The sequence below is a fragment of the Heterocephalus glaber genome, unplaced genomic scaffold (genome assembly GCF_053883595.1).
Source record: "Heterocephalus glaber isolate CG9 unplaced genomic scaffold, H.glaber_assembly_v1.0 deba00001577, whole genome shotgun sequence".
NCBI classification, from domain to species: Eukaryota; Metazoa; Chordata; class Mammalia; order Rodentia; family Bathyergidae; genus Heterocephalus; species Heterocephalus glaber.
Genome location: NW_028258358.1, coordinates 4,697,897 through 4,769,985, shown reverse-complemented (window position 1 = coordinate 4,769,985; position 72,089 = coordinate 4,697,897).

Sequence of the window (72,089 nt, the reverse complement as noted above, 5' to 3'; positions counted from 1 at the left end):
TTAGTCTTTTTTTTTTTTGTACCAGGGATCGAACTTGGGTCCTTGCGCTTGTGCAGCAGGCGGCAAAACCATTGAGCTAAACCCCCAGCTCTACTTAGTCCTTTTTAGTAGATGCAAATGATATATTTAGAGAACTGAATTATATTTGAACTGTTTAATTTTGCTATATAGTGGAGAAAACATAAGTGATACCTCAGCCTAGTGATCAAAGACTACATCATTGCTTACAAACCACTTGAGGCACGTATACTCCTAACTTGAAGAAAGTGGCAATTTATGTCTGTGATTTTCTTTTCTCAAATTTATAATGTTTATATACTTCTTGGACAGAGGGCAATGGATATATACACAGAGATATTTATAAATATACTACCACTTCTTAAATTATGTTTATCAAAACCTTCCAAAACATCAAAAGCAAAAAGTGTCTAAGAAAATGTCACATCTAACAGAAGCCTAAGGAACAATTACAACTAATAATACTTTAAACAAAATATCATAATAGAAAAAGATCATTATTTAAAAAATTAAACCGGTGAATGTAAACCATGGAATTTAGTTAGTTATGATGTATCAAAGCCAGTCTATTATTTATAACAAATGAATCATTATAATTTGATATGTTAGCAACAGGAAACTTGATACATGGTATGTAGAAATCTCTGCTACTTTTTAAAAAATTTTAATTTCTTTAAAGATAAATTTATTATTTGCCTCAAATGGGTCTTAGGAATTTGGTCAAATTTCCAGTTATCAAATAATTACATGCAAATGTACTAAGATATGAGTAAATTATTTTAAATGAGCATTTTACTAAAGAAATAAATTTAGCAAATATTTTAGTCTTACACAAATTGACTACAAGAAAATATCAGCTCACTCTACTAGTAGCCTCATCCTGAGATACATATATGTATTCACATACATTCTTCTACCTGGGACCACAAAACTAAAAGTATTACTAAACTGAAAAAGAATGGCCAAAAACAAAAAAATGTACATGACTCTTGGAGATGTCAACAAAAATCTCACCCAGTATTTTAGTAAATATTAGATGCTTTTGTAATTATATTGATAGGATATATATGACATGATTAATTTTTGTTTTTTTTGTACCAGGGATCGAACTTGGGACCTTGTGCTTGCGAGGCAGGCACCGGAACGATGGAGCTAAATCCCCAGCCAGGATATATAAATGAGTATACTTTCAAAAGGATTATACATATATTGGCTTTAGGATTAAACTTCACACATTCATATATCAAATTTTCTTCTTTGACACATATTTCCTGCCCAGAGCCACAAATGACAGTTCCTTCTTAAAAACTTCTATTATTTCTTTAACAAAAAAAATAACTTGTCCAACATTTTGGAAGCTGTCTTCTTGATTCATTGTCAGAACTTCAGATGGAAGATGAAAAGAAAACATTATGTGCATTATTATTATTATTTAGAAATTGATAGTACTTTTTATTTATGGAACAACAAATGTTACAATCACCTTTGTCTTCAGTAATGTATATAAACTCTCTCTGAAATTGAATGTGATTTTTTTCTTGAATAAAATCAACATTTTTCAATATTGTGTGTTAAAAGCAAAAACAAACCACAAATATGTGTTGGATAAGTTCAGACACCCTATGTTTTCATTTATACTTGGTCTTTGGCAAAACCCAAGTTGATTAGTGTTAGAACAGGCCACAGCAGTCAAAAAGTTTTTGTTATTGTTACAGAAAAATAATAGTGTGTCAGTTTTGTCAAAATTTTTCTTTATTTTTAAAATAAAACCTACTTTACTTTATTCTGTACGTTCGATACTTGATTCTACAAACACCAGACTGCTGAGTATGTTAGATATAAAAAAGATAACAAGCACAAGTTTGCATACTTTGACTTTTCCCCTACATCTGAAGTAAATTCTACTTTAAAACTTTTTCTGCAGTTCATTTATATGTATTCTATCCCCTCTAATCCAGTAATTCACCTAATAATTTATTTTCCCCTTTTTGTGGTCTTTTATATTCTTTATTTCTCTAATCACTATTTTAAAATTAAATTTATTGGTACATTTTAGGGATACATTATGATCACATTCATCACTGGGAATTTGTACCTTTACATGATATATCTTAGTTCTTGTTTTTGCCCATTCCCTTTCCCTCCCTTCTACCCTTCCACCCCTCCCTATTTACAAAATCTTTGTTTACATTTTTTTCTTCTTTTCTCATATTTTTCTTTCCCTTCTTTTCCTTTTCCCCAACCCCTTACTTTCCCTTCCTTTGAGCTTTTGTTTCCTATTCACATTAACTAATCATTATTTTTAATGAGCAATAGATGGTATAACTTCCAATACCAAGAATCAAGAGCGAGCAATTTTCTAATTATCAAGGTAAATGAGAAAATTCATGGAATGCTCTGCTTTCCCTTAATATAGTAAATTTCCTGAAATATCAATTAAATCAGAGAAAAGATTTGTTTTCAGTCACAGTTCGGAAGGTTCCCACCCATAATCTATCCATTAGCACAATTATTTTGAGGTTGTGCTCCTACAGCACACAAAGTTAGAAGAAAGTTTGGAGCAAACTGCTAAGATCACCAGAGAGAGAGAGAGAGGGAGAGAATATGACTGTGGTACCACAGCACATGTGGAGGCATACCCCCAATGATATAAGGACCTCCCACAGGGCCTCACATTTCTAATGTTCCTCTTTCTCCTAATAGTACCACCCTGAGAACCAAACATCCTTTAACACATTGTTCTTTGGAGGAGATTCAAGATCTCAAATATACAACCATAGCAAAAAGGAACTTAACTTACTATATCCTTATCTCTCTCTCTCTCTCTCTCTCTCTCGTCTCTCTCCATATATATATATATACACACATATATATACATTTATCTCATTATGTATCATATATATCTTATTATTACACTAAACCTAACATTTTATGAGCTAGATTTAGAAGGGATATATATGCCATTTTAAAACCTTATCTTAGGTTACATGATTTTTAAAATCAAATGGAAGGAGGAAGCAATTAAAATTAGATCACAGTATGCAAAGAGTGAAAGATATATCTTCTTAGTCTGCCTAAGAATTTCTACAGTGATGCATGATGCTTTGACCCAATAATTGAAATAGTCCCCTTTATCTCTCAGAAATGTCTTATTTTAAGTATTTTATAACCTCTCCCAATAGAAGAGATTTGAGGAATGAGAAATTTCAATGTCTCCTCTTCATTTCTTCAAAGATGAACTATCTGTCCTTTAAAGTAAGACTACATATAAAAATGCCTTTGAATTAACAGTGTGAGTGCAACTCAAATGGGAGATTGGGCCAGGATTTAACATGGCTGAAGACAGGAGGAGATATATTGGAAATACTCAGAAAAAAATCAACTAAAAATTCAGGTAATTGGAAGAAACCGAGGGACATAAATCGCAATGCCATAATCGATCTGAAATAAGAGACTTGTAGATCAAACAAAACAGAGACTTCATAAAAACAAGACTTCATAAAACAGTATACCACTCCACAGGGATGTCAGTAACACTGCTAGCTGTACACTGAGCAACAACCACTATACTGAGATCTCGCCAAGAAACTGAAGGATTGCAAAAGTGTGGATGATTCAAGTCACACAGGATAGATTTTGGATATAAGGCCCCTTGCTTCTCTTGCCCTCCTCCACAAAGAGGATGCTACAACCTGGCAACAAATTTCACTGGCATATACGAGGGTGAGAGACCAGGAAACTTTTCTCTCCCCAACGGAACTTTTTAAATTTTTTCCTCTGTCATGTACCCTAGTGGCTAACTAGAAACTCTAGCAGCAGCAAAGTTAGGGACCACAGTGCAGCAGAAGCTGTGAAAGAAGTGAGTGGTGACCAGTGGCTTTAGAGAAAGACACAAATGGATGGGATTTAAACAGCATTGGGAAGTTGGCACTTGACCCTTTGGAGAGACTGAAAGGGAACCAAGCAGGCTTGGGCTGTCTCCATAGAAGTGAAAGCATCTCCACCCCGACCTTACAACAAGCAGTGTAACAGGATAGAGACATGTCAGTAGGTGTGGAACAGAGGAGGCTGTGCAAAGACTTGGGGGGAGTCAACTGTACATGGGACTGGGAGGATCCTCAGGCTGTCCTTGCCTGAAAGTACCACAGCAACTGGGAGAGCAGCATAGAGACAATCACAGTAAGGAAACATGGAAGGGCCTCCAAACATCATACATTAGCTGAACACCAGCCCCAGCCCTACAGCCAGAGGCCAAGATCTGCCCTATACCCAGTTCTAATTCTACTGCAGACTTGGAGGGGTTACATAGCAGAGTTCTGGGGTATTACATGCCCTGAACACTACCACAGAACTATAAACAGCAGAGGAATTTCATATTTTTTCATTTGTTTTGTTTTCCTTTTTCTGTCTGGTTGTTTTTTTAAATGCAGTTTAGGTTTTTAACCTTTATTTTTACTTTGTTCTACTCATTTTCTTTATCTCTTTCCTCAACAGTCTCTTTTGATTTTATGATATTTTCATGTGAGTGAAAATTATCTCTTGTATTTCTGGTTCACTTTGATATTCTCCTTCATTCTTTCTCTCCTGACCTCTGCTCCAGATTCCCAAAGTTGGGTTATCATCCATTAAGTTGGGTGATCATCCATTGTCTTCTAACCATGCTTCTACTATACTTCTTTTATTTCTCTATTTTGTCTTCTATCCATATATATTGTATATTTTAAAATATATATATCTATCTATCTATCTATCTATCTATCTATCTATCTATATTTTGGTACCAGGGATCAAACTAAGGACCCTGTGGTTGCAAGGTAGGCATGGTGGCACTGAGCTACACCCCCAGTCCCCCCATCCCTCTTAAATGTCCACCAGCATAGGGTAAAATCACTCCAGTAAAGGGAAACTCATTGCATATATGTTCCTGGTTTATGTTGGATTTTGTTATATAACTGTAGATTTGCTATTATGGTTAAAGGCACCAAATTAATAGTTACACAGTTTGTCAGTTTCTAGGCTGTGCTTAATGATATAGTTATTGTTAATTATACTACTTTAGCCAGGATGTCATAGGTGTTGTAATCAGTTGTTCTCCTTTGTATGACAACACTTCAATTGTCTGGGGTCATAACCATTACCACAGTCCAGAACCAAAGAATTGGATGCCTAGCCAAATAGATAGCAACAGCTCATCCTTAATAAATACACAAATGGCATCTGTGAGGAATAGACATTTCCTAGGGAAGCATCACTACTAATGATAAAGCTATCTGCCCTAAGAAATGTACAAGCATCAACACAGAAAACAAAATAAAATTTTAAAACATAGAAAATGACAAGAAACAGAAGCAAAATGTAATTGCAGACCTCCAGCCCACCAGGACAAGTCCAGGGAACAACAAAATAGAGGAAATCAGAAGCCACCCAACTGAATTTTCTGAAATGATAGCAGTAGAAGAAAAACACACATGAAAAAAATATGAAAAAATGCATGAAGCTATAAAGAAATCTCTCAGATTAAAAAAAGTGATGATCAAAATGGACATGCTCAATGAATCTAGAATACAGAAAAATACAGAAAAATAGAGAAGGTTAGGAAAATGATGGAAACTATGAATGCCCAACAGAGGGAAGAAATGGAATCCATGAAACAGATGCAAACATATATCAAGGAGATTAAAAATTTCATTGAAAATGAATATATGCAACTGATTGAATGAAACTGAGGACAGATTATCAGATCTAGAAGAGATGATTTTGCAAGTTAGTGACCACAAAAAGAAAAATACCTTAAAATAGCAAGAGATCATGAAAAATCAACCCCCAAAACTACAAGATGATGCAAAGAACAGCATAAGATTGATTGGAGTCAATGAGAAAGCCAAAGACTGTGCAAATGCCATAAAAAAAACTATTCACGGAAGTAATGGCAGAAAACTTCCAAATATGGAAAAAGAATTTGACACAAAAATAAATGAGGTATGGAGAACTCAACTTAGCCATGTCCAAAATAAATCTACATGAAGGGATACAATTATCAAGATTCCAGAAATTTATCCAAGAACAGAATGTTAAAAGCTATTAGAGAAAAGAAACAAATCACCTATGAATTAAAGCCCACCAGGATCACAACACACTTCTCAATATAAACCCTTAAGTCAAGGAGAGCTTGGAGAAAAGTATTTTAGGCTCTGAAAGAAAACAATCTGTACGGGCAGGGGATTTGGTTCAGTGGTTCCACTACCTGCCTTGCAAGTACAAGGTTCCAAGTTTGATCCCCACTACCAAAAAAAAAAGAGAAAGAAATAAAGAAAACAATCTGTAATGACAATTGAAGTACCCTGTAAAACTATCTTTCAAAATCAATGAAGAAATAAGATACTTCCATAACAAAGAACAACTGAAAAAACTCATGATGACCAAACCAGGTCTACAAAATGCCCTGGAAGATGTTGTAGAAAAAGATAATTAAGACCACAATTTCAAGTACATTAATAGAATGAAGGCACAAGGCAGGACAAGCAGTTAAATAGAGGGAAAAGAAAGAGAACCAACAGCAGGAAAATAATATGATAAGGATAAGTCAATATATATCAGTTATAACTACCAATGTAAATGGTCTTAATTCACTAATCAGAAGAAATAGACTGGCAGAATGGATCACAAAACAAGATCCAAAAAAATGCTCTTTACAAAAAACACATTTAACTATAAAGAAAAAAATTCATGGACTGAAAACCAAAGGATGGAAAAACATACTTCATGCAACAGGAATCCAGAAAAAACAGGGAGCGCTATTCTATTTTCAGACAGTGCAAACCTCAAGCCAAGAGTGATAAAGAGACACAGATGCTCACTCCATACTTGTCAAGGGAAAACTCCAAGAAGAGACAATAATCATACATATATAGGCACCAAATACCGGTCCACCCAACTATGCAAAACAAATATTAACAGACATGAAAAATCTAATAAGAACTAATACCATTTCAATGGGGGACCTTAATATCCTACTGTCACAAACAGACATATTATCAGAAAAAGATCAACAAGGAATATCAGAACTGAACCAAATCTGTTAACTTAGAGGAATTCTGCATAGTATTCCACCTTACAACATCAGAGTACACATTCTAATCAGCTGAACCTGGGATTTCCCCAAAATGGACCACATACTAGCCTATAGAACATGCTTAAGTAAATGCAAATAAATTGAAATTATCCCATGCATATTATCAGAACATAATAAAATGAAACAGGAAATCAATGGTAAAAGAAATCACCAAGGCTTCATAAACATGGAAATTAAATCACACCTTCCCAAACAACCGATGGGTCATAGATTAAAGTAAAAAAGAAATTAGACAATTTTCACAATTAAATGAAAATGCTGATATAATGTAGCAGAAATTATGGGATGCAATAAAAATGGTCCTAAGAGCAAAATTGTTAGTAGTGAACACTCACATAAGGAAAAGAGTGAGCTCAAATAAACAACATAATGTTGAACTTCAAACATTTAAAAAAGAACAAGTCAAGCCCAACACTTATTTAGGGAGGAAATTCTAAAGATTATAGCAGAAATTAGTGCAATCACAACAAAGAAAATAATACAAAGAATCAATGGATCAAAGAATTGCTTCTTTGAAACATTAAATAATAAATTCTTAGCCAACCATATCAAAACAAGGAAAGAAAAATCCCAAATCCATGCACTTAGGAATAAAATGGGTGAAATCTCAAAAGACCCTGTAGAAATCCAGAACATAATCAGAAACTATTTTGAGAACTTTTATTCTAATAAAATGGAAAACACAGAAGAAATGGACAGATTCCTAGATTCATATGAATTACCAAAGCAGAATCATGACAATATTAAAATTATAAATAAACCAATATCAGTCAATGAAATTAAAGAGGTAATTAAAAACCTATCAACAAAGAAAAGCCAGGGTTCTGATGGATTCCCTCCTGAATTCTACAAGAAATTTATAGAACTAATGCCACTGCTCCTCAAACTCTCTAATGAAATTGAAATTGAAGCAGTACTCTCATAGTCATACATAGAAAAAAAAATCCCTGATAACAGAACCACAGAAGCATACAACCAAAAGAGATAACTACATGTGAATCTCCCTAATGAACACAGACACAAAAATCCTCAATAAAATATGCAAACAGAATGCAGCAGATCATTAAAGAAGATTACACACCATGACCAACTAGGATTCATCCCACGCATGCAGGGATAGTTCAACATACACAAATTAATAAATGTAGTAAATTATATTAACAGAGACAAGGACAAAAATGACATGATCATCTCAATATATGCAGAAAAAACATTTGACAAAGTCTAACACTCATTCATGTTAAAAACCCTATAGAAAATTGGAATGGATGATCATAATCTCAATCTGGTAAAAGTCATCTATGACAACCAATCAGAAACATCATACTAAATGGTCAAAACCTGAAAGTTTTCACTCTAAAATCAGGAACAAGACAAGGATGTCCACTATGACCACTCCTATTCAATATAGTTCTGGAAACATTAGCCACAGCAATTAGACAAGAGAAACAAAGAAAAAGAATAAAGTCAGGAGAGAAAGAAGTTAAACTATCATTATTTGCAGATCACATGATATTCTACATAGAAAACCCCCAAAACTTCACCACCAAAAGACTTCTAGATTTAATAACCTATTCAGTAGTGTAGCTGGATACAAACTACACACTCACCAATCAATAACATTCCTGTACACAAATAACAAACTCACTGAGAGAGAAATTAGGGAAACCATGCCTTTCAAAATAGCATGGAAAAAAATTAAATATTTAAGAATCAATATAACAATAGAAATAAAAGATCTTCATATTGAAAACTACAGTAATCTGAAGAAAGAGATCAAAGAGGACATCAGAAAAGAAAGATGTTTCTGTTCTCCATTGTTGGTGGGAGTGCATACTGGTGCAACCACTGTGGAAATCAATATGGAGATACCTCAAAAAACTAGGGTTAGAGGTCCGATTTAGTCTAGCTATTCCCCTGCTGGGTATCTTTCCAAAAGAATTAAAAGAATTATACCACAATGATATATGCTCACTCATGTTCATAGTGGTACAGTTTGTAATAGCTAGCACTTGGAAACTGCCCAGTTGCCCATCAACTGGAAACTGGATCAAGAAAATTTTTTTTAATAAAATGGAATGCTACTCAGCTATAAAGAATGAGAAACTAGAGTCATTCATAGCTAAATGGATGTACATTGGGTTGATACTTTTAAGTGAAATATATAGGACACACATGTAAATATAAAATAGTTTCTCTGGTATGAGAAACTGAAAATGTAAATAATGATCAAAATGTATAATAGATGATGTGAAACAGGAAGAAAAGGTCTAAAGGGGAAGGGGAAGTGGGAGGGAGAGGGGAAAGGAAAGGGACAATATGAGAAAAGGAAAAAAAATGGAGACAAAGTCTTCACAAATAGGGAGGGATGGAGAGGTTGAAGGGAGGAATGGAGACAAGGGAATGGAGAAAAATAAGAACCAAGATATGTCTGTAAAGGTACAAGTTCCCAATAATGAATGTAACTGTATTGTATACCTAAAATGTACCAGTTAACTTAATGAGAAAAAGGAAAGAAAGAAAGAAAGAAAGAAAGAAAGAAAGAAAGAAAGAAAGAAAGAAAGAAAGAAAGAAAATGGGAAGATATATTTTGTTCACATGTAGGAAGAATCAACATAATAAAATGGCCACACTTTCAAAATATTATACAGATTAAATGCAATCCCAGTCAAAATAACAATAGCATACCTCACAGAACTAGAGAAAATATTCCTAAAATTCATTTAGAATCAAAAGACACCCAGGATAGCCAAAACAATTCTGGGCAACAAAGGCAAGGCAGAGAGAATCACAATCTCTTCCCTGCAATTATACTACAGAGGTATTATGATAAAAACAGTGTGGTTCTGGCAAAAGAAACAGACTCAAGAATCAGTGGAACAGATTAGAAGATTTAGAAACAACTCCAAACACACTTAGTCAGCTTAATTTTGACAAAAATGTCAAACATCTTCACTGAAAGAAAGATGGCCTCTTTAATAAATAGCGCTGGAAAAAATGGATTTCCACTTGATGAAGCTAGACACATGTCTTTCACCATGCACTAAACTAAAATAAAAATGAATCAAATATCTAAATATTAAAACAGAAACACTAAATCTGCTGGAAGAGAAAATAGGTGGAACTTCTTGAAGACATAGATGGAGGCAAAGACTTTGTACAGAAAACCCTGATTGCATGGGCAATACTATGAAGAATCAACAACTGGGATCATATTTTATTAAAAAGCTTGTGCATAACAAAATAAATCACCAACAAAGCAAAGAGACAACCAACGGAGTGGGAAAAAATTTTTTCCTGCTGTTCCTCAGACAAAAGATTGATATCTAGAATATATAAGGAACTTAAAAAATTCAACCCCCCCAACTTAAAGATCTAATACAAAAATGGACATCTGAGATGAATACACACTTCTCAGATAAAGAAATACAAGTGGGAAATAAATACATGAGAAAATGTTTAACATCATTGATCATTCAAGAGGTACAAATCAAAACAATACCAAATAGTTTCTCTGGTGTGAGAAACTAAAAGTGTAAATAAGGACTAAAAATATAATAGATAATGTGAAATAGGAAGAAAAAGGGAAAAGGGGAAGGGGAAGTTGGGGGGGTAGGGGAAAGGAAAGAAGGGAATGGAATTAATATGAGAAAATGAAAAAATGGAAACAAAGCCTTTGTAAATAGGGAAGGGTGGAGGGGTTGAGGGAGGGCAGTGGAATGGGGGAAAAAATAACAACCAAGAGAAATTACATAAAGGTCCAAATTTCCAATGATGAATCCCATTATACTGTATACCTAAAATGTACCAATGAAATTAATTAAAAAAAATACTGAAATTTCATTTCACTCCTGAAAGAATGGCTATTATCAAGAAATCAATCAATAACAAATGTTGGAGGGGCTATGGGGAAAAAAGAATCCTTCTCCACTCTTGATGGGTGTGTAGACTTGTGCAACCACTGTGGAAATCAGTGTGGAGATTCCTCAAAAACTCAAACTAGAGGTTCCATTTGCACCAGCTATCCCCCTTCTTGGTATCTTCCCCAAAGAATTAATAGCATAATACCACAGTGATATATGTATACTCCTGTTCATAGTAACACAGTTTGTAATAGCTATATTTTGGACACAACTCAAATGCCCATCAACCAATAAATGGATTGAGAAGATGTGGTTTTTATATAATGGAGTACTACTCAGCCATAAAGAAGGATAAACTTGAGACATTTATAGCTAAATGGATGCATCTTGAGACCATATTGTTAAGTGAGCTAAATCAAACACACATCCCTAAATATCACATTGTCTCTCTGGTGAGAGAAACTGAAAATGTAAATAAGGACCATAATGTATAATAGATGTTATGAAATAAGAAGAAATTGTCAACATAATACCAGGTGTCAGATACTTTGTTGATAATGAAAATGTTTTATGTAAAAAAGTGTAGTTTTTAGGAGAAAAGTTGAGAGATAGATTAGCAACTGAAAACATATTCTTTTAAGATCATGATACACAGTGTATTTACCATTGTTATTTTCCAATTATTTTGTTACAAAATTTTTTTCATAGAAGTGTTTTTATATTTTCTTTATTAATATCTACTTAGATTACATTAAAATAAAAATGTCTTCTTTCTATAGTAATCTGCATTACTCTGAAAATTTAAAACCTTGGTGCAAATTCTGATGCCCCAGGGTAACATTAGGGATTATTCTATAATTAATTCTGAATTTTGATGATTTTCTTTTGGATAAATATTAGTATAAAAATAACACCTAGTAAAGAGTATTTCCATTTCATTGCAGTAAAACAATTTCACCAATGACAATCTATGTATATGCAAAATTAAAAAAAAGTTACTAGTACATGTTTGCCAAACATAATAATTTCATTCATTGTAGGGAATTGGTACATGTACATAACACATTTCAATTTCTTTTTTATTTCTCCTTCCCTTCAACCCTATGATGGACTTCTGATATTTTGATTATAAAGTGATGTGGACAAGTTCTCCTTTGGCCATGGCTATTTGGTGTTCTATATGCCTTACTCATCTATATGTTTATTTTTTCTCTGAATTTCAGAAGTTTTCTGCCATTATTTCTATGAGCAGGTTTTTATGTTATTTTTGTTGTCTTCTGATTTTTCACTTATTCCAATTATTCTTAGATTAGTCTTCTGTGCACCTAGCACAGACTCACCTAGCAGTTGTTGGTTTAATTTTTAAATTTCTCATACTGCTTTTAAGATGTCTTTGAGTAGTTGATCTCAGAAGGTATCATTGTCTTCTAGTTCTGACATTTTTTGTGATATAGGATTATCCTGCTCTTCATACTTTAAATGTAATTTTTAATCTCTTTGAATTCTTATAGAAACATTTTCATGCACTCTAATTCTTTGAACTAGTCATTCATTTTTTTTTATGTTTGGCTTCTTTTATTTAGCATAATTTTTTATTGTTTAATACTGCTCTATTATATAGATATACCACAATTTATTCACCAAGTGATGAATATTTGGCTTGTTTCCCCTTTTTGTTTCCTATGAATAAAGCTGCTAACAATATTCACATATATGTTTTTATATAGATATATATTATGTTTTCATTTCTCTTGGATAGATCTCTAGGAGTGAAATTGTGGGTCATTTGGTAAATTTATTCAAACTGAAAATTTAAAATAATACTTTTCAACTTTAATTTTTATAGAATTATAATGGAACCCATATGGAAAATGACATTGAATTCCTGGGCTAAAAAGCTGTTTCTTCAATTGTGCCCAGTTGGGACTGAGAAAGACTGGGTCTTCTTGCATGTTTAACGCTTCTTCCATTTGACCACAGCTGTAGTCCAGAAGAAAGTACTAACAGAAGGAGACCCCTGACAGTCCTGATGGCTTCCCTCAAACTTCTAAAGGCAATAGGTAACTGCAAACAATCAGCTCAGACTTGCTTAGCCTTACTGTTTGCATGAGTAGACTTGTATGAGACAAATATGTTGGCACATAGTAGGACACATGTGGACTGGAGAGAACACCCTAGAGTCTGAAAATGGGGACCAATAGAACCTGGAGAATGTCTGTTCCTTTGGCCTAGAACCGTTCTGTGAGAAGAAGGTGACTGAACTACAAGAGCACTTTGTCAACAGAGAAGTTTCCTTTATGTGATGTTATTTATCTGGGCTTTTTTCTTTTCTAAAAAATTCTTTTATTGTATACATTTTAGGTATATAATATGTTTGCATTTATAATTGGGTGCTTGTACCTGTCCATGATGTATCTTGGTTCTTATTTTTTTCCCCATTACCTGTGTGCCCTTCACCCCCTCTACCCTTCCCTATTTACATAGATTTTGTTTCCATTTTTTTCTTTTCTCATAATTTTTCCTTTCCCTTCTTTCCTTTCCCTTTCCCCTCCCACTTCTCTTACCCCTTTGGACATTTTCTTCCTATTTTAAACTAACAATTATTCATTTTAATCATTTTAATCCTTATTTACACTTTCAGTTTCTCACACCAGAGAAACTATTTGGTATTTACAAAAGTGTGTTCTATTTATTTCACTTAAGACTATGATCTCAATGTGCATCCATTTAGCTATAAATGTCTCTAGTTTCTTGTTCTTTACGGCTGAGTAGTACTCCATTTTATAAAAAAACCCACATTTTCTTTATCCAGTTTCCAGTTGATGGGCACTTGGGCTGTTTCCAACATTTAACTATTACAAACTGTGCTACTATAAACATGGGTGCACATATATTGCTGTGGTATGATTCGTTTAATTCTTTTGGGATGATACCCAGCAGGGGAATAGTTGGGTCGAATGGGACCTCTAGCCCTAGTTCTTTGAGGTATCTCCATAATGATTTCCATAGTGGTTGCACCAGTCTGCATTCCCACCAACAATGGAGAAGGGTTCCTTTCTCCCCACACCCCTGCCAGCATTTGTTATTGGTTGATTTCTTGATAGCAGCCATTCTTTCTGGGGTGAGGTGGAATCTCAGTTGTTTTCATCTGCATCTCTTGAATTATCAGTGATGTTGAACATTTTTTTATATATTTATTTGCTGGTTTTACTTCTTTGTCTGAGAAATGTCTGTTCATTCAGATGCTCATTTTTGAAGTGGGTGTCATTCATTTTTGTATCATTTCATTTAGCTCATTGAACTTTCTTTAATGTCTTCTGAGAGCTCTTACAAATTTTTGATTATTACTTCAATTATATATTTATTTATATCTCCTCTAATCCTACTTTGAATTGTTTTATAAACTCCTCTATTATGCTTTTGAGTAATTCAAGTATGTGGGTTAAACTATATGGGCAACTAGCTCCCTGGATTGGCTTCAGGGAAATTTGTGCTTTTGGGAGGGAATTTGTTGCCTTTTCTTCACATGCTTCTATTGTTTGTTTTGTTTTGTGCTGAGATTTGTGAATACTTATAATCTAAAGACTTTTTTGCTAAAATAGTGATCTCTTTGTGGCTTTTAAGTGATATACTTTGGGTGTGGCTAACTGTAACCATTTACACAGCCCCCAAATTCAACCGCTCTTGCTATTTTGGGAAAGGATGGTGCAGTGTATTTAGTCCAGCAACCAAGTTCTCTGGGAATATACTCTAGTAGTTTTAATGTCACAAAGGCAATCTGAGTGTTGGCTTGAAGAGAAATAGCAACAATTATGTTACTTTGTTAATATTAAGTGGAACAGCTAGAGTAGTTTTGCTCAAGACAAATTAGATGTTAACATACAGTAAGAACCAGTTATGTACCTCCCTTATTCCTACAGAAGAAACCACCAGTTATGTTGTAAACTTTGACTTACAGCTATATCTCTGCTAATGGTAGAATATATCTAAACAGTAATTTTACAGAGCTAAATATCAGAAAATTAACAAAGCTTTATGGTTGTACTATTAAAATTTAGAGTTTAGAAATAGGATGCAAAAGGAAAACATCAAGACCTGAAACTCTATGATATGAGAAAGAAGAGAGAGAAGTGGTAAAAAAGGATCTTATTTGGGTATAGAAAGATTTCTATAGAATTAGAGGACAAAAAACAAAAAAAAAACTGGCAAGAAAAAGAAGAAAAAAGTGAAAAAGTGAGAAAAAGGAATAAATTATGCAAAAAGTAAAAATAAGAGAGAAGTAATTAAGGAAAGAAATTATAAAAGGAAAAAGAGGAAAAATAGAGAAATAAAAGAAGAAAAAATTAGAAGCAAGGTTGAAGGACAAAGAAAGATTATGTAAGCCTCAGAAAACTAGGGAAGGAAAGAAATAAAACATGAATAAAACAAAACAAAAACTAAGAACAATGCTCATACAAAAACAAAACAAAACAAAACAAAAAACTACAACCAAATGAAAAAAATTTTAAAAGCAAGGAAAAAAAGAAATGTCAAGCCTATTGTTATCTTCTGGAGTCTACAGTTTTCTGGCAGTGTCTAATTCAAGGCATCGCTTTACTTTTTTGCTAGGCAAGGGAGGCAATTAGAGCCCAGATCCATGGATAATCATCAGGAAGCCAGCAGTCAGATTAGGGTAGGGTACCAGATCTGGGACTTTCAAACCCATGGAAACTCAGGATGAACAGGGCCTCTGGTCATGGGGGTGATGCCATTCAGCTGACAACACTATGGGTGTCCCTTGCTAGCCTGACCACAGCTTTTTGACTGTGAAGATTTCCCATGATTATCCATCACCCAGTTATTGTGTGAATTTAACACTGGGAGCCCTGAAATGAAGGCAATAAATACATGACTTCCCTGAGTTCCATGTTCAGTCGTCTCCTCCCTAGAATGGCATCCAACCAAGGACTCTATCCAGGGATTATGCCATATGCTTGGATTGGAGTCATTCACCAGCTATTTTAGCACATGGCATCTACTGGTGCATTCCACTGGTAGATCTCTCCTTGCAGAGATGTGGAGGCCTCTGCAACCCTCTGCAGGCCTCTTTCACTGTGTCTCTGTAGATTAGAACTTCCTTTCTCACAAACCATGACTCAGGAGCAGAGATAAAGTGCAGATTGGCCCTTCCTTTTCTGCATTGTGGTCTACCTCTATAATTTCTCTGTAGGCTCCAATTTGGCTATTAATCCTTCTTGGGTAACAGATATCTACCTCCCTCCTTTTGTGCCCTAGTTGTTATTTTCCAGGGCTTAGATTCCAAATTTTGGAGAGGCTGATTTGTTGATGCTTCCTGCTCTCACCATCTTCCCAGAATTCCCACAAAATATTTTAAAGAAAAGTATTGTTTTCAGTTTCAGTGAATATTTATTCTTGGATTATTTAATTATGGAAAAGAATAAATTAGGTGTGTTTGTTAGTTACTTTTCTCTCCTTGCTGAAACAAAATACCTGACACCCAAAGTAAAGAGGGAAGGGGTTTATTTTGCTTACAGTTCATAGAGCTTTCATTCCATAATCAGCTGGCTCTGAGGCTAGGATGGCAAACAAGTATTCAGAGGAGAAACAACATGGCACTCACAAGGCAGCAGAAGTAACAAGAGGGATTCAGTTTATAGTGGCTGAAGACAAAAAAAGCAACAAAGTTCAACAGCATCTTTCTGTCCCTTTTATCTTATTCAGGCTACTGGGATTAGGGTGGTACCAAACTAATCACTCATCTGTAGGGGTTTAGTGATCACACACCCTTAAGCCCAGCATTACACATTCCAGATTCAACTACCTCTGAAAAAGAAAGTCCCACCTCATCTGCATGAGGCTTTGGGAGGACATCTAAACACAAACCATAACAAGGTGGTTCCCTTCAATGACAAGCTCAAGCACATATGACAATTCCTAAATTACTTATTTTGAAATAATTTTTGTTCCATAAATTTGAGAATATAGTACAAGTTTTTCTATACATTTCATCCAACTTCCCTTCATACTAATTCAATATATAAGCAAAGTAGACTTATCAAACTTCAGAGAGAATTTGTATTCCCAAAATTTTCAACATTATTTTCCTTTGCCAGATCCATTTGAGAAAAATGTGCCATGCCACACTCCTCCCATCTATGACAGTCCTTCCTTTGGTTACTTTTATGACTTTGATACTTTTGAAATTTTTGAAATGATATTTTGTAGACTGACTGTGGATTTGCTTTTCTTTAATGTGTATTGTAGTTATGGCTTTGAGGATGAATACCATAGATAAGCTTATATCATATCAGGGTGTATATGTATACACATGAGGACTCTGGTGGCGTTAATCTTGATTTTTCAGTTACCATGATGTCAGCCATATCAATGATTACTATAGGAAGAGAGAAAAGGGGAACACATAGCTAAAGAAAGACAAAATAAGAGTTTATAGTGAATGGACAACTAAGGAAAAAACATGAGGGATAAAGCTAATAATAGTTATTATAGTAGAGATTTTGTTAAATTGTTGTGCCAACATATGGACAGCGAGTCAAAAGATTGAATGCCAAGTTTTTATTTCACCGGCCCGAGTCCAATCTCAAGGACGCAGCCCCAGAGAAGGACCCCGGACTTCTTTCAGCTGCAATTTTTAAGCAGTTTCAGAACCAGGAAGTTGGCTCTCTCTCGAGCTCCAGTGGCGCAATCGGTTAGCGAGGTAAGCGGTGAGGGCGGGGCGGGGGGGGGGGTGCGGCAAGCGCAGTTACAGAAGCAGAGCGGCCGCTATGGGAACTACATTTTGCAGTTTTTCTCAGAACACTTATTTTGACAAAAACACTTATCTTGACAAACTACCTGGGGGTTCAGGCAGAGGTCAAGGCCATGCATAAATGGAGATTTTACTAAAAATGGAGGCACAGCGGCTAACTTGACTCAAGCCTCACAAAAAAAAGTACATTTTAGGTGGTCAGTACACAAAAATTATATGTGAGATGATAAATATATTAATCTGACTCACCATAGTAATCACTTTACTACCTAGATGTGTCTCATACCATAAAGTTGTAAACTTCAAATATACACAATAAAATTTATTTTAAAATAAAATTAAAATTCATTATAGACTATGCTTAAGGTTCCTAACCTGAACAGATAATGCTTCTTAACAGTGATTGATTCCTTTAAGTGCTTTATTTAAACAAGTGCTATGACTATTTACTTAACAGGAAGTTTCCCTTTTAGTTTGTATTACCATAAAGTACCATAACTTTGATTACTTTTTTCTATTTCTATATTTTATCACTAAATACAGACCCTGCATTAATTTAAGTATGTTTTTCAACAGGGTATGAAGTTAATTGACACTCTCTCCATGGAATTAAATTAAATCTCATAGCATAGTGTCCTACTTAATTGGAGTAGTAATTCCTCTTAATAGGGACACTTGCAGGTAATTATGTAAGGCTCAAATGAGGCTTATGGGTCCAGAGGAGGATCAAAGTTTGATATTTTTTCTTTTAATTTCAAGATTTCTGGCACCAATTACCTACTAACCACAGATGTTTAAATATTTAACACTATAGACTTAATCCTGACCACCTTAAACTTGAACTTATTTGAGACTTTTGGTTATACTTGTTAGGGTCTGAAATAAGTGCAATTTCAGCCTTTTCTCATATTCATGAATTCTAAGAGCTCTCCTACCTTTTTGACCTAGGCTACTGATATGGGAAATAGTTTCTGTCTCAAGCAACCACATAAAAATCTCTGGTTGTAAGAAAATTGATTGCAATTTCTATTCTATATTTTGCTATTATTTCATTTTAACCATTATTGACATTAAACAAGAAGAGCAGAAATTCCTTTATCCAAAGAGAAATTGTTTTGGGTTTTTTTTTGGTACCGGGGATCGAACTCGGGTCCTTGAGCTTGTGCACCAGGGAGAGAAATTGTTTTAACAGAAAATAACCTACATTTGAATAAATGCTAAAGAGACCTCAGAAGATGATAAAATGTTAGCTCATCTTTACAGGTGCTAATAATTAAATTATGAAAAATGTGAATTTTTAATTCATCTTTCATTTGGAAAATTGATGCCTAATGAAGGATTTATCAGGTAATAATATAATAATTACTAAAAGAATTTTTAGTTATGCATGTTAAGATATATCTCAAAAGAAAGCACTGATGTGCTTATTTGCAGGGCATTTCTGCATAACTTTAAACTATAAAATATTGTAGGTAACTATTAATCAAATAAAAAATGTATTATAAAATATATAATATAGTTAAATAGTAGATTGTGGTAAAAGGACACTGAAAGAATAAATGTTTTCTACTATGACTCTTGCATTATTTTAGTCACCATCTATTCCTTCTCACTCTCCCTACCAACTTCAAAATGTGTAGACAATAGTGGCTAAAAGTGCATCCATTTGTCACTTCTACTATTTCCTGTGAGACTTGCTACCTGTTTCCCAATCCAGTACTGCATTAAAAGTTTGAGGAGAGAATATTTATCAAAAAACAAACATACAAAAAACAAAAATCTCTGAATAACCTTGCCAAATGTATTTGATGATATTCTAAGATGATATTCTAAGGATTCTTCTTGGAATCCTCATATAGAATTATTTTATATATAATCACAGGTATATATTGTCTTTATGATTAGTATAAACCCCTTAGCTAATGGTCTTCAATTAAATTCTTCTTTGCATAGAAAAACTTTCAGCACAGTACCAAAGAGCTCAAGATTTACAGTTAAATAAATATTTAGTTATTAAATACTCGCTTAACTTTGGCCTGAATATTTTAACTAATCTATTCTCTCCAATGACTGTGTATCATATATATATATATTTATATATATATATTTATATATATATATAAAATTGATAAAAATACTCGCTTAACTTTGGCCTGAATATTTTAACTAATCTATTCTCTCCAATGACTGTGTATCATATATATATATATATATATTTATATATATATATATATATATATATATAAAATTGATAAAACTCACACATATTGCACCTTACTATGGTTTGAACTAAAATGTATCCCAAAACTCTCTTGTGTTCAGAGGTGGAGCTACTGGAAGGTGAGTGGATCATGTGGGACACTACACAACAGTAGATAAAAGCCCTGATGTGTTACTGCTGAATATGCTGTCCTGTCACGTGCAGAATATTCTGTTAGGAGATGGGGCATAGTTGAAAGAAGTGGGTCATGGAAGCATGACTTTTGGTACTGTATTACATCCCTGGCCCCTTCCTCTATTTCTCTTTGTCTCCTTTCTGCTTTCTGGATGCCATGAGATGAGAATCTTTCCTCCACCATGCCCTCTGCTAAGATGTTTCTGCCTTGGAAACAGATGACCATAGAAACTTCTGAAACCATGAGCCAAAAGAAACCTCTACTCCTTTAAATTGTTGGTGTTGGGTAATTCTGCCCCAGCAAAGAGAAGAAGGTGAAAGTTTCTACTTTGTACTGGAACATCTATTAGACACTAGGTATGTCATAGTGCTTCAAGGAGCTACGAACTTTGACCATATGGAAGTCAAACAATGGAGGTAATGATAAACCACAATTAGAAGAACCAAAGCTGATGCTTTCCATGAAAATCTATTCCAATAATTCACATGTGATAACAAAAAGGTACATTTATTTATTCTCTTAAACTTATAATAAATCTGACTTTGAGGGTCCCATCTATTAAAGTAAGTGAGAAATCAAATGCAATATGTAATATATACCAATCTACCATTTGTCTAGTGTTCCACAAAATCATAATTCAGTTGTGGTGAGAAAAAGCCATATTAATTACTCTCTGTCTTTATACCATGATGGCTATCTCTGATACCCTTTATCCATGCTAATACTTTGTTGCTATGATATGCTTCTTCTAACATGCAATCTAACACACAGTAAGCTCTTCTAGAACACTTCACAATTAAATCATGACATTATCTTCCTAGATGTGAAGCTACTTTGCCAGATCTCAAAAAGGCATAAACAAACTTACCTTCAATATTAGTATGGTATTCTATGTGGAATTTAAACAGATAAAGTTTACTGAAAATTATTGATTTTCTTTAAATAACTTTTTAATTTAAACAAGTACTGTAAATGCTTATTCACTTATCTTTAGAACACTGCCCTCTCCTTGACCTGGAATAAATTGCCACAGTCTCTTATTTTAACTTTTCTCTCTTCACAGGCATTCATCTCTTTCTGCTCTTGATTTGTGTAATACTTAGGAAACATAGGTTTCCAGTGGAAAACTAACATCTCATTTTCTATAAGTATAGTTGTATCTTTTTCTCCACAATTCATACCTTACATTATCCATAAGCTGAAGCATATCTTGGTGAGGCAGGGCAAAAAAAAATCCATTTTGCAATTGCTTAAAATTGCAGAAAAAAATCATGGATGAAATAATTACTATCAAATAAATGTATCACATAACAATAATTGAAGATTAAATTTTATGTAGCAAAGAAAAATATTATTGTGGAAAATAAAGAGCTGTGAATTACAAGATTTGTTTGTAGTAAAAAATAAGACATTCTCTTTTAAGTGCTATGTGAAAAAGTAGGGAGAGAACATCTCCATAACTAGAAACATACATGATAAAATTCCCTAAAATGAGACAAAATAAAAGTTAGCATGTGACAACATATATTGAAAAAAGAAAAATAAAGGGCTATGAGCATATGTGACATGTCATAGAAGACTTTATAGAATTTATAAAAACTAATTTTGATTCTAAGTGCTGAGTAGAGATAATCATGTTTACAAAAATAAGTTATCTGATTTTCTTTTTATTTTTAAAAGTACACTTTGATACTTTCAGAGAGATATATTTGGAATAAAGTAAGAGAAAGATTTGGGGATATTTTAAAAAGTGGCTGCAAATGTCCATGTCACAAAAAAGTGTGGTAAGGAGAAAAGATGGGACGTCATATTTGCAATATATAATTTTCAGAGTTTTACACACATAATAAGCATGTAATAAACAATATCATTTATGTCAGCAATGTGATTATTTGCAGAGAATATTTTGTAGTCAGAGTTAAAAACTAATGAATCATGTAAGAAACAAAGAATTGATATGATTAGGTCATTATGCTAAATATTGCTCATTTTAATTGACTGTTTATTAAATTTTAAAAAATAAAAATTTATTTTTAAAAATAAAATTTTTCTAGATACACATCAAAAATTATAAATATAAATGGAAATTTTCTTTCTCTGAATTTTGTACTATTTTTTCAATTTTTAAAATTTGAAGTATGATTTTCTGAGCACATATTCACCATTGTATTTAATTTTTAAAATATTTACAAATACTTTATTAAAGATAATCCCTTTGGAAGTAATAAAAGTGATATTGGATTATACAGTAAAAGGAAGAACAATAAAGATAATTTATTTTGATTGAAATTTTGTTAGTTTTAAAGATGGTTTAAACTAATTACATTATCATCTGTATCCTGAAAAAAATGAAGCAATTATGTAAAACATATAGTTTTTCATTGAAAATGATATTTACATATAAATATAAGCATATTTCATGTTTATAGTCATATGTAAATATGACAAAATTTAACATGTAATTAACAAATACGGAATTTTTATTTTAAAATAACACAAAGAATAAATATCTATTGAAGAAATGAAAGCTTTATGAGAAGTATGTATACATTTTCATTGTTATCAACTGAATTATTTCTCTGGTTAGGGCTTTAGCAATGAGTATAAGGGAAGATATGACATATCATCTAAAACTTTGAGATTTGAAACAAGGATTGTCTCAATTATACATGTGCAATTTTTTTAGTAACTGTACCTGGTGTATTAGAAGCAAAGCTTATATTTCTGACCTTGAGATTTTTATACTTATGATAAAATTTGATTATCTTTACATTTCCTGAAAAAAAATAATTGGACTAATGGAATGTTGTAGTAGTTTTTGATAATAATAATCTAACAAGTTAAATTTAGAGAAAATACTACCAAAAATAATGGAAAGGAGAAAAGAGGAGGAGTGCATAAAAACATAAATTATTTCCATAGGACACTTATCTTTTAGAACTTGTTTGTATTTTCATTAATTTAATTCTCAGGAATATGAAGATTTGTAACTTCTATTTTACAGATAGCAAAAAGAACAAAGTAGTCACAAAGAGTTTAAATCACTTTTTCTACTAATAAGCTTTGTTTATAAAATAATCTTAAATTGTGTGGAAATTATTTTGTACCTATTTAATTCTTGGAATTTTGTAATCGACTAATAAGTTTGTGGCCTTGAATTGTAGCACAGCAAGGATTCTGTCAGCAGCATCCAGCTTTTAATCAGCTGTGCTCTGCTACCAAATTTTCAGTGTAGACTTCTATTGAAATGAGAACCAAACACATTTTTCAGTGCACCAATGTATCATTGCAAGGGTAGTGTTGTACAGAACTCTGCAAAAATTGGTGATTAAAGCTATTTGAGATAATAAAGATATTATAAAACTTTTTTGATTCAAAATACCTTTAAAAGAATCAATTTATGTTTTATTAATAAACACTATGATATGCTCCAGGAATTCAAAATAAGTAAAGCATAATATTAAGTTTTTAGTTTCTTACAATTTTATGGTAAGGCTATCATATATGTGCATATATATATATATATATATATATATATATATATATAATATAGTGGGAGTTTTAATAAAAAGTTCTTCAGTGCACATAGTATAAACTCTGACCAATATAAAAAACATGATGTTCAGGTGATAAAAAACATTTAAAAATAAATTTAAAAGATAAAACGTCATGAAAAAATTTACTACAAGTGAAAGATGTGCTATTATTAATTACCCTCAAAATACTCCCCCAACTTCAAATTCACTTGTTCTTTTCTTCTTGCTATTTTCTGAAACAGTTATGTAAGTTGTCGTTCTTGAGGTTTTATGAGGTTTGATCTTTCTTGAATGTCTTTATGAAGTATGATGAAAAATATGTTTACTGCTTCTACCAAGTGACATGGAATGGAAAGGCAGGCATATAAAACCCCAAAGTGCATCCTCATCCACCTCATTCACAATATCTGGCACCATGCAACTTCAACCATAGTCACAATGACTATAAAAGGTAAATATTTTGAATGGATTCATGGATATTGAGGTGGCCATGACAATGCCAATAAGACCCAGAGAAAAGAGAGTTTCCTGAACTGCTTCAGAAAGTGACAATAATTCTTGTATAAATGTGTTTACAGAGCAGGAGTAATTTTTGGGCTATTAATCCAGTTAGTCCTTCACTGTAATTTTTTTTCATTTAAACATTCACCATAGTGTTTGATAACACCACAGATGCACATGTGCACATATTTATAAAAAATAGTTCATATTTTCTGTTCACTTTCTTCACAATATAAAATATTTCTGGATTTATACTTTAAATGCTGAAATTTACTCCTCATATAAATTAATTCATGACACTTTCTTGACCCAAAATAACTCCTAAAACTGAGAATAGTTTACTATATTGTCCAAGTTTATTTTGGCTGTTGCACTCAGTAGTGTTTTGGTTAAAAAAAAAACAAAAAACTGAGAGGGAAATTTTTGGTTTTTTTTTCATTTTGATATATTTAGGAGGGTTGTGAAATGTGAGTATTCTATTTATGGGCATCTGTGGAAAAATCAGATATTATTACTGCATTCCATTATTCCAAGAATGAAAAAGATGATAGAATATTATGGACATCTTTATGGACACAGGCCCTATAATTTATACAAAAATTTCCAATTTTTTGAATGACACAACTTATTACAACTAAGATATATTTAATATTTTTATAAAGTTTTATACTACAAAATCAATAAAGAATTAAAAGAATCATACCACGGTGATATATGTGCACCCATGTTTATAGCAGCACAGTATGTAATAGGTAAAACTTGGAAACAGCCCAATTGCCCATTAACTGATGACTGAATAAAAAAGATGTGATTTTTTTTTTTATAAATGGAGTACTACTCAGCCATAAGGAATGAGAAAGTAGAGATATAGCTAAATGGATACTCATTGAGGCCATATTTTTAAGTGAAATAAATAGGACACGTGTAAATACTGAATAGTTTCTCTGGTGGGAGAAACTGAAAGTGTAAATGATTATCAAAATGTAGAATAGGTAACATGAAATAGGAAGAAAAGGTCAAAAGGGGAAGGGAAAAGAAAAGGGGAACAGTAGGGGAAAGGGAAGAAAGGAAAGGAATAAATATGAGAAAAGGAAAAAATGGAAACAAAGTCTTTGTAAATATTGAGAGGTGGAGAGATTGAAGAGAGGGCAGGGGAATGGGGAAAAATAAAAAACCAAGATATATCATGTAAAGGTTCAAATTCCCGATAACAAATGTCATCACATTGTATACCTACCTGCCGCGCAAGCGCAAGGACCTGAGTTCGATCCCTGGTACTAAAAAAAAAAAAACCAAAAACATTGTATACCTAAAATGTACCAATAAATTTAATGCATTAAAAAATCAAATTTATTTTGAAAATATATTTCAGAACAAAACTAGGTTACTAATTTTCCCATTTCTAGGACACAATAACCACCATGCACAAATTTGAGAAGAACTTATTTTTATCACAGATTCAGAGGGATTTATTTCATGGCCAGTTGGCCAAAGGCAAATGAAACATGTTGGAAGGATTTGGCAGATCACCGCTCACCCCATGGCAGCTAGGAAGCAGAGAATGACTGGGTGAGACAGTAACAAGAATACATCCTTCTAGGTCATCCATTCAACAAGCTGCCTCTTCACACCTGTTCCCACATCTTATCAAAGCATTCACCTATGGAGTCATCAATAAATTAATCCACTATGAAATGAATTTTAGTATCTCCATCATGCAATCATCTTCCAAAATTCCCACCTCTGAATATATGAGGCATTTGCCAGAAATATTTGTCCTAAACTATAACAAAAAATAAACAACAAACAAAAACTACTAAGCTCTGATAATTTCAATGATAATTTCTTCCAATAGAGTCAACTAAGTTGCAAATAGGTCCAGAAAATGGGATAGGAAAAAATACTACCCAAAACAAATAGCAATTACTCTAAAAACAAAAGACCTTATAAAAATTTTAAAAAAGAATATATATAATGAATAAAGATTCATGTTAACAAATATAGACAGAACTTATTATATTTGACAAAAATAGAATATATCCAAAGATACAGCTATTTCACCATTAACTAATCAATGTAAATGTTCATATTAACAAGCTGAATAAAAAAATCTATCCTGTCATCTCAATAAATACAGAAAAATAATTTGAAAAAATTGATACAGTGGTACCTCAGTTCATGAACTCAACTCTTCCCACAATTTTCTTCACAAACCAAATTAAATGAGAACTGAATCAAATTCAATGATTAGGTTCAATGTCATCTTTATGAGAAACTCTGATTAAGTTCTCATCCAGTTTGGTTTGTGAGCAGAGTCCTAGAAAGAATTGAATTGATGAATCAATGTACAATTGTATTTATTTATGATAAAACATAGTCATTAAAGTGATAATAAAAAATAGAACTGCTTTTACATAATGAAAGAAATCTATAAAATATCAGAGTAGTACTCTATTGTCTATAAATGCCATATTTTCTTTGTGCATTTATCTATTGGTGGACACATATGTAGGCTACTTCCATGATTTAGTTATTATGAATTGTGATGTCTTTTCTCCCTAATTTTATCTATAGGCATTATTATATTTCACTTAAAATTGCAGAAACTAATTTTGTAGATTGATATAAACATGTCCTAAATTTATGTGTCAAGATGAAAAAGTGCATATATATTTTTACAAAAATACTAAGTGTAGAATACTTTCTAAATTTTATAAAGTATCAAATTGCTACAGTGAACAAAATAAAAAATGTACTCACAGGAAATATAAAAGATACATTGAGCAATTGAAAGGGACATGCATCCTCAAAAGGGATTCCCCATAATTCCTAATTTTTCTAATCCAAGTGTAAGAACTATTAAATACAGGATTGCTAATCCCTGAAAGACTATTGGAATTCTTATATATGCAAATGATGGAAGATAAAAGAGGATTAGGACAAATACTTCTCACCTTATATTTAATTTTATTCAAATGGACTGACTTGAGGTGAAATATAAATCTATAAAATTTTCAGATAAAAACCTTAGGAACTAAAATTAGCAATATCATAAATTTTCACATGTGAAATAAGTCTGATTCAAAATACATTCTAGAAATATTCTTTAAAAGGCAAAAGAGCAAGAGAAGAAAAATAAATTAATCTTGGTCAATAGTTGTAGAAAGAAGAAATGAATGCTGTAAAAGGGAAATAGGTGAGAACAGTCTATTTTACCAGGATGATAGACAGAGGCATTTGTGTATTTTTCAAAACCATTATTATAGTGTCAGTGAACTTTTTGCAGCACAGAAAGAAAAACTAGGATTTTAGGATATCTGAGGAAGAAAGGCTGAATGTTTTTAGCCAGATGTACAGTGAGGAACAAGAGCAAACGGCAGAGTTAAATTATTTGAAATACATACAGTTACACTAGAAAGGAAACATCTGAAAAGTTGGAACCAGTAGAGAATAGTTGCTGAAAAGATTAGCATTGAAAAGAAGTCAAGTATTTTAGATCATTATAATAGGAGTTTGGAAAAGTTTGTCTTCATAGTTTCATAAATTAATAAACCCAAATCACTGAAGGCTCAAGGATGCAAAAACTATAAACTTTTCCTTCCACAAGAGAGTCCTTGGAACACCTGCTCAAGAAGTGTCTTGAAGAGAATTGTTCCATGAGATTCAATTCACCATACTTAGCCATGCAGGAGCTCAGAGATATTCCAAGGAGGGGGCAGGCTACTGCTCATCCTGGCAGCATCCTGTGGTGCAGAATGAAAGAGTTATGAAGTCACAAAGGCTTGCACTCAAATTTCATAAGAAAATGTGTGATGAGATGCATACATATATGACAGGGTCATGGTTCCTGTCAGTAGTTCCTGAAAGGGTAATGTTTGAATATGAACTTCTCATGGAGAATATAGCAAGATGGACATGCCAAAAATGTAGAACATCTACTGAAGAAAACCTTGGGCAATGATCAGATACATTCCCAGAGATGTCATGAGGCCAAAAGCAGAAAGTCTATAGAGGTAGGGTTTTGCAAGCCCGTTGGAGCTCACATCTGGCAATCTGCTTCAGATGCTGCATATGGAGCTCCAGGATTTAATGTTTGCCCCGAAAATTTCAGTCTTGGTTTGTTCTGATTTTTTCCATCTTCTTATTCTTCTCTTTTGGAATTGGAAGTTTTGCCCTTTGCCAATTTATGTTGGGGAAGTTTAACAATTTTTTACCTTTCCACAGAAGTTCACAGCAAAAATTTTGCCTTGAGACTCAGAGAAGCCTTTAGACTTTGACTTTTGAACAATGTTGGAACTGTGCAGAATTTGACAATTTTTAGAGTTGGACTAAATGTATTTTGCATAATGAGATGAACTTGAGACTTTTGGGGGTGTAAAATATGATTTAGATCTAAAAGGTCCCCCAAACATAGTCTCATGTATTCAGAATTTGGGCCCGGTCAAATGAAGCTGACCATGGGGAGTGTGGACCTAGATGGGTGTATTCTTGTCTCCTCTCCTCTCTCCCCCTGCCTTCCTCTCCACTCCTCCCTTTCTCTTTCCACTCTCCATCTCTCCTTCCTGCCTTCCATGGGATGAACAGTTTTCCTTCACCATGCCTTTTCAAGTTTGTTTTTTAATTTTTTGCCTTGGGCCATGTTTATTGGGACTGACCCCACTGGAAATTGTGAGCCAATAAACCAATTCTGCTCTGTGTTACACATGTTAGATATTTTGTCCCAGTCATGGGAAAGCTCACTAATACCCTAAGTTCTGAAATGACAAACAATGAAGAGTTTGGTGAAATCTGAATAAAGTCAAGTTTAATTAATAGTATTTTATCAATACTAATTTGTAATTTTGATAAATGTTTCATGGTTATGGAGGATGTTAATATTACTTGTGCTAGGTACAAAGTGTACAACAATTTTTTATCATTTTTTCATATAAATCAAAAATTATTTCAAAATAAATTCCATAAATCAAAGTCATTTATTGTCACAAAAGTTAACTGATGCATCATTCCTCTTGTTCTTGCTATACACAGAATTCTGAGAGTATCACATGAGAATTTGTAGTTTTTCTTCTATTATTTTAGCATGGTATTTATTGGAAGTCACTTACAAAATGTCACTTTTGGATCAATGTGGAACAGTGCGAGTTACATTAAAGAGGTCAAGAAATCACAGAGTAAACTCTAGGAAGCATAAGAGGTGGAGAACCTGAATTTTAAAAATGTAGTTATTAAGGGAGCAAAGGAGTATTATTTGGGATACCTTTCAGAGTTATAAATATGAAATATTATTTGATTGCTTCTAGGAAGCTTAATGTGGAGATAGAAGATTAATTTCTAGTGTCTACTTTTTCTAATGCAGAGAAGTGGATGAATTGCAATGATGCCTTTATGATATCCATATCAATATTTGTATCAGTATCAAGGAATAGCATGCACTACATGAAATTAACAAATTCTTGATCATTCCAATCATTTTTTATTTGCTTCCATAGAATATTGCTAATTTTTATGTAAATTTTCTATTTTTCATAGTTCTATATTCAGTTTGGTTTGAACTCTTTAAATGTATGCATAGGAGTCTGAATAATTAGTGTCTGGAAAATAAAATGTTCTCAACATACATCAAATATTTTAGAATTTTAGTATTTTCAAAGGTTTAGATATTCTTCTTGATTGATAGCTTTATTTCTCATCATATATAGAAGTCTGTGTAAACCATAAAAGGAGGGAATTTGGATACTTCAATTTTTAGAGAGATTTGGAGTTTTCATGAAGGAGATTTTAACATTAAAGGATTTTGGCCTTCCAATATTTTCCAATCCAGTTGGGAATAAAGAGTACAATTTATGGAAATAATCTCATGCTAGTATAAATAAACATTATTTTATAATAATTTTATAGTTATATGAAAGTCCTGTGTGAAGTTTCCATATTCAATACAATCTCTCATATGCCTTTTACATTTACATATTCTATTTTGTCACAGTTAATGAACAAATCTTGATGAAATTTTGACTGTTCTATTTTTATCCATTTTCTCTTCCAGAATCCTATACAGTACACCACACTGTATTTAATTAAGTCACTTTTGGCAACTCTTGATTGTGAACAGTATTCAGATTCTGTTCTGATGAATTTGACATTTTTGGAAACTAATGTTTCATTGTTTTTTTTCCTTCTGTCTGGATCAGCCTAATATGCTCCTCAAACTCAAACTCGGATTATGGCAATTCATGAGGAAGATATACCAGAATTAGAGACATAGCTCATTACACCAAAGTTGCTTTCTATCAACAGGACATCACTGTTAGTGTGGACATAGATCACCTGGCAAAGATCATGTTCATCATGTTTCCCCACTGAAAAGTTATTACTATTTTATAACAATTCAACATAGTGCCCTTTTGAAGGAATACATGTTCTTGTAGTCAGCACAGAAGAAGTGATGATTAATGCTTCCCTTCAATGATTGAGAGGTATCTACATCAATGATTTGGAATTCTTCTGAATGGATATTTGTTCCTCCTTTCTTTCTTTCTTTCTTTCTTTCTTTCTTTCTTTCTTTCTTTCTTTCTTTCTTTCTTTCTTCTTTCTTTCTTTTTTTTGCTTTCAGCAATTATTTATACTAGTATGTGCTTAGAAATATTTATTTCATTATTTTTGTTGTAATAAAATGGCATTTGAGTAATAGGCCCAAATCCTCAATTAGATATATGTTCCTCAAATATATTCTCCCAGTATGAGCTTATCTTCTCATTCTCACAGCAATATTTTTAGGAAGAACTTTAAATTAATTGTAAGTTTTTATAAGATAATTCATAGATTGTGTTTTTTGTTATATTGAAAACTTGATTATATAGAGTTTCTATTTTTCTTGAAGTATCATAGTTTTGCATTTTGCATATAGAAGTATTAATAATTACTGTTTTTGTAAAAAGTATAATCTCTCTCTAGTTTTAATAATTGATTAATTTTACATGTCTACAACTTTGCCAGAACATCTTCTGAAAAAGTATGATCTTTTCATTATTAAATTTTCCTTGTTGCTTTCTTAAAAAGAGATGATCATGTGTATGTGTGTCTATCTTCGAGCTGTTTGATACTTGGTATTTAATATAATGTTCTATTGGTATTTGACAATAACATGCTTTACTGACTACTGTAGTTCTTAAATTTTAGTAGTGTGACTTATCCAACATTGATCTTCTATAGTAAACAAGATAGTTAAGATATGATCAAAATTGAAAAAATTTAATCTATATCATTTGCCTTTCCATATAATTTTAATCATAGTCATTTTTCCATATCTATAAAATAGATTGCCAAGATTTTATTTAGAAAGTTGAGAATATGTTTTTTTCTCTTTTTGGATTAACTTTTTCAGTTGATATTCTCTATTGTTTTACTTTTTCAATTATTTTGAGTTCCATTCCAATTTTCATTCGTTTTTTGGTGGCATATTGTACTTAATTGCACATCTTCTTTGTTAAAAAGATAGTTTGGGTTATTGGTTTAACATCTCCCTCCTTCTCTACAATATGCATTTAATTCTATCAGCATTTTCTTTAAGAATGTATACAATGCATCAAAAAGTTTTGATGTATATGTTTATCTCTACCCTTTTAAAAACTTATTGAAACTCTCATTTTCATAAGGTTTATATAGAAGAACGTGGTTTAATTTCTTTGCATTAGGTAATTTTATTAATTTTTCTGTTATTATTTTTAGATGAATTTCATGAATTAATGTCTGCTAATATACTTTGCCTGATTTCTATTGTTTTAAATTTAAATGTATTGTTGACTAAGAATGTAGTACATCTTGGTGAATGCTGTATGTGAGCTTGAAAAGAATGCAAAATCTACTTTTGTTAGAATATTTAAAAAGTCAGTAGATTAATATAATTGATGGTAACACACAAGCTCACTATACCCTTACTAATTGTAAGATTATTTGATCTGTAAATAAGTAAAATAAAGATATTTAATTTTTCAAATAGTGATTTATCTTACTGAAGATTTATCTGTTTTTATCTCACATATTTTGGCACTAGCTTATTAGGTGTATACACGATACATATTCTTGTCTTTTTAGACTTTACTACTTTGACATTGTAGAAAAATTGTTTTCACCTGATCATCTTCCCTATTTTAAAGTCATCTATAAAGTTCAATTTAGCTATTCCAGCTTTGTGGGTGGAATTAGTTTTTCATGGTATATTTTTCTCCATCTAATATTGATCTTTCTGATTGTTCACATATAAATTGAGATTTTAAAAATCAACCTATGCTGTCATTTAAATCTGCAATGCCTCTCACAAACCCATGTTCTAAAGCCTTGGTACTCAGCTTAGCACTATTGCAAGGTGGTAAAACTTTTAAGAATTGAGGTCACGTAGTAGGGCTTAAGTCATGGGTGTTATGGATTTTCTTCCCCTTTTGCTCTGCTTGTCCTATTTTAGTAATATATTGAGATACCTTCGATAATGTCTCACAGCTCTTGAGTGTCCTTTAATTCTTGCTTTTCTTTGCATTTTAGCTTCAGATATCTCTATTAACTTATCTTCACACTCATAGGTTCTTATGTAGGTGTGTATTTTAATGATCATTCTATGAGGTATTCTTAAATTTTCTCATTGTTTTTAATTTCTAGTATTTCTTTTTCTTCTTGGATATTTATTTTGTTTTTTTTCAGTATTTATTATTTTAATTGAATTTTCAAGAATGACAAATATTATTTCTTCATAAAATCTCTAAAGCTGAAATTCCTGCTCATAGGTAAGAACTGTTTCCTAATAAACAAGAATACTAGAGAAGTCAATATTTTCAAATGTGCATCATATTGATATGACTGATACTAAATTATATAACAAAAATAGATAAGAAAAATTATGTTAAATATTGTGTCACTGTCCAATTTGTAAGATTTCTAAATTATGTTCTGAATATGTCTGTATTACATTTTATAATTCTACAATTCTATTCAGTGAAAATTGTATGGTATAGTCTGTAAACATGACTGATGTTTAAACATTTGAAAAATACAGTAAAAGACACATTACAACTAATCCCATTCAAAGTATTTCCCCTTGCTTTGAACACACTTTGGCTATCATTCTTGCCACTTTCTGAAGTAGTTCTACAAATCCTCTTTTTATCTTTAGTTTCACTGTAATGGCTGCGTGGATGTTCTGAATAGGTTGAAAATATTGAAATTGAACCCTCAAGTTACAACCAGCCTGACACACAAACAACTTGGGTTAATTAGGTTAATGGAAGATTCATCTGCCTCTTGTTATCAATAATGTGTACCCACATAAACATCCATATCTCAGCTGTATTGACTTACAACCAAGTTGAGTTACAACCAACCATTGGGAACTAATCAAGTTCATAAGTTAAAGGTCCTCTGTATCTTTCACAGACATTTTCATTTGGGGAGGAGAGAGAAGTTGCACCCACAGTGCAAGATCTGGTAAATAGGGTGAAAACACAGCATAACATTTTTAAGACTCTGCCTTTCCCTTAGCTAGCACTTGGCAGCAGTATTCATTGTCTTTTTTAATTACACCTTTTAAATACAGGAAAGGGAACTTCCAGAATTGCTGCAGAAAGTAACAAGGACAATAGGCTAAGCATGTTCAAAGCAAGTGGGAGTATTTTGAAATTAATTAATTGCAATGTGTCTTACTGTAACCATTAAAAAAAAGTAATCATTCACTATGTATTCCTGTTATAAATAACCATTCTGTTATAAATTATCAAAACTTTTTCAAAACATGCTACAAATTTTGGAATTATATCTTTTGTTGTTAATGTATTAGCACTCATTCAATTTTTATTTCTAATTAAGGAAGGCTAAACAAATTTTTGAACTAAATTAAAATAACATTTACCAAAGGTCTTTCTCACAATTAGTTTGCATGACATTATATGTCCAAAATAAAAAAAAAATTAATGAAACTTTCTCTATATGCATGAATTTTGCTAGCATTCAGAAGAAAATGGAAAAGGAGACCATTGAGAAAAGGACTAAGGTGAAATGTAATATTTCCATGCATTAAAGACAAATTTTCAGTCTTGTTTGTCAAGATCAGGAAAACTTACATGGAAATAGTGACATTCTAAGTGATCCTAAAATAATGTGTATCATTCAGAAGAGTCACTGTGAGGGAGCTGCACAGAGCAAGGTCATTGGGAAGAAAAAATTTAGGTAGAAATCAAAGGGTTAGAATGAATAATTTAAGGCACAGAGAATATTAAAATGTTTCGTGCGTAATTATGTGGTAAGAAATAAGGTGGTTTAAATCTGGGAGAGAAAATTGATTAAAAATGTGGAAGACTTTGTATGCAAGCCAAACAAGTACCTCATACCAGCTTTACCTGGGAAAAGTTATCAAAAGGCTTTGTGCAATAGAACAATGCCAGAGATGAGAGCTTTTCCTCCAGGAATGGGTTGCATAAAATGCTGATGTTAAACATTTAATAACAATGTTATCACTGTTTCATTAAAAAAGAAATAATGGACTAAATAAGGATAGAAGAACTGACAGTTGTCAGAGAATACATTCAACTGAGAAACACTGGAAAATTAGGGTTTATATAGTGAAAGTACAGTAGTCTTACACATCATACACAATATAAATGCTTCATTTAAATGCTTACAAAATTATGCAGATTTATATAAAATACCTTGTCAAAATTAATGGCTTATAAAATGGAAAACATTTAAAAATATTTATTTATTATCTAATATTACAGAGTAGATAATCTATACAGTTTTGTACACATATCTGAAGAAAAATATAAACCTCTTGATAAAGCTTAAAATCAAATGGGGGAAAAGAATGAAAGAGAGAAACAAATAAAGATAATAATTTAATCTATAAAATACACAAAAAACTGATATATATATATACATATATATATATGACTTTTGAATATGGTTTTCAGGAAATTTTGTTTAAGCAATAATATTTACAATAAATTCTGAATTATGTGAAAGATCTGCCTTGAGAAAAAGGACTTATTTCTTTAGGAACCACAGAAATTTCAAAATATTCATGATAGTAAAGAACTTCATTTGTATCATGTAAGAAAAGCTCATGTGGATGATGTGTTGATCTGTAAGGAGACAGTGCAATAGATAATGTTAGAGTTTGCAGGAAGTCAGATCATAGATGCCATGGGAGAGTCATAAGCAGTTACATTTTATTTCTAGTTTTGTAAGTTCTTCTGCATTCTCTGAGGATAAATAGTAGTAGGACGTCAAATAAGAAGGATATGCACTCATCTTTCTGCCGAATTTCTCTTATTTTGATAATATTTTTGAATATCAGAATTTTTAATTTTTTCCATTCAATGTATAATGCAATGTCAACCAAAATGATACATTTTTAAAAAATTATACATTTTAAAAGACAATTAATAAACAATACACTAATCTCTGATCTATAATTTTTATCTATTTGTAAAATGTAAACACCCTTTCCAGAGCTTATTTTAGTCACCAATATAATGCCACTGAATGTAGTGCTGTTTGAAGATGAGTGTTAGCATGGAATTTTGAGATATTTCTGTCACATGACAACAACCATTATAAATATCTGTAAGTGATAGATTATAAAAATCATAGTTAGAAAACTGTAAGTTATTAATGTCTTGATTTTTTGTATAATTTACTTGGATACATGGTTTTGAATTTTTATATTAGGCAGACCATGTACAGCACAATTTACCATCTAAACACTTTTAAATGTAAAGTTAACAAACACTTCCAACCATAACTGGAACGCTGTCTTTTAGACACTTGGACTCATAAGCCAATAGGTGTTCATTACTCCCACCTCTCTTTTCCTGACAACCATCCTTCTATTTTCTGTTTTTTTAACCTTGACCATTTGAAGTACTTCACAGCACTAGAATAAGTTTGTATTTTTAAAATTGTTTTCTTTTTCACTCAGAATAATATTCTCAAGGTTTATCCTTATTGTAGCGTGTATCAGAATGTTCTTCCTCTTTCAGACTGAATAATATTTCTCACTAAGTATATTCCATGCTTCACTTACTGTTTTCATTATCCATGGAAACATATCTTATTCACGTTTTTAACTAGTACGAACAATACTGACATGAAAAAGGGAGTATAAATACCTTTTTTGTGGCTCTGCTCACAATCTTTGTGAGTACATACTTAGAAGTAAGAAAATGCACTAATCCTATTTTTAAATAGTAATAAAACGTTTTTATGGAAACTTTACCATTTTATATTACCACCAACACTGCACAAGAATTCCAGTTTTTTCCTCATTTTGATTTTTTTTTTCTTATTTTGACAGCAAACATGCTAATGGGTGCCAGACAATGCCTCAGAATTTTAATTTTCTTGCTAATAATTAGTTATGTTGAGCAACTCTCATGTGCTTATTAGATATCTGCTTTGGAGATATCTTTTCAAGTCCATTACCATTTTCACATCAGGTTGTTCTGTCATTGCTGAATTTTAGAAGGTGTTTTTACATTCTGGATATTAGTACCTTGCAGATATATAGATTATAATTATTTTCTTTCATTATATGTGTTGCTTTTGTACTCTCTTGATAGTGTTTATGAATGCAATTTAAATAAAATAAATTTCTGTCTTTATGGTAATATTAAAACATTTTGATTAATGAGACTTTATAGTAACTTTTGAAAACAGGAAGTATATATCCTCAGGGTTTCTTCTTTTTTGATCTAAATCACTTCATTTGTTGGAGTCCTTTGAGATTCTATGTAAATTTACAATATATCTTTCCATTCCTGCAAAAAAAGCACTTGATAGTTTGATAAGTAACTCACTGAACCTGTACATGACTTTTGACTGAGTTAAAGTATTAATATTACCTTCAATCATGAACATGTGATATCCTCCAATTATTTATGTCTTTAATTCCTTTCAGCCATATTTTGTTGTTTCATCCTACAAATCTCATTTTTCCTTTTTCATTAACTTAATTTTAAGTGTGTCTATTGTAGTATTAATAAAATTGTTTTATTAATAGATTTATGGGTTGTTAATTGTTAATATATGGAAATAAAACTTATTTAATTGTAGGTTGACTTTGTGTTTTGCTACATTGTTCAATTCATTTGTTAGTTCTGACAATTTCTGTGCAATCATTAGATGCTTCCTATATAAAAGATGATATTCATTATGAATAGAGACTATTTTACTTCCTTCTATCTAGGATGCCTTTTATTTCTATTTCTTAATTTTATTCATAGAAACTTCATAATTATGTTTAGCAGCAGTGGTGAAATCAAGGATTCTTATATTTTGTCAATTTTAGAAAAAAAGCAATTCAATCCTTTATCATTTAGTATGATATTTGCTATAAGTTTTTCAAACATGGATTTATTACACTGAGGTAGGTTGTAGTCGTATTTTGCTGAGTTATTTTTAATCATGAAAATGATATAAAAACTTCAAATGCCTTTTCTTTATCAATTGACAGGACATTGTGTTCTTTTTCTTCTTTGTGCTAGTGTGGTATATTAATCATAATAATAATAAGAATACTGAAGCATTCTTAAGTTCCAGGAATAACTCCCATTTGGTAATGGTGTACAAAAATATATTTTATATTCTGCTGAATTCAGTTGGTTTGCTAGAATTTTATTGAGGATTTTTACCTAAATGTTCATAACAGTTACTGGTCTGTAGTCTTCTTTTACTTTTTTTGGTCTAGTTTTGTGATACATATTACTGGCTCATGAGAACAAGCTATGAAAGTTTCTATTATATTTTTGTGAGAAGTTTGAAAAGGCTAGTGTTAGTCATTTTGTACATGTTTGATAGAAATCCATAATAAAATAATCAAATCTATGGTCTTTCTTTGACATGGATTGTGAAAAATAGGTTACTTGTGTGGAATAAAGAGCTAAAATTGACCAATATTTAACCACACTTTATCAAGTAGGTATTTCCATGGAAGTTTCAAGACTTTGATAAACTTCAGAGTTCTAAAATGGTTAAATAAGATAGATTTTGCATATGCATTTATTGTCTGGATTGGGAGAGATAGCCTTGGTATATTCTGCCACCCTTGTAGAATACACCCTGTAATTTAATTTTAACACTGACCATAAATAATGGTCAGCTTGAAGAGAGGTTGAAAATTTAATAATCACGTGTCATTATGGGCCAACTTCATCCCCACACTTGGTGAAAGTAATAGCATTTTGATTGCACTGTAAGCACCCAGAAAATAGATGTTAGATGAGTATTGAATTATAGCTTTGAGCCCACAGTGTAATGATTCACAAAAGGTAGAAAGAGGCTGAGTAAATTATAAAGTTGCAATAATGAGAGATAATCTTGGACTTTAAACAAACTCTGTGATACTGATATAGATTGATACCATTGGCCAGAGAAAATATTTCTCTTTTCAAAAATAATTATAAATATATGATAAGCAAAGTCACTCAAATGAGTACAATGAATACTGGATGAATAAGTTAATGTAAATTTATTATTGAATATAAAATTAATTAGTGCATATTAGCAATTTAGAATAGTAGGTTAAGTTCTTGAATATTCATGCATCCCTATAACATACTATAATTACTTTTATACCTTCTTCATTACCCCCTGGCCTTTTGCTTCTTCTTTGTGCATCCTATCTCTTTAATAATCTCATTTATATTTTACTGCCATTTATTTCTTTTTTTTAAAAAAAATCTACTTAAATTTTAAATATAAAAGAAAACATGTAACACCTGACTTCCTGACAATGGGTTCCCTAACTTTACATGATAATCTAGTTACAATCATTGTCCTTCAAGTCATATGATTTTCTTCATTTTTGTAGATATCATATATATACTTAATATAATACAAATTATATATATATATGATTTTCTTTACCCTTTTTTTCTGTTGAAAGGGATCTAGGCTGTATTTCCTTAATTAATTATTCTAAATTACACTGCAGTTAAAATTGATTCACAGGTAATATAATATTTTGACTTTAATTCGTTCAGTATTATACCAAGGAGAGGTATAGCTGAATAAAACAATACCTCTCATTTTAGTTCTTTGAATAATCTCTATATTGATTTCATAATAGATGTACTAATTTACATATCCATGAACATAGTACTAGAGTTCATTTTTCCCCCACAACATCACTGGTATTTATTTATTTATTTATTTATTTATTTATTTTGCTTAAATTCTTTTATTAGTACATTTTAGGTATACAATACATTGAGATTTATCATTGGGTGTTTGTACTTGTTCATGATGTATCTTGGTTCTTATTTTTTCCCCATTACCTGTGCACCCTTCATCCTCTCCACCCTTCCCTATTTACATAGACTTTGTTTCCATTTTTTTCTTTTCTTAATTTTATTTTTTTTAGTATATGTTTGCAATAATAATGATGACAATAACCACATTCTTCGTGGGTGTTGATACATGTACTAAAACACCTTACTTTTTACTTTTTTTATTCTCTCCTCTTTTCTCCCTCTATCTTTTGGTTACCTTCTCATTTGTTATAGTTCTGTCTTTATTTCCTATCATCTTTTTAAAAATTATTTTTCATTTTAGGATTCTCATAAAAGAGAATCCATGTCAAACTTAGATTTTATGTCTGATTTATTTCACTTCATATTGCAGTCTCAAGGTACATCCATTTTCCTACAAATGACTCAAGTTTATCCTTCTTTATGACAGAGTAGTATTCCATTGTATATAAAGAGCATATTTTCTTTATCAATTTATGTGTTGATGGACATATAGGCCACCTCCCAAGTTTAGCTAAATGGTAATGAATTTTGCTGCCATGAAAATGGGTATACATACAGCTCCATAATTGTTTCAAGGAGATATTCTTTCATGAAATACCTAGAAGGTAAATACTTAGATCAAATGAAATTTCTAGTTTTAGTTTTTTGAGGAATCTCTGAACTGTTTTCAATGGTAGCTGTACTAGTTTACATTCCCACCAACAATGTAGAAATGTTTATTTTGCCTAACACTCTGTCCTGCATTTGTAATTATTTGATTTTTTAATGAATATTCTTTCTGGAACAAAATGGAATCTCCATGTTTTAATTTGAATTTCTCTTATGGGAAGAGATGTGGAATATTTTCTCATGTACTGAGAATTAATAACCTATTGAGCAATGTAGCACAATAGAAAATAGGAGAGAGAGAGAGAGAGAGAGAGAGAGAGAGGGAGAGAGGGAGAAACATCTAAACCAATACTAAACACAGTAAGAAAGTAACTGGGAAAATAATACCATTCACAGTAACTTCAAGAAAAATTAAATACTTAGAAATTAATCTAAGCAATGAAGTGAAAACCTCTACAATGAAAAATATGGTACTATGAAAAAGAGGCAATACAAATTTGAAATATATCCTGTTACTAGATAGGCAGAACCAATATTGTAAAAATGGCCATATTGCCAAAATTTATGTATAAATTTAACACAATTACAATAAGACTACAAATACCATTCCTCATGGAACCATGGAAAGCAATTCTAAAATTCATATGAAACCAGAAAAGAACCAGAATAGCAAAAGCAATTCTGGGTAACAAGAGCAAAGGAGGAGGCATAATAATCCCAGATTTCAGTTTATATTATAAAGCTAGAGCTATAAAACTATTGTAATAGTTAACTGATTCTGTCAACTTGAATGAGAAGTATCCATCTAAACTGACTCATTATAGTTCTGGTGTGGAAGACCCACCCTAAGGAGTATTGGTTTTATATCTTCACAGGAGATCCTTAACTTTGGAAATCATCTCCTGGCTTCAAGCACAGACTCATCAACCTCCAGGGCAGGCCCTTCAGCCTCCTGATTACAGAGTCACATGAGACACTATAATGAGCTCCAGGACTTTGACTGGACCCTTTGGATCCCCAGTGAACAGGGAGACCTTTTGCACTTTTTCACAACCCACTCTGTGGGCTGCCATTATAAGCTGAGGATGCAAATTATTATAGAATTGTATATCTTGTCTTGAATTTGTTTCTTTAGTAAGCAGTGATTGATAAAACAAGTATGACACTGGTGCAAAAATAGACATGTAGGTCTGTGGAACAGAAAAGAGAATTTAGAAGCAAACCCAGGCACATTCAACTATCTGATTTTTGATAAAGGGCCTAATACATACACTGGGGGAAAGATAGGCTCTTTAATAAATGGTGTTGGGAAAACTGGCTATCTCCATGCAGAGGTTTGAATCTAGACTCATACATCACATCATGTACTAAACTAAAATAAAAATGGACCAAAGATACAAATTTTAAAACAGAAAAAAATTTAATCTGCTGGAAGATAAAATAGGTAAAATTCTTGAAGACTTAGATGTAGGCAAAGACTTTCTGAAAAGAACCCCACTCACAAAGAAATAGACCCAAGAGTCAATACATGGGTTTAAATCAAATTTAAAAACTTCTGCATAGCAAAGGAAATAACCAACAATTAAGATTCAGACTACAGAATTGGAAAAGAATTTTGCCCACTATTTTTCAGAAATAGACCTTATATCTAGAATAAAGAACAAAAGAATTAGATGCTCCCAAATCAAAGAACCAATGAAAGATGAACAATTGAACTCAACAGACGCTTCTCAGGAGAGGAAATAAAACTGTTCATTGTTGGATTCTTGGTGACAGATACTGATTGGACTGAGATGATAAAATCTCAATGTAGTTTTCATTTTCATTTCGCTGACTACTAAAGAGGTTAATCATTTTTTGCACGTACCTATGAGCAGTTTTTCTATATTTTTTAAATATGTATGTTTAGTTCATTTGAGCATTTATTAATTGGATTATTTAGAGGGGGTTAGGGCTTTTTGAAGTTTTTAGACATTTCATTTGGTTGGAAGAGTAGCTGGCTAAATTTTCCCCAATTTATTATTGAGTTTATACACAAATTATGTTCCAGACCAGAAATATGAGGAGCAAAATATATATTTATTTTCACCCTAGCCAATTTATATTTCAGAGTAAGGTTTAGTTATTATTCAGATAAACACAGATTAGATTATTGAATTATAAGCCTTCTGGGTCTTCTTCTTTTATTTTTTTGGTACTGGGACTCAAACTTGTGATTACCAAGCAGGCGCTGCAGCTGTTGAGAAACATCTCCAGCTCTTGATCTTCTGAAAGACTGTTTCATAAATGTTTAAAATAATGTTTCTATAAGAACTTAGTGGGGAACCTCTATAAATAATAATATTGAACTGAAATTAATTGCTCATTAGGCACATTTGAGAAAGAAAAGTATGTAGGAACTGGGCGTGTATTTTTAGAAAACATTGTACATATGAGGAAAGTGAAAGGAATTGTGAAACCAGGAGATAATACACAATTAACAATCAGGTGAGGTATTTTAATTTTTAGTTGTGAGAATAAAATCAAACTTTGCAACCTAAAAAATACAGTGTGTCGGACACACCACAAAAGTTAAAGAGGATTTCATTTAGGATTTAAATGATGCAATTCAAAACTGGCTTTTTGTTATTATTGCTTAGATTTAAATTTTATCACATTGATCTCATTCTTAATTGGATGTTTCATTCAGAGAAGTCAGCTTTCATAATATCTAGTTTTCACCAACTCTGAATCACAAAAACAAAGAATCTCCTTTCACTAAAATTCTGACAAAACTTTAAGATTGTTTCACATTGAATCAATTGGGTTTTATTAATTTTTAGCCTAATCTTGCAGTAACATATGTGGGGATGGAATATAAAGAGGGATGGAATATAAAGAATGACGTAGTCTAAATTATATCTGATATTTTAAATTACATGACTATCTTTGGAGGTATCTATGTCCTTCAAGAAGGACTTAGAGAACTCTTAACAAAGAATAATAAAATATTTTTTAGGCCGGCCAAAACAACAGATGTATAAGTAACTAGTCATGCAATGCTCTGTAGGATACATAAAATTTATGATTAAAATGTTTAAAAAAAAGAATTCACAAAAAATATTTTTAGTTTTAGGGCAAAATGCCATATTTTTATTTTAAAATAATTATGTTCACCACAAGAAACATAACTGAGTAAACATAATTGGAAATAATTGAAAAATTTCATGTTGGTAGCTTGGGTGTGTTAGAGTGAATGATGCGCATTGTAGATGTCAACAAACAAATTGAATGATAGGAAGATTAGGTAAAAATTAATAGTAGTGAGAAAAATAAAGAGAAGAGACTGAAATTTGTAGAAGGTGTTGACAGGGTCTGCAGAAATTCCTCCTCCTTACACACACAACTCTATTGTATAGGAGTCCTAAAAATGTAAGGAGAAACTGCCAACTGCAAGAATAAGCTGTTCAGCCTTGGTGACACTTCTTAAACACTGAAATCCTAACAGTTAAAATGGTATATTTTTTGTGTATTTTCTCCAAATAATCATATTGAATGGCAACATATTACTAATATTTGGAGAATAATTAACCATAGATGGATATCAATTAAACTATCACAATTTTAATTTATAAAATATATTACTTCATTTTATTCAAGATTTCTCTTCATAAATGTAGGTTTCAAGTTATTGCATGTTGATTTGTAGAGGTGGTGCCAACATCTAATATTATGTCACAATTTGCTGCAGAGAAATGAATATCCAAATCATTATAAGGATTATTTTAAACAGAGATTAGAAACATATGGTAGGCAAGCAATGAATTTATTTTCTTGCAATAAACAAAACCAGGAGTTTTCTTCTCCCTCATATTCTTTTATCAGTTACACTGTGGCGTAGTATAAACAGCTGATGTCTCATTCTAACTATAAAGTTCTTTTTTATGGGCCAATAAAATAATATAATTCTTTAATTCTCAACTTGATGAGAGCTGCTGGAAAAATAGTTTAATCTCAAAAAATACTTAATGGAAGTAGTGTATGCTAGCCCTAGCTTGTCTACATTTTGGCTTGATTTTCTTTTCAAATTACTTTATTTCATACCAGCTTTGAGTCTCAGAAGATGGCCACATTATTTGGTTGAAGATTTTTTTAGGTACATAAGTTCATAAGAAATATTAATCTGTAGTCTATTTTTATAATAGCTTTAGTTTGGTGTAAGTATATTATTAGACTCATAAATTGAGTAAAGAAGCTATCCCTTTATTTCTATTTTGGAGAGGAGTATAAAATTGTGTTAAATATCCATTAAGCATTTGGTAAACTTTTTCAATAAAAGCATGTGAGCCTTTAGGGTTTTTCTTACTTTGATGTACAGTCTCACTAAATCATTAAGTTGCTGAGTCTGGCTTTTACCTTGGAATCCTCCTGCCTGAGACTCCTAGACTGCTTGGAGGATTGTTGTTTTTTACGACTGAATTTTTTTTTTTTTTTCAGTTTGCGGATATCCACATTTTCTTTTTATTGGTTTATCAAGGATAGACACAAATTATTTCAATTTCTTGGCTATTGTAAACAATGCTGCAATGATTATGGCAGTGCAAATTTCTCTTTTCATTGACATTTCTATCTCCAGCAGTGAGTCTTCTGAATCATAAGGGAGTTATAGTTTTGAAATCTTGAGGAACCTCCATACTGTTTTCCATAATGGCTCTACCAGTTTCCTTTCCTATCAACAGTGTTCAAGTGTTCCTTTTTCTCCACATCTACATTATAGCAGCCCTTGCTGCCTTTTTTATTTTTCATAGTAGCCATTCTTACTGGTCTGAGATGATATCTTATTGTGGTTTTTTTATTCATTTGTACTGGAAATTGAATCCAGAGTGTCTCTGCTATAGAGCTACATTCTCTTTTATTCATATTTTTATCAAGACCTCCATAAATTACTTGATCTGGGGTCATACCTGCTATCCCTCTGCCTCAGTCTACCAAATAGGTGTGATTACAGGTTTGTGCCACTGTGCCACTATCATTGTGTTTTGTTTATAAGAAGCTAAACTTATGAAAATAAAACAGTTTTTATATTCTCATTTAATAGTATGGCAAAATTTGTAGTATTAGTCCCTATTTCATGTATGATTTTTTGTGTGCACATTTTGTAAATATTGCTAATCTTACAATTTTTCAGACCCATCAATATGTCACGGATATTCCCAATAGCTTCTTAAATTTCCATACCATGCATCCCTTGTCTTAATTTTATTCTTTCTTTTTACGTTGTGGTTATTTTACTCTTCATTTGCTAGTTCTTGAAGTTGGAATTTATGTTACAGATTAGAAAACTTCTCTATTCTTAATGCAAGCTTTTAATACTATCAATCTCTCTAAATTCGTTATTTGTATTTTAAATATTTTGATGTGTCATCGTTTATTTTGGTTTAATTTTATGTAACTTAAATATTTGAGTCTAACTCTTTAAAACTGAATTTTATTTAGATTTGTGCTATTTAATTTTTACTTTTTCCTAATTTTTTCTCATCTTTCTGTTACTGATGCTAGGATTTCATTTTCTTTTCATGTGTTTTTTGTTTGTTTGTTTGTTTTTTGCTTAAATTCTTTTATTGGTACATTTTAGGTACATAATACACTTAAATTTATCATTAGGTGCTTGTACCTGTACATGACGTATCTTGGTTCTTATTTTTTCCCCATTCCCTGTCCTCCCTTCAACTTCTCCACCCTTCCCTATTTACAAAGACTTTGTTTCCATTTTTTCCTTTTCTCATAATTTTTCCTTTCCCTTCTTTCCTTTCCCCTTCCCCTCCCACGTCTCCTACCACTTTGGACCTTTTCTTCCTATTTCAAGCTATCAATTATTTGTTTTAATCATTTTAATCCTTATTTACACTTTCAGTTTCTCACACTAGAGAAACTATTTGGCAATTATTTATTTCACTTAAAAGTATGGCCTCAATATGCATCCATTTAGCTATAAATGTCTCCAGTTTCTCATTCTTTATGGCTGAGTAGTACTCCATTTTATAAAAAAACCACATCTTCTCCTTCCAGTTTCCAGTTGATGGGCACTTCGGCTGTTTTCAACATTTAGCTATTACAAGCTGTGCCGCTCTAAATATGGATGGACATATATCGCTGTGCTGTGATTCCTTTAATTCTTTTGGGAAGATATCCAGCAGGGGAATAGCTGGCTCAAAGGGGACCTCTAGTACTAGTTCTTTGATGTATCTCCATAGTGATTTTCACAGTGGTTGCACCAGTCTGCACTCCCACCAACAATGGAGAAGGATTTCTTTCTCCCCACACCCCCGCCAGCATTTGTTATTGGTTGATTTCTTGATAGCAGCCATTCTTTCTGGCATGAGGTGGAATCTCAGTGTTGTTTTCATCTGCATCTCTCAAATGACAGTGATGTTGAACATTTTTTTCATATGCTTATTTGCTGCTTTTACTTCTTTGTCTGAGAAATGTCTGTTTATTTCAGATGACCATTTTTAAATTGGGTCTTTAAATTTGGGGGGGTCTGATTTTTTTCAGTTCTTTGTATATTCTAGATAGCAGTCCTGTGTCTGAGGTACAACTGCTAAAATTTTTTCCCACATTATAGGCTGTCTCTTAGCTCTTGCAGTACAAAAGCTTTTTAATAAGATGAGATCCCAGTTGTTGATCCTTTGTGCTAGTTCCTGTGCTACTGAGGTTTTGTTCATAGTCTTTTCCTATGCCAATGTATTCAAGAGTTCTACCTAACTTATCTTCCAGCAAGTTTAGTGTTTTTGTTTTAATATTTAGACCTTTAATCCAGTTCAATCTTAGTTTAGTGCATAGTGATAGATATGGGTCTATTAATCTTTGGCAGGTCGAAATCCATTTTTTCCAACAGTATTTATTAAATAGGCTATATTTCCTCCACTGAGGGTGGTTGGCTCCTTTGTCAAAGATGAGATTGCTGAGTATGTCTGGAATTGTTTCTGCATCTTCTAATCTATTTCACTGAACCTTGGGTCTTTTTCTTTGCCTGTACCATGCTGTTTTTATCACAGTAGATTTGCAGTATAGTTTGAAGTTGGGGATTGTGATATCCCCTGCCATGTCTCTGTTGCTTAGAATTGCTTTTGCTATTCTAGGTCTCTTCTGGTTTCAAATGAATTTTTGGATTATTTTCTCTAATTCTGTGAAGTATATTGGAATTTCAATTGGCATTCCATGAAATCTATATAGTGGTTTTGGAAGTATAGTCATTTTCACTATATTGGTTCTTCCTACCCAAGATCAAGGGATGTCTTTCCATTTTCTTATATCCTCTTCCATCTCTTTTTTTCAGAGTGCTGTAGTTTTCAGTGTAGAGGTCTTTTGCTTCCTTTGCTATTGTAAAAGAAATTGTTTCTCTAATTTCTCTCTCAGTAAGTCTGTTATTTGTGTACAAGAAGGCTATTTCTTTTTAGTGTTGACCTTGTTTCCAGCTACTCTGCTGAATCTGTCAGTTGAGGCTAGAAGTCTTTTGGTGGAGTTTTTTAGGTCTTCTATATAAAGTATCATATCATCAGCAAATAATGACAGTTTAACTTCTTCATTATCTATCTTCACTCTTTTCCTTTCTTCATTTTTTCTAATTGCTGTGGGTAATCTTTCCAGAAGTATATTGAACAGGAGTGGTAATTGTGAGCATCCTTGTCTTGTCCCTGATATTAGCATGAAAGTTTGCAGTTTGTGACCATTTAGTATGATGTTGGCTGTTGGTTTTCCTTAGAGATAGCCTTAATCAGGTTGAGATAAAGACCTTCTATTCCAATTTTATGTAGGGTTTTTAATCATGAATGGATGTTGGATTTTGTCAAATGCTTTTTCTGGATCTATTGAGGTGAAAACATGGTTTTTGTCCTTGGCTCTGTTAAAATAGCCTATTACATTTATTGATTTATGTATGTTGAACCATCCTTGCAACCCTGGGATAAATCTGATTTGTCAGGGTGTATGATCTTCTTGATGACCCTCTGTATTCTGTTTCCCAGTGTCTTGTTGGGGATTTTTGCATCTATGATCATTAGGGAGATTGGCCTGTAGTTCTCTTTTTGGGTTGTGTCTTTCCCTGGTTTTGGAATCAAGTAACACTTGCTTCCAGGAATGAATTTTGAAGTATTGCCTCCTTTTCAATTTCATTAATGAGTTTAGAGAGTAATGGCAATAGTTATTCTTTAAATGTCTCGTAGAATTCAACACTGAAGCCATCAGGACATGGGCTTTTCTTTGTTGGTAAATTTTGAATTACATTTTAATTTCATTCATTATAATTGGTGTGTTTAGAATTTCTATATCTTCTTCCTTTTACTTTAGCAATTTGTATGTATCTAGGAATCTGTCCATTTCTTCTGTGTTTTCCATTTTATTAGAGTACAGGTTCTCTAAGTAGGTATTGATGATCCTCTGGATTTCTGCTGATCTGTTGTGACTTCACCTTTTTTGTTCTTAATTGCATGTATTTGAGCCTTTTCTTTCCTTCTTATAATAAAGTTGGCTAAAGGTTTCTTGATTTTATTTATTCTTTAAAAAAACCATCTCTTTGATTCATTGATTTTTTTGTATCATTCTCTTAGTTTCTATTGAACTGATTTCTGCTCTGAGCTTTATAATTTTCTCTCTTGTATGAGCTTTGGATTTGTCATGCTCTTCTTTTTCTAGGAGCTTGAAGTTCAGCATTAGGTTGTTTATTTGAGCTCTCTCTGTTTTTCTAATATGGGCATTCACATTCACTGCTATGAATTTCCCTTGTAGAACTGCTTTCATTGTGTCCCATAGATTCCTGTGTGTTGTACTGGCATTTTCAATTACTTTTAGAAACTGTCTAATTTCTTTAATTTCCTCTGTGATCTATTGGTTGTTTGGGAGAGTGTTATTCAATTTCCATGTGCTCGTGGGGGTTTTGAGGTTTCTTATGCTATTCATCTCCACTTTTATTGCACTATGATCTGAGAATATACAGGGGGTAACTTCAATTCTTTTACATTTACTTAAACCTGTCCTAGGAGCTAGCATGTGGTCTATTTTGGAGAATCACCTGTCTGCAGCTGAAAAGAATGTGTATTCTGATTTTTTTGGATGGAACACCATGTAAACATTTTTAAGTCATTTGTTCAATAGCTTGGTTCAGTTCTAGAATTTTATGGTTGATTTTTTGTCTAGATGATCTGTCTATTTATGATAGTGGGGTATTGAGGTCCCCCACTACAATTGTACTAGTGCTTATTTGGTTTTTCATGTCCATTAATATTTGTTTTGTATAGTTGGGGGCATTCGCATTTGGTGCATATATATTTAGGATTGTCATCTCTTGCTCTTGGATTGTTCCCTTCACAAGGATGTAGTAACCATCTTTGTCTCTCTTAATTACTTTTGGTTTGAAATCTACTTTGTCTACAAATATGATTGCTTCCCCTGCTTTTTTCTGTGTTCCAATGGCATGGAGAACTGTTTTCTATCCTTTTTCTTTCAGTCTATTAATTTATTTTTGAGTTAGGTCTGTTTCTTCTATACATCATATTGTTGGATTTTGCTTCTTAATCCATTATGGCAGTCTATTTCTTTGATTGGTGAATTGAGGCCATTAACACTGATTGCTCTAATTGATAGATATTGACCCATCCTCGTCATGATATTTTACTGTTGTTGGCTCTTTTATGTCTTATTTTTCCCCATTTTCCTTAGTTTCTTGCCTTGCCTGGTGGCTTCCCTCTTTTGGGCCTCGTGGACTTGTGACCTTCATTTTCTTCTTCTATGATATTGTTTAGAATTGTTTGGAGTGCTGGTTTGTGTTCATGAAATTTCTCAGGTGTTCTTTGTTGTGGAAGTATCTAATTTCCCCCACTGATTTTGAAAGATAAGGTTGCAGGATACAATAGTCTAGGTTGGAAGTTATTTTCTTTTAGGGCTTGAAATACTTCACTCCAGACTCACTTTCATTTGAGGGTTTGTGTTGAGAAGTCTGCTGTGGCTCTAATGGGCTTTCCTTTGTAGGTGATTTGTTTCTTTTATCTAACTGCTTGTGGGGTTTTGTTCTTCTGTTGGGTTTCTGGGATCTTGACTATTGTATGTCTAGGTGTAGATTTTTTTTATCATGGCTAGTCTGAGTTCTATATGACTCACTTATCTGTATGTCTAGTTCTCTACCTCTGTCTAGGAAGTTCTCTACCATTTCTTCTGTGAACAGTTTTTTTTTTTTTATGTCAGTTATACTTTCTCTTGCTTTTTAGTGGACTCCTGTCAGTCTTATATTCTTCTTTGCATTATCTAGCAGCTGCTGGATTGATTTCTTGTGGTTCCTACTATTTTTAAGAAATCTCTGGGGTTTTTTTTATCACTAACCACAATCCTGTCTTCTATGTCTAATATTCTATCTTCAGATTCCCTTAATGTGCTCTGCATGATTTCAATTGAGTTTTAAATCTCCTAAATACCTGTTTGAATGTGTTTCATGGATTCCATTTTTTTCTTATGTTGGGCAATCATAGTTTCCATTTCTTTCTTATGCTGGGCTTTGATGGCTTCCAGCATGGTTCTGAGCTCATCTATTTTTTTTATCTGTTTCTTTTCTACAGCCTCTAATTGTGTCTTTCACTCTGCTCACCATCTCTGTAATTATCTGGAAAATTATTTCTGTTTTGAACTCTTCTAGAGCCTTATTCATCTGTTTTTTTTACTTCCTGTACTATCAGTTCAGGCTGTCCATGTGGTTGATTATCAGACTTTTCCACCTTGTTTCCCCCAGAATTTGCCTTTGATGGGGTGGAAATCTTAGTTTGTGCCTTGCCTAAATGTCTTCTCATTTTTGTTTTTGGTACTGTCCTTGGTTTAGTTCCTGGGTTGGGACTTCAAAATTGCTTATTGTAAGTATCTTTGTTGATGTACTTAGACCCCTTAATGAATGATTGCTTCTCAAATGTGTCTTCCAGATATAGCTGGTCTTTTGCCTTTGAGTCTCCACTCTCAGGCTATATCATTTTCATTATCCCAGGAAGGACAACTGATTGCATCAATCACAACATCTTAGTCCAAGTGATACATTCAGCAATACAGTAGCATCAAGCACATCTTAGAAAATGACAATTTGTGGTAGTTATTAATCTATCACCTTTCATTATGTATTAAATCAAAATTGAGGACCACCCCAACATATGTTTGTAGTGAATAAACTCTTCAATATAGCAACTTTACCCTTCAGGATAGGGAGTTAGAAGGAGTTGGTGAGGAGAGATACGTAGAAGGATAGGGAAAGCTTAGCAGTGAGGCCAGTGGACAGGAAGATCATGCCAACTAAGAAACTGTTAAAGACAAGAGGAAAAGACAGAATGAAAGAACAAAGATGAGAACAGAACAAACTAACAGCAATAGGGTGGCTAGAAACTGTATTTACTTTCCTTTAAAACTAATGACAATTGAGCGAAGGAAAAAGAAAAGAAAAGAAAAATTATGAAGAAATCTGAATCAGAGCCAGAATAGGAACAAAAAGGGAGATAAAGAATAATGTGGAACAGTAAGAGAGCAGGAGAGAGAGAGAGAGAGAGAGAGAGAGAGAGAGAGAGAGAGAGAGAGAGAGAGAGAGAGAGAGAGAGAGAGAGAGAAAGGAAAGAAAAAAGAAGAGAGAAAAAATTTGAAGAGTAGAAAAAAATTAAAAATTAAAAATGAGAGCAAAAAATTGTTTTGAAAATGACAAATAAAAAATAAAAATGAAGGGCCTCCTTCAGGGAATGGCTCTTCTGTCACAATAGACAATGTGGGCAGCACTGTGCAGATATAAGTCAATGAGTCTTAGCAAGCCAGTAGCAGACCCCTGAAATTCAGGCAGATTTCTGGCTGCAAGTCCCAAGCTGAGCTCCCTGTCCTCCTGCAGGGTTGAACTCTGCAAAGCTCTACTGCATGTTCCAGGTGCCCTTCCCCTGAAGACAGTCCAGGTTCCAATGGGAGGGGATCCCTCCAACTTACGAAGTATAGTGGTCTCTTGTGCTTTCATTGTAGATATTCTCTTCACTTTTCCAGTCAGCATCAATTTTCATCAAGGAGCCTGAGAGAGGCCCTCTTTCTGTTGTTTACTTCTGCTCTATCTTCTGGAGCTCAGGACAATGGCCTTTATGACCCCCTGTGCCTCTGTAGTGTGGAGCCAGGTACCAGCACAGCCAGGAGACCACAGGCAGAAGGGGCCACTGCTCATGGCTAAGCTCATCATGGGAGAGCAGGGCTTGAGCAGGAGGGAGCCCTGCTCCATGCCACCCAGGTTCTCACCCTCTGGCAGCTGATCTTCTTTTCACTTGTTTAGGCTTGTTCTATGATCCATTTACTATACCATAGCGAATATTGTATGACCATTTGAAAATGTGATTGTACTATTGGTGTTAGGTGGAATGCAATCTATGGATCAGTCTGTTTCTATTGCTTGATTGTGTTTTCCAGAAGCCATTTTATATGTAGTAACCCAATGATTTATGGAGTGGGAGGGGTGGAAGTTGAGGTTCTGAGCTATAATTTTATATTTAGCTGTGTTTTCCTTTCAGTTCTATCAGTTTTTCCATCCATGTATTTTGAGTTTCTGTTGTTTGGTTCAGATACACTTTCTATTGTTTTATTTTAAGTTAATGTGAATATGTTCCCTGCTTTTAAATTTTTTCACTTTTCTCTAATTTATTACAGTGGAAATTATTTTATTATAAGCAGTATGAAGTTTACTTGTGTTTCATTATTAAATTCTGTCAATCTCTTTCTTTTGATTGGTATACATATACAATTGACATGTAAAGTAATTATTGTTATACTGTTGCTTAGGTGTGTTATTCCATCATATGTTTAAATATGAGTTTTAGGATTCCCATTCTCTTTTCATTAACCTTACTGAGGAGTAGATGAAAATTTTTTTTAGCATCAATCTTGATTTAGTTACATTCTATTGAATGTCACTTTTTATAATTTCTGGAGTGTTTGCTCTAATAAGGCACATATATGACATATCAGTATATTTCTTTGAACATTTTACTCAATTTATAAGTGTAGTGTGGAAATGAAAATGTTGTTTTCCTTTTGTTCTCTTTATAGCCACCACGTTTAAACATCATGGCATCAAACATGGTAATATTTTTTCAATTTCAAACATCAAATATAACTCACAAAACACATCAGAAAAAGAAAAATCTATTGCATGTCTCCACATTTTGCCTTTTTCCCATGCTCATTTTTCTTTTTTCATGCCCTAGGATTCATCCTTTTACTAAATTTAAAGAATTTCCTTTAGTTAATTTTCTATTTAAAGAACTCCCTATATCTGATTGTTGAGGGCAGTTCTGCTGGTAAAATGTTCCTTTTAGTTGTATTTAATCAGAGAGTATTTGATTTTCCCTATGCTTCTGAAAAGTAATTTCTCCAGATTTAAAATGCCCAATTACCAGTTAATTTTTGTGGAAATGTTTGTAGCTCTTACTTCATTCAATGCTCTTTCAGTCAGACATCTACTTTTCTAAATATTGATTCTTTGGTTATATTCTACTTGCCCCATAGGTTCTGCTATTTATTATGTTTCATTCTACTTCCTATCTTTCACAGTGAGTAAATTCTATCTTTCTGGTCTAAAATTTACTGATGTTTTCTATTACACTTATTTCCAGATTATTTATAACATGTTCGTATGATGTATCTCAGTATACATATCAAAAGGCTATATTTCTTCCAAGGTTTGATTAATGCAATTTTTCAAAAAATTTTATATTAGTACATGTTTACAAAACATGCAGTTTACAATCATGTTGTGGAATGGGTACATTTACATGATAGAGCTTCTTTGTGTAATTTTCTTTCTCTTCTCTCCCTCCTCCTCTAAATTCCCATTTTCATTTTTTTATATTATTAATCTTATCTCAGGTTTATGACATAAAATTTTTACATTCATTGAGGTTATTAGGTTATTCTACATGGCATATCTCTAATCCATTTAATTCCCCTTCCCTTCCCCCTCCTCTTGCCTTCATTCTCTGAGACCTTTTCCAATTTATAAGAGATCTATCCCCTTTTCTCCTTCTAGTTTTTATTTTATCCCAAATATTATGTCAAGTATGTTAGGGGATTTTGAGCCCCAATTGTGTATATCTTACCTATCTATCTATCCATCGACCTACCTGTCTATTGATTTCTATTGATTGGGGTTCTCTAGAAGAATAGAACACACATATATGTGTTTATTGCATAATCTTCTAGAAGCAGAGGCAGTATAGTACACAATGGCCATCCGGGCTTGAGAGAGCCAGAGCTCCAGCAACCAAGTTGCCCAGGCTGAAAGTTATGTGACAAGAGTGGTCAAAGGTGCAGCATCAGTCTAGCTTTTTTTTTTTTTTGTAAGTCTAGCTTTTATCTTGCTGAAAAGTCACTGTTACGAGTGCGCATTAAAAGCCTGGAGAAATTGGAGTCTGATGTCTACAAGAAATGGCAGCAAAAGACATGCTCACTCAAGCTAAATAGACCTCTTCCAAAGTGAGCCCCATTGCTTTTTTTCCTTTTTTGAGTCCAGTCCACAAACCTTTTGTTTGGTGCCATCCCCCACCAATGTGGATCCCCCTCCTCAGTTTCCTGTCTTACCTATCAACTGACTCTGAAAAGAACCTATTGACACATATTTAGTAATGTGTTAGCTGTTTCTTAATTCAGTTGTTTTGACCTACAATTAACAGTCACAATGCTCTCCTTGTCAATTTGTTAAGCAGACACATTCCCTTAAAATACACATAACAACAAGGTCAAAATAAGACCTAATGTGATACAACTATCATGCATACTAATGAAAGCACACTAATTCTCTCCCAAGAATAAAAGGCCAAGTTTTTCTTCACCAGACTTTCCATATCTTAAATATTATAATATCATTTACCAATATTTAAGTAGCAATATTGTCACTTAATGTTATCTTTGAAAGAAAGAAATTAATGGCATCTACTTAATATGTGAGTATAGGGCCGGGGATTTAGCTCAGTGTTTTCACTGCCTGCTACGCAAGCGCAAGGACTCAAGTTTGATCCCCGGTCCCCCCCCCCGCAAAAAAAAAAAAATGTGAGTATATATGCAGAAAAATATTAAAAAAATAGAAAAGAAATACTTATTACCATAATTGTTTCTGTAACTTTTCACAGTAGTGCCTCCTATATATAACTACCATATTTTACTATCTATTCTGTATTTCCTTGGCCTACAGCAACCACATCAATGGATCTTACTTCTTCACCTGCTGGGGTGATTCTTACCTTCATTCTTGAAGGTTCTGGACCATCTTTGAAGTGTATTCTTGAGCCAAAGGTAATGCTGTATGGAATATCATCATGGTGGATGAGTCACTCTTTAAGTCCACGGATGATGGTTTAGGCAGAAGCAGTATATATAAATTCATACCCAGAATAAATATCTATTCCATTAAAGACAGCGCTGCCTCTTTTATGATGAAAGTGGTCCAATATAATCAATCTGTCACGAAATAGGGCACTCACCAGTGCCTATAGCCAGGTCAGTCTTGATGAGTGGGAGTCCATGTTGCTAACACATAAATAGCCTCCATCACTGTCAGTATTGCCATTTTGTTATAAGACCATTGGGCAATGATGAGAGTGTCTGAGGTTTGTTTCTCACTCAGTGATGAGGCTTTTGTGACTAGGCTGAGTGTCAGTCATCTAAGATTCCAGGAAGTACTTCTTAGTGGTTAAAAAGTGATACACTGTCATAAGGCTTCTCTAATTCTGAGGTGGCAAATTAGCTTGACCTTTCTTATACTTTTAGATTTCTTTTTGAAGCAAGGAGAAGCTGAAGGAATTGGTCTGTGATATCATATATAAACCAAAGACCTCCTTTTCCTTTTTTAAGTTCCACATCCACACAAGATAGACATTCTCAGATATCCCTAAAGAAAATTCATCTTTCAGAACTTTTAGGGATAAGTTTCTGAAATGGACATATGTGTAACTAGAATGAGTAAGGACATGAAATTCTATGATGGACCAAGGGGTGTCTAGCTAGTTGATATTTTTTTTCAAACACACAGTGCCAGGAGATTAAAAAGTATTACAATTGACTAAGCAGCTAAGGGGAGGGGGCTGGAAGGGGAGGAAGAAAAAACATTATTGGCAATGGGTCCACATAACAAATCACAAATTTTTACTACAAATTTTTCCTCATGACTGTAATATGATTAATCTCTTAAGTAGACTGCCATGGTTTCCTGATGATGGTTCAGTATGAGAAGGAGGATTTTAAAAAGTAAAGGAATTTTTAAAAAGAAGCTCCAGAAAAACAGACCATTGTGAAAATTGACCTTAGAGTTACCAGGTAGATAATAACCTGAAAGTCACAAATAGTTAAACACATCGAACGCAAAAAATATTGTACTTTCTTATGGAGATCTGTGAGTACTTACAATATATTATGAATGTATACTTTCATATTTGAACACATAAGAACAAAGGTCAGACAGCAGTTCATATTAGTGCACAATTTTTTTAGAGACAGGGTGTCACTATGTAATTTAGGCAAGTCTTGAACTCACTATGTAGCCCAGGTTGTCCTAAAACTCATAGTGATCCTCCTGCCTCAGCCTCTTGAGTGCTGGGATTATAGGTGTGTGCCACCATGTTTGGCTAGTGCATAATGTTTAATAAGTACTGGGGGAAATTCTGAGTAGAAATCAACCTGGTTATGGAGATCCCAAATGATATTCAGTTTATACCTGAAAATAAACAAAGAGGAAAATAATATCCTGAAATACAAGCACATATATACATCTTAAGTGTTTTCACCTCAAAAAATAAAGAAAAACAAAGATTGTAACTATGTGAGGTGATATTGATTTTGGTGATTATTTGCAAGTATATGTTTATCAAAGTGTTAATTTTTATACCTTAAGTACATGCAATTGTTAGTTTTCAACAGTAATAAAATGAATAAATAAAACATTGAGATTGAATTAAAGTAAATAAGAGCTAGCCTTCAAAAATCCCTCTTTGTATTAATTATTTGTTTCAAATTCTGGTGCATATTAGTTAAAATGATGAAGACACATGCTATCTTCTTATAGTCTGTTGAAGATTAAAATCAGTCATAAATTCTATTAAATATTGAAGAAGTATGTATACCTATTAGAATGAATGGCAATTTGGAGATGCTGATGATCCGTGTTCACTATTAAATGACAATATCATCATTTTGAAAGCTCCTATGCATAGGATTAATGATCTTATACAAGAGATCCTAGAGGACATGTTATACCCTTTCCGTCTTGTGAAGACTCAATGAAAACTGTCATATGTACATCAGAGAGTGCAACCTCATCAGACAGAAGATTTGCCATCACCTTGATCTTGGCTTTCCCAGCCTCCAGGACTGAAATACATTTTGATTGTTAATAAACAACCTAATTTATGGTATTTTGATACAGCAGCCTGAACAGATGAAGAAATATAGTATATATGTGTCACAAACATATTCATATGAGCAAGTAAGGTTTTCCCTAGAATTTAAAGGGTTTAATTCAGAAAATTAAACATACATTTCATCACATTAACACACTAAAGTGTAAAAAAAGAGCTCTAAAGAAGCTGAAAATGATTCAACAAAATACAACACTCCTGAGTTTAAAAGACTTTGGAACACTAGAAATAGACTAGACTAGACTAGACTAGACTAGACTAGAATACTTTCAGCCTGGTTTACCAGAGAACATGATGTATAAAAAATGTGCAGCTAAAATCACATTTAGTGGTATAATATTGAACACTCTACTCTGAGACTTGGAATATAAATTTGCCTACTTTCATTCAACACTGTACTAGTATTCCTAGACATTACAATAATAAAAGCATAATAAATAATATGTGTAGATGATCAATGAAAGAGAGCTAGCTTTAAGGGAATCTCTAAGATTTGTACCCAGGACCTTCTAATGATGCCCCAAGTTTTCTGTTTGCAACTATCTTTTTCAGCCATTTGTGTTTCACACCATAGCTCCTTTGGCCATTTCCTAGATTCCTGGATCTTTGGAATTCACACACAGAGGTGATGGTTTTTATGTCTCATGTGGAATGATAAATTATATTCCTGCTATATTACTGCATTCAAAGCAGAGCTTTATTAAAGGATAGTTTCAATGGAAATATAGATCATAAATTCAGAATTTATTACATAATTCCTTGACTAACTACTTTCCACTGTAATGGAAATAAAAAAGAAATGCATAGTTACTTTGATCTGTGGAAACTGAGATTCTATCAAGACAAAATTGTGAGTAGTGGCAGAATTTGTTAAGGTGCATATTATTTTTTTCTCCAAAGCATACAGGATTATAAATCAAATATTCATATCTTACAAAATAAATTTATAATATGATTATTTATGAAAGTTAATGCAAATTTCAAGCAAGTGGTAGACATCCTTTAAATCACCTCTATATGAAATAACTATTGAAAAATAAGCAAAATAACTTTTTGTTATTTAAGTCATGTGATTGGATGGAAATATGGGAAAATATGTTTTTAGAGAATTTATTGCAAAGGAATTTTTATGAGGCATGTTATTAACTTCATGAGTAGACAAGCAGAGTGTTTTTCTGAAGATATATTTCTCAAAGGCACATTTCATTTAATGAGTGAATTAGCAAAATATAGTGAAAATATCTGAGACAAACTAAAGAAATATGAGAATGCATGTTCTGTAATCATATATATATATATATGTCATCTCTTATCAATCCTAGTTAATAATTCAAATGTAAAAGAAATTTGATAGTATTTATTTTTTTGTTTTTTGATGTTCTGTGTCTCATAGAATTTTGATTTCCAGAATACTTAGAATTTCAAGGATTATTTCTGGCATCATAAGTAGTTTTTCTGTACTTTACTAGGCAGAAAAAAAGATTAAGATGGCACTAGCATTTAATGATCTAGTATAAATGACATAAAAATGTTTTCACTTCTAAATTGTATGTTATATCATATTTCAAATATAGTTATAAAAGGAAAAGTGGAACAGTTTATGCACTCTCTCAACATAAATGGCTTACAGAATTATCATTCAGAAAGTTGAAAGAAACCCTAGTATTAGATATCTAGTTCAAATTGACTTTTAATCTGTTAATATTTACCAGTTCCATCAATATCTCCTCCATTCCAGTAATTCATCATATTACAAAATTTTGGGAAGTGTTACCTTAGAATTATTTTGAAATGTTCACACTCAGTAAAATATCTTGTATATTTAATTTATTCAATAAATATTTGTTTTGATTGAAAAATTAATGCATAAAATTGTACTGAAAGTTAGACAAATAATTGATCTTTCTGGAGATAAGATTATTTAGGTTACAAAAATGTTCATCAAAATTTGGAGTATAAACTGTTTACTTTGTTATGTGACTAACAAAGACAAATATCTAGAATGCAATATTTTTAATGTGCTTGTAGTTTTTATGACTCTTTTGATTTCAAGTTAAGTTTAAAACTCTGGAAACTTCTTTGTCACTAGATAATTTTATTTATATACCATGGCAGTCACCATTCTCTACTTTAAAAAATTAAATTAAATTCATGTACATGTAAATATATAAGGAACAAAAACAATTATTTTAATATTTTGACACATGACAAGCCTTATTCAAATACATTCAACTACATATTTTATAAATTATATTGAATTAAATATTGCTATTTTTAAAAACGATATTGAATAATGATATGAGACTAATATTTCCAGCAGACAAGGAAAAAAGGAATCAAAGACATACTATGAATCACACCATTAACATGTACTAGTTTTTAAAGGATATATATATATATATATATTTAAAAGCATGAAAGAGATGTTCACTAAAAGCAGTTGGACTTGAAATAAACAGATATGATTAGGTCCAAACTTCATAAATACATTGCATCTTTGACTTAAGAAGAGACCCTTATATCTCACATACCGAGAAGAAAGCATAGGAATATAATATAGGAATATTACTTCCTATTGCCCCCCAAATAATTTTTAAAGTAGTCCTTAACTTGAACACAGCATCTACTGCTGTTGGAAAGGTCACAAATGTACACAGAAATTTACTCAAATGAATTGATGAATATTTGATATTCTCAATATATTCAGAAGGGAACAAAAGGGATTTATTAGAATAGTTCCTTTACCTGAATAGATAAAGATGTAATAAAATATTTAAAATAAACATTCATTCAATTAATATATACGATAAAATACTTCTGTTCCTTTACAACCGAGGAAGAAACCCAGAATCATCACGATGAGCTAATCCTAACTCCTTTTATTTGTTTTATTTTAAATCAAATTCTCACCAACTCAAGAAACTGCCCAGGTTGGGCTCCATCTTGTGATCTTATTGTTTCAATTTCCCAGAGTACTAGGATTACACAAAATGTACCATGCCTGACTATAGTCATAATAGTGCATAAATTTCTTGTATTTCCTTCCTAATTTTGATATTGAGTTTCTATAATTAGAGTAATTGTGGTAATTTAAAAGTTTCTCCAATACACAAACAAGATATATTGAATAAGCTGCTATCATTCTATTAAAATTCTTCTCCCTGATCTTTTCTAAATTTTGTCCCATAATCTATTAAGTTTTTGACACATTAACTCAATTATAATTTATTGATGCCTACTCTGTGGGGTTGCTGCATGGTTTGCTTAGAATAAATATACAAACATGACACATTTTTCTTTGCGGAAGCTCACAGTGTGATCAATCTGATAAGTAAGCACCAATTGAAAGAGAATGAATGAAATTTTTGAGTTAGAAAGCTCAGCAAAGTAATAGAAAAAGCAAAGAAATTAAAAATTAGATGTCAATAATTCTCAGTGCAAGCTAAAGGAATGTTTTATAGTGGGATCTGGAATTCTCCTTGGATAATTAAATATTTTATTGTCATTGCATGAAAAAACTTACAAAGATTATTTCTAAGATGGTATTAATCGTAAGATTGCTTTTGTTTTTCAAATAAATTCAGAGAATTATTTTGGCACTTTGGATGTAAAGGAAGAGAGGTATGTAAGATGTTGTCTACTTAGACTAACATGTTATTCTAACAAGTTATAAGCAAACAAGTTAAGACAACACTATAAGAATGAAGAAAATTTATTTCTTACGAAGATGGATGATATATTCACATTTTAATACATATTTTTATTATTTTATCCTGAAGTAATTATTATAATTTTGAACTTGTTAAAATGATAATTTTAGGGCCGGGGATTTAGCTCAGTGGTTTTGCCGCCTGCTGTGCAAGCACAAGGACCTGAGTTCGATCCCCGGTGCCAAAAAAACCCTTCTAACATAAAATGATAATTTTACTTTGTTATTTATTATAAAAATACTCATTGATGACCAATATTAATGAAAGATATTTCTTCATATTACTCATTATATATAAAGAACATAAATTTATTGCAATATATATTAATGTATATTAAACTCAATATAGAATCTTTCTCTAACCAGGGGAGATTAGATGAACTTAATAGATATGTAAACTAAAGAGTCCCTTCCTAGACTGAGGCCCTAGCAGTCTGTTTTATATCAAGTCCTCAAGGTGATTCTGAATCAATCACATTAAATTGATCTTTTCCTATGATGAAATTTTATTCTTACTGACACTAGGAGATAACACTATTTTATACACTGTTACATAATATATAATGCCTTTAGTATTACTATAGTTGTGTTTCCACTGATATGTTTTAGTTCTTTATTTTATTGTTTTTCCATTTGCCACAATCATGGCCAAGGGTATTACCTTCTACCCTTTGGCTTCTTAAACTATTCTTAGAATGGTGTCTGAAATGAGCTTTAAAAGGTTTGATAAATGAATAAATCAATTAATACATAAAAATGATGAGGAAACCAATTGAAAAAATATTAAAATGAAGACAAAAAATAAAAGGGACTGTGAAATTTATTATAGCAGCACGTTTGAAAATGTAATAACAATATTATGAAGTCAAAGAGAATCTGCACAACTCTTTTAGAGGGGTCATAAAAGTACAAAAACTATTATTCTCTGGTTTACTGCTCAGTGCATCAAGCTGTGGTAGGAGAGTCCTATGTGCTACCTTTGTGCAACTAACCTTTCACAAGACAAGCAACCTTTTGTGCTCTGCAATTTCCTTGACTCACAGTGCAATCACTCGACATGATATATTATAGGCATGTTTTTTAATCCTGAAATTCACTTACCCTCTCTCAAGTTGAATACAAATGAAGAAGGAATCAGACCATGGAAAATGCTAGTATTATTTCTTGATACCAAGTTGAAATATTTTTTAAAATAATAAATACAGGAGAGTCCCCAGAGAACCACATGCAGTCAGATAAAGTTTTAGATGACCATCAGTGAGTGAAGTAATCTCAACTGATTAAAAATGAATGACACATTTTTTCATTGAGAGAAGCCTGATGAATGTAGTGAAAGAGACTCAAGGACAAATGAAAATCAAAGAAGATTGACCTGTCTCATTGAGTCATGTTCAGGCAGTCTGACATTTTTATATAATTGTGAGTAGATTCCTGTTCATTTTTAATACACAGATTTTGACCACCTTCAAAACTCATTGTGTGTATTAGTATAAATATGAACATGAAAATTCAGAAGCATTCTATTAACCAGAACTGATCTGGAGTGTGTTTAAGTTTGTCAAAAGAAATTGAAAGAAGAATTAATAAATAGAAACTTTTGCATTGAATTTGTAAAATTCTGACAAAACTCTGGGATTGATAATACAAATACATAGGAAATATACACTGTAATAATTTGAGACATTAATAGCTTAAATTTATAGGGTAATATTGAATAAAATATTGTATTCTGGATATCAATTCAGTTTATAGCTATTTTTTCATGAATCTTACAGTTTAAAGCTATAACTTTATATTTCTGCAGGCAATGCAAAATATCATATTAGGTTCATAGTTAATCTAATGTTCATAGGTTAAAAATTTTGTAAAGTTTAGATGCAAGATGACTCAATTTATAATTATAATTTTTCTTATTTTGTTAGGAAGGGGGTTCTTTGTTTTGAATCTTTTATTAGATTTTAAGATCCACATCATTACACAATATTAAAAATGACATTTACTAACATGTAAGTTTTCACTCTGTACTAACATCTTAGGATTGCTATAAAATATCACAAACTTGATGCAATTAAATTTATCACAGCCTAGGAGACAAAAGTCTGAAATTAGTGTGAAACAGGACTGCACTATTTTCTGCTTTCTCATTTCTGATACATACTGGCATTCAGTGTCATATGACTATGACAATAAAATCTCAGTCATCTTTATATTGCGTTCTTTTCTTTGGTGTCTCTCTAAACTTTTCTTACTCTGATAAAACTTCTCATTAGATTTAGAGCCCATCTCAGTAATCCAGGATAAACAAATTCTCTAAGTCTTTAACTTAATCATATTTTTGACTTATAATATTCATGATAGGTGATATATAATATAAATACATATTATATATTACCCATATATAATATTTTTCTACTAGTTAGCATACCATACTTGGTCATTTAAATTAAAAAGTAAGGTTGAATCTATTTATATTCTCTGAAAAATACTTTAACCGTAATATATAATTTTAAAATGCTGAAAAAAAGACTATTATTATTGAAAAAGAAGGGAGCTTTGTTACTGTGAAAAAAAATAGGGCATTAATATTTTGCCTTTAATAGTTATAGAAAAATTTTCTTATAACTTATCTCAAATGAGCTGTATTTGTTCAAATGATTTTACTAAGAATTTATGTTTAAATATCTATATTCTAGGCATCGAGACACAAAAGCTCACTTCAAAATATAGTGCAAAGACCTAGTAAAAACATTTGAATGATGTTGACATAAAAATAGCCACACAGACCAATGGAACAGAGTAGATAGCTCAGAAAAACTTTTATGCATTTACAACTGACTGGTTTTGACAATGGACACCAGCTACCAGGACTGTAGTAGTGAGGCTGCTGCCTTTCGTAACTCACATTGCACCACTTTGTGGTGCAGATGCCAAATATGAAATTAAGTATTCTATCAAATTAAGGAATTTGTGATTTCCCTGCTGGGTTTTAATATTTAGTCCAGTTCTTTTTATCTCCCTATATCTACCCTTTGGAATGAGAATGTTTGTCCTGTGTCCTTGTGCATCGGTATCACGTAACGTGTATTTGACTCTTACAGAGATTCAGAGCTAAAAGTGAAAAGAGACTTTGATTTGGAATTTTATAAAATGCTGGAACTGTTGAGACTTTAGGAAAAGAATAATTGCATTTTTTATTATATGTAGGACAACTGTAACATGTTAGGTGAAATCATTAGCTCTTTATGTTTGTTTGGCTATTAAGTGTAATTCAAAGAAATATGTCACGTGTCAAATTGACATTGGTAGAATGTGGTGCTTAAACTACCTTTGTCAATTTAGTTGTCTTGGGAATCACTGAGGGGATTAGGAAAGCACATTTCTGGGTTTGTTTGGGAAGACAATGGAAGCTTGATCTTTGTACTATTTCTGGGCTCTAGCCCTTCTCAGGCACTATTCCTCTGCACTGCTTCCTAGCTCCTGTGAACTGAGTATCTTTATTCTGCTACAGTCTACTGTCATGTTTCTTCCTTGAACCCAAATGACCATAACCCAACTCTCCTGAAACCATGTGACAAATTAAATCACTTGTCCCTTATGCTGTATGTTATGGTGTCTGAGGGATACGAAAGCTGATGAATACAAAAAGGATTAATGATTTAACTCTAAGAATGAAAACTGTTTAATACAACACCAATATGGAAAGGAAATTCTGTTAAGTGAATGAAGGCAGGCTCAAAATGATAAATATTTCATGATCTTATTTTTTATGTGGAAACTAAACTTTATCTTTTCGAATTTGAGCAAAGAATAATGGTTAGCATCGGCTTGGGACAGTAGAGGATTGGGAGAATGAACAGTTTGCTCTACAGGCAAAATGTCACAGATCAGGGGAAAATATCCTGTTCTGAGGAGTAAGGTGAATGTAATTAACAGTAATATATGTCTCAAAATACTTAAGGGAGGTGTTTGAATGTACTTATCATAAAGAAATGATAAAAGTTTAAGGTGATAGACATGCTACTTAAGCTATTTATTCATCAACCAGTGTATACATGAATCAAAATAATATACTGTACCTTATAAATATGCACATATATGTCAATGAAAAATGATGCAAAAATAACAAGCAATCTAGCATCTTTGGTGATGAAAAAGCTAACTTTTAACTTTTAAAGAATTTTCGTTTTTAAATAATTTAAAGAATTTTCTTTTTTAAAAAAGTATATTACAAAAATATTAGGATTATTATTAAGAGAACTTCCATATGTATTTTGCTTAATGTATTAAAATACCACAATATACCGTATTAATATTACACATATTTAGGGGCCAGGGATGTAGCTCAGAGGCACTGTGCTTGCCTGGCAAGTGCAAGGTCCTGAGTTCAATCCAGAGTACTGCCAAAAAAAAAAATTACACATATTTAAATGCAGTGCAGAGATAATGTTATACCACATCTTGTTTAAGGTGATTATATTTTTAGTGTTTTTCTTAATCTACATAATATCTTTTATAAAAATTGTGTGAAAAATTTGACTTTTTTTTTGCTTTAATTTCCACAGGTGAGAAAAATTGTGATACTTTTTCATCTGGTTTATTTACCTTTATATTTTGCCCTATAGATCTCTATTTAGCTGCAAATGTGTGGATTTTGTTTCACTTTAGGACTGAATAAAATTATTTATTCACTTAACTGTTGATAATCAACTAGGTCGATTCCCTTTTCTTAGCTATTTTCTTTAGGTACCATAAGCATCAGCATGCAAATATCGTTTGTATTCTTACTTCTCTTCTTTTTAGTATATACCTGGGAGTGGATAACTGGACATGTAGTTCATGCTATTTTTATTATTTTAGTTTTTGAGAAATCCATTTACTGTTTTTTACAGTTGTTATACTAATCTACATCCTCACTAAGAGTGTACAAGAATTCTTTATTCTCCATATGCTTGCTAGACCTGAAAATAGAACATTGATTAACTAAGGAGTAGGAAGGTGTGTGCTGGAGGAGTTGTGTGGGGAATATAAAAAGGGTGGATGTATGTGATCAATGCATGCTGCGTGTTCATATAGAAATATCATAGAGAATCTCATTATAGGTTGAATTCATATTTGTTAATAAAATATACATTAAAATATTATTTATTAGCACAAAATTTTAATCTGCTTCTTTGTAAATATAAAATATCTTTCTGATCTGATCACAAGGAGGTATTTACTTCATTTTTTGAAGTTTTATTAATGATACAGTATATTCTTGAATTCTTTACTGATACATTTAATTATTCAATTATTTAATCATCATTCACTTACTTTCAATAGATTTTATGTTTTATAATTTTTTAAATGGCAAAACTGATATTGTCTCAGTCATGTTTGCTACAATGAATTCATTTTGGTATTATAAGTACTGTGGCTTAAAGGTTATTAGTATAGATTATTTAAAAAGCCAATACAACCTATTAAAACCATTATTTCTGTACCTAAATTTGAATTTGGAATGTTGGTTTATAGGGAAAAAAATTCTTTTAAGAAAATGTCTTTAAAGAATAAAAACAAACTGATTAAATTGATAAGGAAATTTGGAAAAGAATTACATTTAAATTATGTATATTAGAAAATGATAGCATAGCTTATTTAGGACCAAGACAACAGAGACATTAGATTGTAAATGTATTTCATAAATTTGTTATTTATATTAAATGTACATTATATAACTATGCTAATAATCAGTTTGAAAGGATAAAATGAAAATGTAATTATGTGATATACAGAGTGTATTGATTTGTGAAAACATGATCTTTGATGCAATTTCCTAAACTTTTGTTCCATTAGAATTATCTTACTGAATTTCTCATGTTTGAACACCTGGAATACCCTTAATTTGAGCAGTAAATATAATTGAGTTTTTTGTTTACCTAGTCAGTTTATTATTCTTGTTTATTTATGAGGGAAAATATTAAAAGTCATTAAAATATATAAAATACAATTGTATGGAAGTTTTATTTTTGAAAATCTTATTATGTTTGAAGTAGTAATGATTGATGTATATTACACATTATGCTTAAATAAAGATTTCAGAAAAAATACCCAATACTTCCTTCAATTGAGAAAAATACAATGCTGCCTTCATCAATTTAAGATTTTAAAATTATGAGTTATTTTTCAGTTTAGTAAAATAAACAATATAATTTACATTCTTAGCAATGTTTAAAATTCCCTTGGAATCATTCTTAAACTGAAGTAGAAAATGAATAATTTTACCCTAATTTTTTAAATATTTAAACTGTCAGTTTCATACAATTAAACTTCACATTTAGAAAAAATGTAGTACTATTCCTATAAAGCTGTTTTGGTACTATCTTTTATAATAACATGAGGAATCAGATAAATAAAATAGTAAATTATTATATATTAATAGATTATTGATAAAATTACCTCTTTGGTTCCTTAAATCAACAATATTCATATATCCATGTGTTGGAGTGTAGACACACATACACAGACACATATACAATCACGAATCTTTAAAAGCCCCAAATTCGTAGAATCATTACATATATTAATAAGAACAGGATAAGTATCCATATTAAACATCAAATACTGTCATTGAATTGAACATTTAAGATGACTTAAATTTTACACAGTAAGTATGCGTGCTGTACATTAATATGTTTCTGTTTCATATTGTTATAGTTTCTGAATTTATTTTTGATTTTGACATAAGAATATTCAATCTTTCAGTAGTATGCTATATTTTTCCAAAACAAGCCTACTTGTGTGAGAAATATTTAAACTCCACTCAATCTAATTGTACTTGTAAAAATTTCCCTTTTTACTCTCAGTATAAAAAATTTGGGTTTTTTTAGTCCCTCCCTCAGAAAAAGATACATGTTTCTTTCTGAAATGAGTAAAATGTGTCATAAGTCACTTTCAGTATGGAGATGGGAGGTATTTATAATGACACTGGCTACTGAACTAATATAGTTAAATCTCAAATTCTTGGTCTTTTATATTTGTCATAGACATAATCTTCTCAGTGAAATTTGACTAAAGTAAGTTATATGATAGCATGTCAGAAAAGAAAATGGAGAAAAAGTGATCACTATCTTAACCAGGATATTAGTCCAAGAAATTGTAATAATAATTTCAGTGGTAAAGTCTATCTTTTAATGAATTACTTAGCAAGCAGCATCCTAAATAACATGAATTACAAATTCAGTTTGTTTTTAAATTGTCCCTATAAGATAGGCATTAATATTATATTTACAGATAAAATATAGCTAGAGTAAATTATATAACATAAATTAATTCCAACAGCTGCTAAAGAAGGCTATTTTCCCTGAACTCTGTAGTTATTTTAAAAAACTCTGTACCTATTTTAAAAAGCACTCTAGTTTTCCTATATCAGTGATATGAGAGAACTTAATTTAATTTCCACTGTGGAACTTGAAATAATATGCAAAACATCACTCTTATGTTCACAATGTGTGGTTTTGTGTTAGTTACTTTTCTCTCATTGCTGAAAAAAAAAAAATACCTGACATCTAAATTTAGGGGGAAGTGGATTTTTTGCCTTAAAATTCATAGAAATTTCAGTCCATAGTCAGCTGCTCCAAGGCAGAGATGACAAACAGGCTTTGTAAAGGAGAGACAACATGGCCTGCACAAAGTAACAAAGCAACAGGAGGGTTTCTCATCTTTCTGTCTATTTTATACCATCCAGACTACCGGGATTAAGGTGGTGCTAAACCAATCACTCACATATAGTGATTTAGTAAACACATGTCCTCAATCCCAACATCACACATTCCAGATTCAGCAACCTCTGACTGAATGAGGCTTTGGAGGACATCCAGTTCCAAACCATAACAGTTTTATTTCTAAAAAATCAGATATATTTTTAAAACAAGAAATCTGTCAAAACATCAGGAGAATTGGACAGCAGATATGTGTGTATGAATGATATAAATGTGTTCAACTTTCAATTAAAACAAAAAAGAAACTGGAAAATAAATAAAACAATGGAAATATGTCTCATCCTAATTTGAAGATAATGAAAGTAAAGTACAAATGTAATGCAGGCCATTTGAAATGTATTTGTGACATTATGATAAATTTGTTCTTATATATACTTTGTTAAAATTTAAAATGAATTTCAAATAATAAATTGAAACATTAAAAAATAGGGATAGATTCACTGTATCAATATATATTGAATATTTTCCCCATAACCTTTCCCAATTCACATTTTATAAGGAACATGAGATTATAAATAAATGATTACAAAATGAGTTAATTTCCTTTCAGCAGCAATACAAGAAAAATAACAAAACAAACACACAAATAGACCATTAATTGAGGAAATTATAAGAAATGTCAAAATGTGAAAATAATTAAACCACAAGTAAAGGTTTATTGAGAATTTCAATCTGTTGACAGGTGGAAAAATTAGTCTTAAAATAGAAACTAGATAAAAGCCTTTTCCAATGTAAAAGAATGCATCACATAGATTTTTTTCCACAATAGTAGGATTATTAACAACCACATCAACAAAAGTGACATCCATTAAGTAATCTGATTTACAAGGCAGAACAAATATATTTGAAGTAGAAGAAGTAGAGAGCCGTTAACTAAAATTCTTTAATGGCCTAGGTGTAATGACATATCATTTAATTATTCTCAGTTATTATTGGTGAGAATATCATGGTACATATTTAATAGCATGTACATATAAGAAGTCAGTACCCTGTGAAAATTATCTCATCCCAACTATTCTAAGTGCAAAGTATTTTGTAAAAAAGAGTATTCTGTTTATTCTATTTTTTAATTGATTTGCAACTTAAAATTACTAATGTCATTCCAACCAAAATAGATCAATTTTCTACTTTCTCAATTTTATCCTCACATCTAACATTTAAACATGAAACACTATTTCGCACCAGTTACAAAACATAAAATAAAAGACATCTGGGATGGAGTGGTGAGCAGCAGAGAGAGGGCCTCCCCAAGATTTAGTGTCCAAGCACTGGAATGACACAACATGAGGAAGGGAAAAAGGAGGTAAGTGGGTTCCCAGGACCCAGGAAGGATCTGAAGTGAGAATTGAAGCCAACAGGGAGAGTGAAGAGAGAGTCTCTAACAAAGAAGAAGAAGATAATAGGCAGTACCTCCTACCTTAGAGCACACTTGCTGCTGGGGAAGGGTGACTCAAACTGGAAGTGAAACCATGACTACTGGTGACCCCAGAGAGCTGCATGGAGAAATACACAGTGGAGTGTACCAGTGGACACAGCAGACTGCAGTGGTTTGTGAACTGTTGGAATTTGGATGTCCCGCAGGAGAAGGTGATTAGCTGGTACCCAAATTGGAGAGGGGCCAACTGTGGTCAGAAATCAAAAGACCTATGGTGGCTCCATCTAGTTGCTTCCAGTATCAGTTCTGGAGTTCAAATCTTCAGGTCAGGGAGCTCAGTTTGAGCCAGTGTCTGTGCATGTGTACTGACTGTTGCAGTTTCCACAGGTTCAGTTCCAGGCTCATAGCCAGAAACCAGCCTGAACTTTTGTGGAACTAAATGTGTAGACTTGCTTAGATTATTTACTACTCCATCATAAAGCTACACCTGGCTTTCTGGGGTTAATCAACTTGGATCTGCACACTGCCCACATTGTCTACCAGAGAGAACAGAGAGAACAACACGCTTTGAAGTGGACATGTTTTTCTTTCTTTTTTCTTTCTTTTTTCTTTTTTTCATTTCTCTCTGGTCTTGTTTCTGTTTCTGTTTTATTTTTTCATGATGGTTTATTCTTATTTTTATGACTGTGAACAGTTTCTACTTCTTTTGTTGTTTTGTTCTGTTCTTGTTTTTATTTCTTCATTCTTTCTTTCCCTCTGTCTTCACCAGTTTCCCCAAGTTTGCACAATGTTCCTTTGTCCTCTAGAATTGTTTCTAATCTTTTCATTTTCTTCTATTTCTCTATTTTTGACCCTAACTCCTTTTAAATTTTCTTCCCTGAGGATAAATTTGCTATACTGAGCGCTTATTTACTGCAAATATTTTAGGTTAATTTTAGATTTTATTATATAACCACAAATCTAGTTCATACAGTTAAAGGCGCAAGGGCCAGAGATTTAGCTCAGTGGTTCTGGCATCTGCCTCACAAGTGTAAGGTCCCAAGTTGGATCCCTAGTACAAGACAAAAAATGAAAAATTAATACTTACCACAGTTTATCATTTTCTAGGTTGCATTTGATGCTATTGTTATTGTTGATGGTCCTACTTTAGTCAAGGTGACATAACTTTTCTAATCAATTATTCTTCCTGGTATACTGAGACTGAAATTGCCTAAAGGTCACAAAAATACTATAGGCTAGTGCCAATAGCCAGGGGCTAGGCCAAATAGTCAGCAAGGTCTCATTCTCAGTGAATTGAAGAGGTAGTATCTTTCAACAAACTCAAAACCCCAAAGCCAGGTATACATTAAAGACACCTCTGAGAAGTAGTCATTTCCTAAGAGTTCTAAATAGTAGCAATAAAATAGTAGCTCATCACCATGAGCAATCTACAAGCATCAGCAAAAGAATTAAACCAAAAACAAACAAAGAATAGAAATGAGAAGACACTTAAACAAGATGCAAACCCAGCCTTCCAGTTCACAAAGGCAAACCCAGGGAGTAATGTGGTGGGACAATCCAAAAGTCATCCACCTGAACTCCCTGAATTGGTAACAGTGCAAATAAGAAAGCAGATGAAACAGGCTTTAGAAAAATATCAAATGACAAATAATTTCTTAGATAACTACAGAAATAGTGATCATAATTAAAGACCTGATTAGTG